We start from the raw sequence: 72,089 nt of genomic DNA on the forward strand, positions 1-72,089 counted from the left end.
TATATAGATTTCAGAGACTGACCCTAGAGATTCCAGAGGATGAGAGTGTGGACATGGGGTCGGCTGGTTTTGTTTTACCATGAAAACCAATGAATGGGATGATTCTGATGCTTCTGAACCCTCACAGATGTTTGAGGACCACAGATTCGGAAAAGGACTTACTTGGCTTCCAGAGGTGGAGAATTTACCCTATTTTCAAAGTGTCCAGGCAGAATGACCTGGACTCCCTGGGGAAGCCCTTCTGGTAGGTTCCAAGCTTGCCGGAGGGGGAGCATCTGTCAAAAATTAGGGGCAACTTCGAGGCGCCACACTGGAATTAAAGACTTCTTCGCAGGAAATTTAAAATAGTCTCTCTGATCCCTTGGTTGTATAGTTGAGTAAGGGGAGGCTTAGGGAGGAGAAGTAACCCTATGGGAGTTCAAACCGCCATCAGGCCACACACAGCAGATGAAAACGGGTGACCCTGACTCTGCTTTGTCGCATCTCTTCAGCCCCACCCTGTACAGAGCGGACCTCTTCCCTCGGTATTGACTCTGGAGTGCTACCCAAAACAAAACATAAAACCTTTTTTTTTGGGGGGGGGGGCCTTTTCGGGCTATTTCCATTAAACTATTTCACCTGACAGCAGTTCTTTATTAAACAGCTGGCACTCTGGGCGCCTGGGTGGCTCAGTCGGTTAAGCGTCCCACTTCAGCTCGGGTCATGATCTCACAGTCCGTGAGTTCGAGCCCCACGTCGGGCTCTGTGCTGACGGCTCAGAGCCTGGAGCCTGCTTCAGATTCTGTGTCTCACTCTCTCTCTCTCTGCCCCTCCCCTGCTCATGCTCTGTCTCTCTCTGTCTCAAAAATAAATAAAAACATTTTTTAAAAAATTAAAAAAAAAAAAAAGCTGGCACTTATCTTTCAAGGGCCGTGTCCTTTGTTGTATCATCTCGATATTTTCCAAAGACTCAAGGAGATCCAGGAGAAGATAAACCTCTGCCAACAAGATAAATGTTAGCATTTATTAAAGGGGAGGGGGAAATCCAGTCCCTCAATGTTTGCCGCCCCTGTGGGAAGACAGTGGAAGTGAAATCTTGTTTTCACTCTGAATTTCCTCCGGGTGAACGCAGGTCTTGTTTATCTTTGGTTTCTCAGCCAAGTCATCATATTTGCCTCTCTTTTCTTCTACTCCTGAAGGCACCGTTCGCCCTGCCAGCTCTGGTGTTCTGGCAGGGCGGGGGGGGGGGGGGGTGTCTGACTCAGACGAAGGTGCTAGTCTTCTTTGCACTCGTGGTCAGCGCTGTCTTGTGCACGCCTACCGTGCTGGGCACCTATCAGAGGCCAAGCGCTTGGAAGGATCTTAGAAAAGGCCAGACATCTGCACGCATGATAAGGAAACCTTCCATTCTCCTGGGAGGACCCACCTGCCATTCCCCAGGAGCACCTCCGATCCCTGCTCGTGCACCCCCTGGCAACCGCTTTGTATAGAGCAGAAAGGACCATGGAGGGGTTGCAGTTGTAAAGGGCATTCCATTTAGCCCCATCATTGTGCGAATGAGAACTGGGGTTCAGGGATTTTAAGGGCTCTGCTAAAGATCACAGTCCTATTTGGTAGCAGATTAAGAAATCAACCTCTGGTCTCCTGAGGTTGTACAAAGAGCTGTTTGTTCCCTATTATCACTTGGGAACATCGCATTAGGTTTTGGTCCTGACTCTGAGATTGATTTCCTGTGTTCCTGAGACTCTCCGTGCTTTACTTCCTTTGTCTGGGAAACCGGGATTAAAATTTCTACTCAACACACCTCACAGAGATGCTAGGAAAATCAAATGGCATCACGAAAATGAAAGTGTTCTAAAAAGTGGAAAGCACTATTTTTTAGTTTTTATGATACATTTCCCATCTCAGCCTTATCTTCTAACAACCTCCCAAAAAAGGGTAGTGATTTTGATGCGGCTTTTGAAAAAGTAGCCTCTCAGGAAGGAAAAAGAAAAAAAAACAGAGGCAGGAAAACACAAGCAGAGCTCATCTCAGAGACAGGTTGTTTGTTATCTGATGGCAATCCCCCAGTTGTGAATATAGTTGACAACAAATTGGTTCACGGGACTGAGGATATGGCTGAGGAGTGTGGAGAGGGACTATTCCACGTGGATCATTAGTCATAACTGGGCCTTTCCTATTTGAAAAAGCATCCCACATACAAGAGTAACTGGAAACTCATTCCTCATTCTCGAGCTGCTTCTATGTTTGTGATAGAACATGACAGAAACAAAGGGAAGTGCTCTGACGGTCACAACCTCCGCTCCAGAAATTAAGGCCCAGGGTATGTCTGATGATGGTTTGTTTTTGCTTTCCCTTTCAGTCTAGAAATTAACTAAAGCCAAAAGTAAGGACTCCTAAGAGGCATTCTGATAGACATGTGGGGCCAGGGTCGCTGCTAGAAGACAGAGTACAAGCCATCCCAAATGACATGCAGGGGACATTAAACTGGCTGTCCTAAGCCCTGCATCCCTGCCCCCTTCCCAGACCAACGCCAGCCTCACAGTAGAAGAGCAGTGGATGTTTTGAAATAAACAACTATTTCTCTGGGCATTTAGTAGAGTCAGGGTATGCGATCCATTTACTCGGAACCAGAGTTTTATGCGGTGTTTTCTTATTTTTTCCCTTGTAAGACTTTTCTCCCCCAAAGAAGAGTACTCATTAATTTCAACCATAGCCCTTAGGTATTTTGAAATCTTCCACTCATATTGGCTGTCACAAAACCTAAGTTCAAATACCAGTCTTTTTCTGAAAGCAAATATCCATCAATACTAAAACTGAATTGGTTCCTCTGAGAGGCACAGACCAACAACCCTCCTAGAGGCTCCAGGGTGGCATCCTTGGGTGATGATGTCACAGAAAGAGGGTGGTACTCGGGGCTTTGCAAAGTTGGTTTGTGTGTAGGTCAGGATAGGTTGGGTTATGCCGCAAGAACAGAAATGCTTCCAAAATCTCAGTGGCCTGACGCCACGGAAGTTCGCTGCTTGTTGACTTTTGTTCTGACAGCCCATTGGCCAGATCTACCTCTGTAGCCCCAACCTAACATTTGGTGAGCTCTGACTGTAAGGGCCACCGCGAATGTCCTTCTAAAGTCTCCAGGGACTTAGCAGAAAGAATACTGTTCTGAAGGATGAGGCTCCAGGCCCAGATCTCGGGGCTCCCTGGTGCAATTCTTCCAAGTATGGGACCCAGAGGGCCCATATTTTCCATGCCTGTAAATTTGGATTTGGCTCACACGGATGCGCATCTAGCTGCCGGGTTACTGGCAGTTGAGACATGACAGGTACTTTGAACAAGTTCCATCCACCCCCAGGTGACTTGGGCAGATGACTCCCTTTCTGAGCTGCAGTTTCCTCGTTTCTCAAATGATGTGATGACACTATCATCCTTCAAGGTCCGCTCCAGCATATTTTCTGAATCTACCAGTGAATGTCTCTTACAAGAGACATGTACCAAGACGTCGTTGGCACCCTCGGGCGGATATGGAAACGTCTGTCAACGTGAGACAGAGCTGTTCTGTGGCACAAGTCAGGCTCACCGTTTTGCTTGGATGGCGGGCTTGGGGAGACCGTTTGCCAACCTAACGGAATGGGGTCAGCGGTTCATGGCAACTCCCAACCCTCTGAAGATGTTGGGAGATTTTTTGTTGGTTTTTACACCTAATAAAAAGCAATTTCCTCCTTTCAAAAAGTACCTTTTTTTCTTTTTTTTTCCTGTTTTGGAAGGTTAGTGGGTTTTGGTTTACATTTAGCTTTTGTTTTTAAAATTAAAAGAGCATCACCTTTTCAGGCTGGGGTGTGGGTAACAGGAAGGACATATAGGCTAGCCTCATCACACCACAAGAGCAGAGGAAGGGGTAAAACCTGCTGCCCCTGGATGGGCCTCATCTCCAGGCAGGAAACCATTCTTGGATAAAAACTGTTGCCAAATGGTCGGTGATGAATGGGTGTTAATAGGTCCCAAACATGGATTTCATATCCTTTTGAACACATGAAGAAAAGGAGCCTTGGTAGAGTCGATTTTGGCCCAATCCAGCACATTAAAAAAAAAAAAAAAAAAACCACCAACTGAGACACAACCTTGATCCGACCCAGGGGACAGCTCCTCTCTGGCACCTTCTGGGAATACAGCAATTCTGCCTCTTCTGGAAATGGGATTGAGGGCAGGTATAGGGAGTGGACAGTTACCCATTGGCCAGCTTCCTTAAAAGCTAGCTTCCTTAAAAGCTATCGGCTATGGGCTATCTCTAGACTGGACGATGAACAGCTCATATACCATGCCGTGTCCCCACGGTGTTCCCACCACCACCCCGTCACGCAGGCCCCTAAAGAAACATCCTGGAATGGGGGAAAGAAAATTAGTAGACCTCTCACACCCTTTCCTGGCAGCGTGAATACCCCTAGGCGTGTCTAAAGGGCAAGCTGTTTAAGCCACTGCTTTCTCTGTTGCCCCAAGTAACTGCTTGCCATCCAGGACAGCATAGTTCCCAAAGCTTTGAGGGGACAGTCAAGCTGACCCAGTGGTACCTTAGGGGCCTTGACAATACCCCAAAAGTTTCATAATAGCAGGATCTGAGCTATCAGTGCTCTTCCTTTGCCCAAATGAGCCCTGACGTTGCAGTAAGGAAAAGACCCTACGTTACCCCATTCTTGATGAGTTAAAAGCACTTCCTCAAATGTATCTCGTTTGATCATCACAACAAACTTTGGGGGGGGGGGTGCAGGGAGGTGGGTGGACAGAGATGAGCATTCACATTTGAAGACAAGAAATCTGCAGCAAACAAAGTTTTGAGTGGCCAGCCAGCCCCACCCGTTGTTTCCAGGTTGCTCCCAGGTACCGAGTACTGCAGCTAGGTCTTGAGCTCGGATGGACTAGTTATAGATCCAAGCTCCTCTGCCATTTGTCTGGCATTCACAGAGATCTTGGGTTTGGGGGGATCATTAACCTGACCCCCAGATCAAAGTCTGCCCACAAGTTCCATAAATAGAGGCCAGTACGTTGCATGTCAGGGAGAGGGGCTACCTGGAAATAATTAGGAGAGCGAAGGGACCTGAAGACAGAACCATCCAGGCCCTCAGGTCATATCTAGCCCTTGGACAGGAGGATGTTCTGGCTACTCAGTGCCTCTACCCTAGTGGGAGGCCCCGCCGATAGCCGACCCACCACCTGGATGGTCCTGGTATGGGGGGCCATTTGACTGGGAGCACCTGGGCTCCTTGTCAGCAATCATATGCTCCAGGACTCTGTGTCAGCAGTCTGTTTACCCAGGTCTCTACTACACTAAGACCCCAGGAAGCATTAGACCACAGGACTGGGCTGGTGGCAACTGCCCAAGAAGCCCTCTCAAGCCCTGGAGCTCCCCCCTACACACAACGGCCCATTGGCCTCAATAGGAAACAGTCACAGAGCTAGCAAAAAGTGCACAGACACCCACTTCAACTGCTCTTACACGGGAGGAAAGACCCACTTGAGGCAAAAACAGGCAACTCTGCTGACTGAAAGTGAAGTAGCTGGTTATCTGGAAAACACGCAGAAAGTTACACAAATAAGGCTTCTTTTTACATGCTCACAAGGGCACGCCCAGGCATCATCCTGTTAGATGCCACAACAATCTGCGGAGTGCAGGGAAACATGAGTTCCAGAAAGATGGATTTGCCCCTAGCTCCACAGCTGGCTCCTAGTTGAGCTAGAGTTAGAGCTTGAGTGTCTTAACTCTCCCTTCAGCCCCCTTTTCTTCTTTCACTCATTCATGTTCATGTACCACTCAATGGCATGGTGCTGAGACGCATCAAAGAGCTTTCCATTGGCACAAATACCTCCCCAGGGTGGGCTTCCCCACCGACGGGACTCACCCACTTTGCCATTAGGTGTGAACTGAGAATGGTCAGTTACATTACTGCCCCGGAATACTTTCTTCTTTCCATGTCTACTTCCCTCCCCCACTGCCATTCAACCTTTTTCCAAGAAAGGTCTAAAATTCAGCAAATCTTTTGACCAGGGTAAAGACAGGAGTTCCCAAACGAGAGATACATCTAATACAGAGCGACTCTTTTTGCTTGTTGTATGATGTGGAACATACCATTCGCCTCTCCATTACCTGCTTTTAGCCATGCGACGCGGAAAACGTACCATCAAGAACTAAAGATCAATGGGGAGCTGATATCCAGCCAGGCCTTCCTAGTGTAGCTGCACTAGCTGTGAAGATATTTAAATATTTCCCTAAAGATAGTTTTCTGTTGTTATTTTTTAAAGATTGATTATTTATTTATTTATTTATTTATTTATTTAAGTAATCGCTACACCCAATGTGGGGCTCCAACTCATGACCCCAAGATCAAGAGTTGCATGCACCCCCAACCAAGCCAGCCAGGCAACCCCGGCCCCAAAGGTAGTTTTTGAGAAGCCTAGTAAGTTGCTACTTCTCTGACCTCCCCTCAAATATCCCCCAGCTTCCCATGGAAAGGGTTAGCTGCTGGACCCGAGGAGGTTCAGGAACCTGCTCAATACAAAGCCACATCCTTTCTGACTGGTTGATGCCAGGATACACAGCAGGACTACAACAAAAAAGGCACCATCACCATCACCATCATCAACATCACCATCATCATCATCACCATCATCATCACCATCACCATCACCATCATCATCATCGCCATCATCGTCACCATCATCACCATCACTAGCAGCAGCAGCACCAGCAGCAGCACCATCATCACCAGTGCCAGCATCAGCATCACCAGCATCAGCACCAGCACCACCATCACCATCACCATCATCACCATCATCAGCACCATCATCACCATCACTATCATCATCATCACCATCACCATCATCACCATCATCACCATCATCATCACCATCATCACCATCATCACCATCACCATCATCACCATCACCACCATCATCATCATCACCATCATCACCATCACCACCATCACCATCACCACCATCACCATCATCATCATCACCATCATCACCATCACCATCATTATCATCATCACTTGATAAATCAGAAAAATAAAGTCTAAGAGGAAGCAGCAGCTCTGAGCCAAATCACAGCTTAGGGTGGTTGCTACACTGTTGAACTGCAATAAAACCCTGGGTCATAAAGTCATTTCCACAAAACCACAAAAGCTTTTCTTTAAACATGTCACTTCCCCCATTCAGAAACACTCGGCCATCCCCTATTTCCTGTTTTGTTTTGTTTTGTTTTGTTTTGTTTTGTTTTGTTTTTAGCTTCTTTGCCTGCCCCCTCAGCCTATTCCCCCCGCAGGTCTTAGGCTGAACCCTTGCTGTTGCCAGGCTCATTCCCACACTGGCCACCCTCAGCCCCATCCTGAGCCTTGCTCATGTCCTTCTTGGGTCTGCAGTGTCCTCCCAAAGCATTCAAGGCGAAGTTCATGTGAAACTTTTCCACGAAGCTTTGCCCTGCCACTCAGTGCTCACTGGGTCCTCTCTCCTTTGAGTCCCTAGGGCACCTACAATTTGGATAAAATAAGCTCACACTGCCTTGTCCTGCTTTTCTTTAATTTTTATGCCTGTTGGTCATTTCTCCTCAAAAGGTCAAGAACCAACCCATGGCCTTCTTCTAGACCCTCAGAGCACCGGTATAAAGCTAACAACTTAGAAATGACATGGTAACTGCTATTGATTGTCAAGGCAATGCCTAACATCTAGCTTCATCAGTCTGCAGAGGGCCCTGGCTGAAATGCTTCCACAACAGTGGGATGGATTTTGCAAGACACGGAGGGCATTTTCCACATCTGAGAGTACACTCATCCACATTGGTTAATCCCACTCCAACCTCACAAACTGCTGGAAGATCCTAAAACCTGCTTTAAAAGACCCAGTGGCTACAGAACCCCCCAGCTCTGTTGACAGTCTTTGCCTAAAGCGGAATAAATAGAATAAATATGTGCATAAACCCACTGACTATAACTGGTCTGGAGGAGAAAGACAGGATCTGCCTTTTCCACTCCCAACAAATAATTAGTACCTCATTCCCACCTTCCCACTGAGAAGGGGGAAGGGAGCGGAGGAGGCTGACTTTCTCTCTTTTTTCTTTCCTTTTTTTTTTTTTTTTTTTTTTTTTTTGAGCCTCAGAAGTGGGAAGGTCTGCTCTGTAGACAAGAGGGTGAGACCAAAGACTGCCTGTGTGCCTTCCCTTTGGGAAAGGCTTGTGTTCATTCTCAGCAAGTCTTAGACAATGAAAAGGAGGACTGACCACGTTAAGTTGAAGTTGATGACCTCACAATGTCAAACAATTATGAGATGAGCCTACCTTTAACACAGCGAATCATAAAATGAAAGGTGGGGGAGGGGTAAGGACGGCAGAAAGTAAATGCAGTGACATTACAAGTATCCCTTTAGAAATGGAGAAAGCCACTAGGGGAGACAGCCTAGCACCTCAGTGAGCTGCATCTGAGTAATCTGAGAAGCCTGTTAAAAGACAGACACCGGGCCCCACCCCAGGGATTCTGACTCAATGGCTCTGAAGGAAGGCTCTGAAACCTGCCTTTTTTAATAAGCTCCCCAGAACGCGGCTTGCTTAGAAGAAATGCTATCTGCTAAAGGAGGGAAAAATACAAAGATTGGGAGGCTCGGTGTTACGGACAACACTAAAGTAGTCAGAGAATTTGGGCGTCCGAGTCACCTGCAGAGAGGTATTAACAAGATGATTCACATATTCACATGTATACCGGGCTGATCTTCAGCGTGAATGCACCTTCGTGAACACCCAGCCAAACCAGCCCCCCAAAGGTTTCTGTCTCCTATTTGTCGTGACTGGCAGGAGCCATGCTGTCCCAGCTGTTAGATGCCATGCATATATCACCACTGCATGGATACATTAACACCAACCGAATATCCAGCAAAAATAGATCTGAAAAATATTTCAGAGTCTGTATTTGTAAAAAGGACAGATATGCAGAGCAGAAGAGGTTATGCGATGTTCAAAGGAGCTTTTGTTTCTTTTAATCCTTGCTTTGACTGAAATATCTGGTGATTTATGAAAAGTCAAAGAAAGCAGCGTATGTGACAATGTTTCTGTCTGAAAACCCAGAGTGAATCTCTTGGCATACTGGCTGCTTCCTTCCATTCTCCATGTGTGAAGCGAATCCAGCCACTGGGGCAAGGCTATTTCATTTACTAAGAAATCAAAACTCGCTCTTTGACTTGCCCCACAACCTGGCCCTCCTCAGGATGATGGAGCTGTCCTAGTACATGCCCTCCTTCTCACCCTCCTTACTTACATCCTCCCCCCTGCTCTACTGCCCCTACTTTGATCTGACCCACCCTTAATCACCATGGGTCTGGTTATCCAAACATCACTGGGCTTTGGAAAAATTACACTACAGAAGCCAAACAGATAAATAAACTCTGATCTTAGACCTCAACTAGATGATGCTTACTAGTCCCATGGGGATGTTTATCTTGGAGAAGTGCAACTTCAGATCTGGGTTCATTACTTGGGAAGGCAGCCAAATCAGTTCATGGTAAGGCTATGGGGAAAAGGGCAAGTGGGGACTGTGTTCATCTAGCGCTCAGGTTGGATAGACCAAATAAACAGCATCTCCCTACTTGCCTGGGGTTCTGATCCAACTGAGAAATGAGACGAAAACCTGTCCTTGAGGGGACACTAAATTATCACCTTTATTACTGTTATTCCTGATAAGCATGATAGTAGAGGATGTGACTTATAAAAGGAACAAATGGGCGGCTCAATCAGTTAAGTGTTCGACTTTAGCTCAGGTCATGATCTTGCCATTCCCAAGTTCGAGCCCCGCTTTGGGCTCTGTGCTGACAGCTCAGAGCCTGGAGCCGGTTTCGGATTCTGTGTCTCTCTTTCTGTCTCTGACCCTCCCCGCTCATGCTCTGTCTCTCTCCCTCAAAAATAAATAAACATTAAAAAAAAAATTAAGCAATAAAAGATGCCTTTAGACTACCTGCTTTAAAAAAAAATACAGTGGAACGCTTTAAAAGCATTCTATACTTATATGCAAACCATATGTCCTGGTGCTAGTTTGAATCTGAATTTTCATTCTTATTTAAATTCAGTTCAAAATTCTGTTCTGTGTCGCACATATGAAGAAATACCTCCCAAAAAACTTCCTGAGATGTCTATCAAACATAAAATTTTTTGGTTGCTAAGGAATGCTGAAGCTACTTAACTACTTAAGTGTCATGTCCAAAATAGGCCCATCAATTCCCAACCTGAAAAGGAATTCAGAAATAGTTTACTTCTTTATAAAGGTACCAAGAAACCTACATTTTAAAAGAATAAATGACAGAAAGTACATGCTTCTCATCATTACTTTCTAGCCACTGTTCTCTTCCTCTTTTTGACTCTGTATGAGAAGGACGATGTTAGCTGAACCTATTGTGGTAATCATTTCATGATATGGAAGGTTCCCCAATTTAATGATGGTTTGAAATACGATTTTTTGACTTTACGATGTTGCAAAAGCGACATGCGTTCATGAGTTTGGATCTTCTCCCAGTCTAGCAATATGCAGTCAGATCCTCTCTCGTGAGGCCGGGTAGTGGCAGCGAGCCACAGCTCCCCATCAGCCACACAATCGCAACAGTCAACAACCGAGACCAGTGACAGCCATTCTGTACCCGTGCAACCATTCTGGTTTTTTTTTTTAACTTTCTGTATAGTATTCAATAAATTACATGAGATATTCAGCATTTCATTATACAATAGGCTTTGCCTTAGATGATTTTGCCCAAATGTGGGCTAACGTAAGTGTTCTGAGCACATTTAAGGTAGGCTGGGTTGACCTATAAGGTAAGGTAGGTGAGGTCTATTAACTGTATTTTTGACTTACAATATTTTCAACTTATGATGGTTTCATTGGGGTATAAACCCATCACCAGTCGAGGAAGCTCTGAACGTGTCAATCAGACCATCATACTGTACATCTTCCTCCTTTTCTTGTGTGATATGTACAAGGAGAGAAAAAGAGAAAGAGGTCGTTCTGAAGAGCAGAAACTACGATTCTTGGGTGATTGATTACTCTAGGTGCAAACTTTCAAAAAGGTGGTGGCCAGGGTCATGATGAAGATCTCAACAAAGCCACATAGTAGGTAAGAGGGAAACTGCTGGAAGTATCTAACTACTGAACAGTATACACATATCTTTCCTACTCAAGAAAAACATTGGGCCTTCACTGCTCCTTGGCAGTAATTTTTTAATTTATTTTTTTAATTGAGGTATAAATGATATAGAATATGGTATTAATTTGAGGTGTACAACACAATGATTTGATATATGTATATATTGTGAAATGATTACCACCATAAGTTTAGCTAACATCTATCTTTGGGGCGCCTGGGTGGTTCAGTCAGTTAAGCATCGGACTCTTGATCTCATTGTCATGAGATCAAGCCCCAAGTCAGGCTCCATGCTGGAGATTCTCTCTCTCTCTCTCTCTCTCTCTCCCTCTCTCTCTCTCTCTCTCTCTCCCTCTCTGCCCCTCTTCCTTGCCCACACTCTCTCTCCGAAAAAAAAAAATTTTAAAACATCTATCTTTGGGGCACCTGGGTGGCTCAGTCAGTTAAGCATCTGACTTCGGCTCAGGTCATGATCTCACCATTTGTGAGTTCGAATCCCACGTTGGGCTCTGTGCTCAGAGCTTGGAGCCTGGAGCCTGCTTCAGACTCTGTCTCCATCTCTCTCCACCTCCCCTGCTCACTCTCTGTCTCTGTCTCTGTCTGTGTCAAATATAAAATATAAAAAAAAATTTTTTTAAAGACCATATTCTAAACATACACACACACACACACACTAAGATCTACTTTCTGAGCAACTTTCAAATGCACAATACAGCACCATTACTGTAGTCGCCATGCTGTACTACACCCCCAGGATTTATTCATCTTATATGAGAGGGCATTTCTTTTTATACTTCTCAGTCGTTTCTGTCCCTCAGACTCTCTGCCGTTGTTCTCCCAAACCCACTTTATCCTCTGGAACCTTGGATCCAACATTCCCTCCTAAAAGGGGAAGGCAGCTTTTGCTTCCAAGAGAAGATAACCAAGCGGAGCTGCAGAGTCGAGTTCGTGCAGCAGATTATAAAAAGCCTGAAAGCGGAAGCTTTGATGAGGAAGCGCCAGTTCAAGTTCAATGAACAATAGTGATGGCGATTAGGAACGTAAGCTTTAGAATCCCAGGGACCTGGGTTTAAACTCTATGGCTACAGCTATCGGGATGTATAACTTTAGACAAGAGGAGAAGATTACAGAAACCATACTGAGACTCGGTCTTCTCATCTATAAAAATAACGCAGAAACCTGCCACATTTTCAGACTGTGTGGATTAAATACAATAATGCATATAAAATGCTTAGCCCAGTGCCTGGAACACAGTAAGCATTTAGTATAAGTAAACAGCTGTTACATAGCTTTTAAAAAATCGCTTCATAACATTAATGTTTAAATACAGGTGTCAATAAAATATTATCTACAAATATAGTTATTGCCATGCTGAATATGCCTTTGTAATTTTTTTTAAAAGAAAAGCAAGTTTGCCATTTTCTCAAATATTTCTGTGACTGTTCGGTTTGAATTCCATAACTATGTCTGAGATTTCAGCCCTCCCTTTCTTCCTTTCTTCCTTCCTTCCTTTCTTCCTTCCTTCCTTCCTTCCTTCCTTCCTTCCTTCCTTTTGTTCTCGTTTGCATGGTGAACAGCACCATACTCCTTTAAAGATTAAAAATGTAATCCAGAAGCTTCGCAGTGAAAGCAAGCTTCCAAAGTGCTTGACTGTAAGTCTGACAGCACATTTTTTTTTTAGTTTGGATGTCTTAAGTATTTCTTTTTCAGTCTTTTTCATACTATGTGTCCAGATTCTTCCTGAAGAATAGATTTGCTAAAAAAACTAACAAGGCAGACTAGCCCCCTTTAAATATCACAACTTTCCCATGGTGCAGGCGGAATTAACTAGCTTCGACTCACAATGCAAACACTCACACCATTTATTTCAACCCATTTTCACTGAGCGCTCAGGTTATCTGTGCAGGCAACAGATTTATGCATTGTTGGTCTTCCTGATATATACATAGCTCTCTTTAGCTGGTTTACACAGAGCACATTCAGACAAATGATTTAAGAAGCCCGCTGTTACTTGGCAGATAAAAGGATAAATGTCCACAGGACAGGGTGAAGAGAGGGAGAGGTAGGTTCTCCTGGAACACGGAACATGCCAATTTATGACGACATCCTGACCAAGAAGGGTTATCAGTTTGAAACACCAAACGGAGGTTGGGGGCCACCTGGGTGGCTCTGTTGGTTAAGTGTCCGAATCTTGATTTCAGCTCAGGTCATGATCTCACAGTTGGCAGGTTCAAGCCCCACATCGGGCTCAAATCCCCACAGAGCCTGCTTGGGATTCTCTCTCTCTCTCTCTCTGTCTCTCTTTCTTTCTCAAATAAATAAACTTAAAAAAATAAATAAAACACCAAATAGGGGTAGAGAGACATTGTGTTGCTGGAGGCAAGGTTTCCTACCTCATAATTCATTAGACAACCCACACAGCCGTAATCATTCAAGAAGGTTCTCCTTCCAATCTTGTCTTCCTCTCTCCTACCTAGAAATGTATAGAACATCAGAGCTACAAGGTGCTTCAGAACTTGACCATCAAAAACACTATTATCAGCCGTAGTAGGCACACCGGTGGTAGTACTTTAATGCAGATAGCATGATAACATAAGTGATGATTTTGGTTTGACCCAAGTATACTCCCGAAAGGATGTCCTTCACGGCCAAACACCGCCTCTGGGCAGTATATAATAGCACGTCTGCATGGTTGTGACCTGATTTCCCCACCAGCAAGTAATCTTTTGCTTTATTTCACTTGTGTGGCCATGCAACAGGTAAATTATGATTTCTAGGCATCATGTTTAAATATTGAAAAACTCTCATGGATCTGTGAGCATCTTAGAGCCCACATTAAATGCCATTTACTAGTTTAAGTCTGTCATGTGAGGGATAGGCAAATTACCTAAGGTCACATAGCTGGTAAGAAAGCCCCTCATCTGGTGACCTTTCTGCTATACCACAACCGCCAGGAAAGAATGAATACAAAACACCAAACTGAAGAAGCGGCCAATTTCAAACAGATGCACATAGGTGTTCCAACATTCACCAATCAACGCTTGGAGAATTTTCTGGATAGCAAAATAAGCCCAGAGAAACAGACCTCCAGTGAAGGCTTGTCTGGAGGCATGCCAGAATTTTCTGGGGAAACAGACCTAAGTATGCCCCGCCTTTAACTGGCCTGACCTCCATCAGGGCTGGCGGACTCCAGAACTCTGCTTTGCTGTTATTAAACCTGACACAGCGTGATGACCAGGGCACCTACAGATGTTCTAACAACTCCCAGCCACCTCTACGTTCTCTGTGTCCTTGCCCCTGCTTTAACCCTCCTCAAAGGACCGATGCTCCGATGCCCAGCCAAGGCTGCAGGAAGCAGTTAGTCCAGTCCAAAACAAACTTTGTAGCAGCTCATTAACCCTTCCATATCAGCCCAGCGTAATCTCAACTCACCCAAAGTGAGATATGTGGGTGGAGAGGGGAATACTCTGTCTTTCAAACTCATTCCTTTCATCCTTTACATAAACCTTCAAAGCCCAGCACCATTCAGACCCCTCAAGATGAAGATCACTTTAGAAAGCAGATGCAAATTTATCTGTAAGTACTTCTTTTGTTTGTAGAGGGGGAGGGGCATGCCTTCTGTATTTGTAGGGCTTTTTTGGGGGGGGGGGGGGTTGACTGATGGGAAGGGACAGACAGGAGCAGAAAGGAAATGGAGAAAGGCCTTGAAGAAGCTCAGAAACAAATACGGACAGTTGTGCCTTAAGATAAACAGGAACTAACTTGTATGATGCTTGTAAACAGTGACCCAGGCAGGGATCAGTCAGTGTCTGTGATTATAATTAAATGAGGTGTCAACCTTGGCCTCACTCTGCATATTGAAAAGTGACTCTTCATACAACTCAGTAGCAAGAAAACAAACAATCCAATTAAAAAATGGACAGAGGAACTGAGTAGATGGTTTTCCAAAGAAGACCAATGCAGATGGCCAACAGACACATGAGCTGGTGCTCAACATCACCAATCATCAAGGCAATGAAGTCAAAACACAATGAGCTTTCATTTCACACCTGTTAGAATGGCTGTCGAAAAAAGACAAGAGAAAGTGTTGGCCAGGATGTGGGGGAAAAGGGAACCCTTGTGCATGGTTGGTGGGAATGTAAATTGGTACAGCCACTGGGGGAAACAGTATGGCGCGGCTTTAAAAAATATTTAAATATAATTACCATATAATCCAGTAATCCCACTTCTGGATATATAGCCAAAGGAAATGAAAACAGAGTATCGGGGACATTATCTGCACCCCCGTGTTCACTACTGTCTTATTCTCAGTAGCCAAGATATTGAAACAACCTAAGTGTCCATCAACAGATGAATGGATAAAGAAGATATGGAACATACATATATAATATATGGAATATATACAATATAATGGGTATATTCAGCCATGAGAAAGAAATATATAGATATATCAATCCTATGAATTCTATTTCTCTGCAAAACCCTATATACCTTCCTAAAATAGAATCAAAAACACTACATTTCCAAGACTGCCTTACAACACAGCTATAGGCACGTGATCAGTCAGAGCCACACAAGACTGGGATGCAGGAGGGTAGGGTTATGAGCAATACTTTAATACTTTTTTTTACATCTTTTTTTTTTTTTAAGTTTATTTATTTATTTTGAGAGAGAGAGAGAGAGAGAGTGAGCAGTGGAGGGGCAGAGAGACAGAGAGAGAGAGAATCCAAAGCAGGCTCCAGGCTCTGAGCTGTCAGCACAGAACCCCACGTAGGTCTTGAACTCACAAATCGTGAGATCATGACCTGAGCTGATTTCAAGAGTTGGACGCTTAAAGGACTGAGCCATCCAGGTGCCCCAAATATCTTTACATTTTTACTTCCCAAAGGTTTCATAATGTACACATAGAGCTTTTGTAACATGATTTTTAAGTCGTGTTTAATAATAGGTTGATCTAAGTCTCCTTACACTCAAAGCAATTGGTTGTTAACTGTTTTGACTCAGAAAAGAGCTTTCTGATAATTCAGCCTAACTCTCTGCCGACAGGAGCACCCCTCCCAGGTCAGACTTCCAGGACCACACCCCCCTCCCCCCCCCCCCCCCCCCCCGCCCACCAGCAGAAACTTTCCCTTCCCCCAAGTTCCCTGATGCAGAGGACAAACCCGTTTCCTCTCTCCAAGACTCTGCTTGAGATGTCTGAAAACAGCTTTCCTTTGGGCCCTGAGATTTTCCCCCAACTTAAATATCCTCGGTTCCATCAACAATTTCTTAAGTGCCTTCCCACAGCCCAGTTCCCCTCAGATTTATCAATGTCTTTTCTAAAATGTGGCATCCATGAATGGATCAAATATCCAAGACGGGGATAGAGTATATTGTTCTTGATCTAATATTGACCATCAGGTATATCTTTCTCTTCTTTTCTTTCTGCCTTGCCTCGCCTCATATAAGGATCTCAAACAATGTAAAAGATAAAAAGATAGATAGATGATAGATAGATAGATAGATAGATAGATAGATAGATAGATAGATTTCACACCCAACTTTCTGCCTATGTGCAACCCTCACTCCATAACACACTCAGGCTCACATCCATAAAAAGCTTCTTCCTCTCTTCTCAACAAACAGATCTAGCAGGAGATGCATTTCCTGGAGTTGGGCTCTCTTTTCCAAGGAGGCCACTCTTATTTAGTAAACCCCAATTCCTACCCATATGCCTGTGGTCAATAATAGCTTTCTATGCCCTGACCCAAGAGTATTTGCATTTTAACCGAGAATAATACCTTTACCCACAACTCACACAGATCTAGGTGAAAAAAAATTAAAAATAACTCTGAAGAAGTTGAGTCTTATCATCTCCAGGTGGCAGATCTTACAAATTAGACCATGAGAATTTTAGAGATGTTGCCAGAGGCCAACCCACTTGTGAGTGAAAAGCAGAGGTCCCAATGATTGACTCTACACTGCAGTGCCCTTCCCTCCCGGTCAGTCACGGGCTCAGCCTCCAGATCCTTCGGCCTCTGCCCACCTTCATCAGAAGCATCCCCTTTCTCCAAACATAGTGGCCAAGGAGTTTCTTGGCAGTTTCACTGCCTTCCCTGCTCCCCAATTGAAGACTGCTCTCAGGTGCTTTTCATGCAACGGTGTTAAATACTAGTAGATATTATCTGTCCAGAAGGTTGCCCATGAAAGAGACTGAAATGATCATATCAGGCTGGAGCCTGGGAGAATTCCTCTGAAATCATACCAAACTTACTTACTTGTCACACTGCCTAACGATTAAGAATTGAGAGCAACTGTAAGCTCTAGGAGGGCTGTCTCTCCTTCACTTCCCGGAGTCCCAGCACCTACATTGTGGGCAAGCACATAGTAAGACCTCAATAAACACTTGTTGAGAGATAAACAAGCATAGAACGCCAGCCACCTTGCGAAACGTCCCATAGGCCTGCCAGGGAACGCCAAAGCTGCCTCGTATCACGATGATGCTGAACTTCCCAGGAAGGAGAGACCTGAGGCAGAGGGAAATCCATGTAAATCCATGCCCCAAACTTGACTTATACCACTGACAAAAGGAAAAAAAAAAAAGGTGAGAAAATGCTCACTAAACAACGGGACTCATGCATCACAGTCCACATGTGCTGAAAGCCTTGCACGAGGCCAGCACTGTGACAAAGCCTGAGAGTACCAAGTAGGGACCCCACTCTCAAGAAGCTCACAATCTCGGGGCCCCCCGGGTGGCTCAGTCGGTTAAGCATCCGACTTCGGCTCAGGTCACGATCTCACGGCTCGTAAGTTGGAGCCCCACATCGGGCTCTGCGCTGACGGCTCAGAGCCTGGAGCCTGCTTCCGATTCTGTGACTCCCTCCCTCTCTCTGCCCCTCCCCTGCCCATGCTCTGTCTCTCGCTCAAAAATAAATGGTAAAGAACTTAACTCCGCGACACAGACACGTTAGAGGATCATTGTATGTGTCAAAGCCAAGTGGAAATCCTCCTCCCCTGTTCCATACAGAGGGTATTTGGAAACTAAGAAAAATCTAATGAAACCTATTGCCAACTGGCCGACACTTAAGGGCACTGGTGGCGGCCACGGTAGAATACCGCTTCACACACCGATGGTAGGTTTTGTTGTTCTGCGACAGAGTGGAGAAGGAATCGACTTTCCTCAAGCAAGCCTCAGTTGCGTTGCTAACCTTGGCAAGGGTGAGCGTGGCTTTAGTTTAAACCGGTGGGGAGATCACACTAAAGTTTGAGCACCAGCTTCCATTCTTATTTTGAGCATTAAAGCCTATCTCCCCTCCAACCAGAGGTGGCATTGAGAAATTGGGACAACTTCATCCCCATCCAGACAAAGCAAGAGGCACTCGAATTTGTCAGTCACGGGAGTGGGTGAGGGCCTACACTTCCTGGGGGGAGGGCAGGGCTGTGAAAGGCAATGAGAGCACAGCTTAGGGGATCTTATAGAGCAGAGGAGGAGAAAAGAGGCGGGGAGACAGAGAGCAGCCAGTCTGGACCTCCTCTTTTCAGAGGCCTGCATTTGTAACACCCTTCCCAGGCACGTAGGAAGAAGTAGGCAAATTAGGTCCAGGTCGAATCTCCATACAGTCTGCCCCTTCCGGTACGATCCCTCAATAAAGACGCTTATTTCTTCCACGGTGACAGTGTCTGGCCCCGGAAGGTTGGAGAAACTCTGGGAACAGTTGTGTTGCAGAGCCGAGGCTGGAGAGGCAACCATTTCTCACCCCTCAAATTCCCCCTCCCCACAGGGCAAAGTCACCGTTGGCATCGGCTGTCTAGGTGCCCTGAGTCCCAGAGGCAGTAAGACTAGATTCCCAGGTAATCCTTCATTGTTAAATAATAAGAGTTTAAAAGGATGAAAGAAAGGATCCCTGCCCCACACTTGATCTTACAAAACATGACAGTAGACGCAATGAGAAAGATGCAGATAAGAACAGCAGCTCCCACTGAGAACCTACTAGATGGCTGGCACTACGTACACATTATATAATGTAATCCTTCCACTCTTCCTATGAATTGAACGATATTATCATCCCCAGTCAACAAACTGAGGCTCAAAATTAAAAGTATCTTGCCCACCTGCCTGACAAGGCAGAGCCGGATTGGGATCCTCTCTCTCCCTCTCTCTCGGCCCCTCCCCTGCTCATATGCATGCGTGCGCACACACACCCACACTCTCTCTCTCTCTCTCTCTCTCTCTCTCTCAAAAATAGATAAACATTAAAAAAAAAAAAAAGCTAAAATACCAAAAAAAAAAAAAAATCATGCCCAAGGCCTCAGTGCTACTAATTTACATCCATGCCAGTCTTCCTCTAAAGTCCTCGTTCTTTTTTAACAGCCAGTGCTCACGTGTATCCAGACTTCGGAGGAATCTAAGCAGAAGCAGTCTGAGGGCTTAAGGAAGGCTTCCCGGAGAAGGTTTCCCTCAAACTGGATCTTAAAGGACAAATAGGAATTATTCAAAGAAGGGGCAGGCAGAGGAAAGGGACCCTCTTCACCACGGTACATGACAATTGAGGCAAAAGCATGATGCAGGTAGGAGCCTGCAGTAGACTGTGCATGCTGAGGTCACCGGTGTTATTAGAGCATAATCCTGGGACAGGCGGGAAGGAAGAAGAAGAGACAGAAAGATCTGGAGAGGCTAGTTTGCGATGGGCCTTGTAGGCTACGTTAAGAAGCTTAGACTTTATCCTGCAGCCAGTGTGCAGCCATTAGAAAGTTTTAAAAGGGGGAAGGACACGGCCAGATCAGCGTTTTAAACATATCCCCATGGCAGACGTGCGAAAGGTGTATTTAACAGGGACGAGATTAGAGGCGGAGAGAAGTCAGGAAATCATTACACCAGTAAGCTGAAAATTAATAAAGACCTGAGTTGGGATGTTCATAGCAAGAATGGAGACAAAGGGACGAATTCAAAAATAAATCAGAAAGAAAACTTGTTGGATCTTGGCCGATTGTTTCGATGTGTATGAGAAAGGGACACATGTGGCATCCAAGTCCCCAGGAGTAGAGCGGGTTTAAGGAGACGATGAGTCAAGTGTGGAAGATGTTGAGCTGAGGTGTCTGTGGGCCATCACATCAGGTACTCCCCAAAGGAAGTCATCTGCATCTAGGTAGTAAGTGAAGTCATACGTACGGATGAGCTCTTCTAGGCGGAAGGGCAGTGGGCCAAGGTCAGGCTCCAGGGGACCCGGACACTGAAAAGTGGACAGAAGAGGAGCTCCTGAAGGAGACGGTTAATAAGTGATTGAAAGGCATAAAAAAAAACAAATAATCAGGAGACTGTGGCAGCCAAAAGCACCATACTTTAAGAAAGCAAGAGTTACCAATAATGTCAGATTGAGGGGCGCCTGGTTGAGTCAGTAGGTTAAGCATCCAACTCTCGATTTCGGCTCACGTCATGATCTCACAGCTCGTGAGTTCAAACCCCATGTCGGTCTCGGTGCTGACAGTGCGGAATCTGCTAAGGATTCTCTCTCTCCTTCTCTCTCTGCCCCTTCCCTCCTCTCTCTCTCTCTTTCTGTCTTTCAAATATAAATAAATACACTTAAAAAAAAATAGTGTCAGATTCAGAAGGAAGCTACAGAAAACTCAGGATTTAAAAAAAAAAAAAAATCCCCCAGATACGGCTATTAGGGAGACATTGGGGCCATCCAAAGAGCAATGTCAGTACAAGTCTGAAGGAGAAGGAAGTGGCCTGAGGAGTTAGAGATCAAGGAAAAGTTCACGGGACCTGCGTGTTTTTAGGCTGGGAAGGAATTAACCAGGTGCACAGACTGAGAGGAAGGAACCGTTAAGAGAGAGGAAGACTGAGGATATTCGCCAAGATGGGGAGGAGCAAGAGGGGTGGGTTGATGTGGCAGTGCCCGGTGTGGCTGAAGATGTGGCCAGAAGCACTGGCAAAACAGTTGGCCGGGAACTTGAGGCACAGCTGAGCTCTAAGACTGCACAGAACTGCAGGGCAACTATAGCTGGGGGCAGTTAGAAAAGTTTATAGGAAAAATAAAGATACTGAGGAAAACAGGCCTTCTGGCCCCGGTTTTTCTTGCTGAAGGAGGAAGGAAGCCCTCGTGAATCTGACGTGATGTTAACCACCCAATGGTGTGATTAGCCGCGACAGCCCTCGGGAAGCAGGGAAGGGGGTGGGGAGGGTGTGGGATGCTGTTAAGTAGCCTTGAGAAACCCTGGAAGATACTAGATATTAGGAGTCAAAGGGTGAGTTTAAGAATCTCTACGTGGGGCAGTTCCTGGAGATGACAAAACCCACTTTCCTAGCATCCCCCTCGAGAAAATACCATCCTGCGATTCCCACCCTGCTACCAGTGCTGGAGAAAGACAAGATTCCTGGAAATACCCTGTCCTCCAATACGTTGAGCTTAATCATGCTAAGCAGAAGCTGCTAGCTTTGTGTTATCCATCCTAAAAGTATTAAACCGAGAGCACAGGTAGGATTGTGGCCAACTCAACGGCACGGGAATCTCCCTCCTCTCTGGCACGTGTAGGATTTCTTCGCTTGTTTTCCATTTGGGGCGCTCTGAGGGGCCAGTTTCAGCCAACGCATTACACCTCGCCTGCCCCTCTCCCCACCTCATCCGCAGGTCTATTTCTCTTCCAGTAAAAGACAATGTTTCTGCCTCAGAGGTTTTAAATCAAACTCTTCAAACCAGTTAGTTCCATCCTCCTTGAGCCGCATCACAGGCTTCTCTACTTCCGGATGACTCTTCCGCTGCCGGCTAACTCCCCTTGGATTTTTTGTTGTTGTTGTTTGATTTAAAAAAAAATTAATGTTTATCCTTTGAGACATTAAGAGGCAGAGCATAAGCGGGGGAGAGGCAGAGACAGAATCGGAAACAGGCTCAGAGCCCGACGTGGGGCTCGAACCCACCGACCGTGAGATCATCACCTGAGCCCAAGTCGGACGCTCAACCGACTGGGCCACCCAGGCGTCCCCTGGCTAACTCCCCTTGTAATAGCTGCAAACTGCCCCCACTGGAAACCTCACGTACATCTCTGAAAGGCACTCCCTCCACCAAGGTGCCCTATCTGAAACTGACCATCCCCCCACAACATCACCTCCCTTACAGCCCTCGACAATGTGGAGCGCACATATTTCTACATCCCATACACCACCCTCATCAGGCTTTGGCAACCGCTTCAGTAGCTTCTCCCCACCTTAAGCACAGCCCTCCTCCTGGGCACTACCTTCCCAGCACCTTGGCGTTGGTTGATCGCCCACTGCAACTGCTCCACGGCCAGAATCTTAGCCTCCTACACACAGGGGCTGTGTGTCCACCTCCAGTGAAAACAGCCTGTCCTCACTGCACCCCTTGCTCTCTTTCTCTTCTCTGGTCTCTTTATGACATTAACGAAGTGATGCATAAGCATAGCTCTGAAGTCAAACAATGCTATAAGGCTTAACAAGTATTTACAATATTTTTCTAAAATCCCCCCTGCCTTTTTTAAAGTAGGTTTCGTGCCCGGCGTGGAGCCCAAGACACCACCCTGAGTTTAAGACCTGAGCTGAGGGGCGCCTGGGTGGCGCAGTCGGTTAAGCGTCCGACTTCAGCCAGGTCACGATCTCGCGGTCTGTGAGTTCGAGCCCCGCGTCGGGCTCTGGGCTGATGGCTCAGAGCCTGGAGCCTGTTTCTGATACTGTGTCTCCCTCTCTCTCTGCCCCTCCCCTGTTCATGCTCTGTCTCTCTCTGTCCCAAAAATATATACACGTTGAAAAAAAAAAAAAAATAAAAAAAAAAAAATAAAAAAAAAAAAAAAAAAAAGACCTGAGCTGAGATCAAGAGTGGGATGCTTAACTGACTGAGCCACCCAGGCACCCCTAAGACCCCCATTTTTTCTAAATAGCCCAGGTATACTCTATTTTAGCTTTTAATATCTTGACATTATCTATCTTCATGTGGCAGGACGACAACCACCTCTCTCGCCATCCCCCTCAGCTCCTTCTTGCTGTCCATGGGCTACGCTCATCCAGGAAACCCCCAACATCCCAACCAGGCATGTTCCCGGGAAGACCAAAGAAATAACGAAACATTCACAACTGGGAAGATATGCCGTCCCAAATGTATGGTTTCCGTTCTCTCTGGCCTGGTCTCTACCAGAAGGATTCTAGGTTTGTTGTTGTTGTTGTTTGGCAGAACTAGGATTTTTTTTTTTTTTTTTTTTTTTTACATTTATTTACTTTTGAGAGACAGAGCACAAGTCGGGGAGGGGAAGAGAGAGAAGGAGACACAGAATCTGAAGCAGGCTCCAGGCTCCAAGCTGTCAGCACAGAGCCCGACGCGGGGCTCGAACCCACAAACTGTGAGATCATGACCTGAGCCAAAGTCGGACGCTTAACCAACTGAGCCACCCAGGCACCCCGCCCATGTACACTTTCCATTTAACATTTTAAGTTTCGACATTATCATCCACTTTCCTACTATGGAAGATGAGGATTCACTTCCCTTCACCAACCCCTCCCCATCCCTCACGAGGCACACAAACCTTGCTTCCCCTCCCTCCACTGTCCCCAGTTACATCATGATTAGTGGGGAAATTATCATTCAACACTGACATTAATATGTCTACAAGATTTTCACACAGTTGTAAACTATGATTATCTTCTTCCTCATACACATTTCGCTTTACAAAATGGCCTCTTTTTCTTCAACCTTTCTACATATCTATCTCTAATTCAGCCCCACATGTTCCAAAAGAAAGTAAAACTAACCTCCATCGCTGCTTTCAAATGGAAGGACTGTTCTCCAGACCACTGCCCTGTTGTCCCTGACTTCCCATCCCCCTCACCCTACTAATCTTCTTTACCCCCTTCAGTTTTATTGTCCCTGATTCCTAGACTCCAAGCCTACGTATGTCTTGTTTACGTCCTAATTTTGGTGGAGCATGTAGAAGGGTAGAAGGAAGGCACATATTTTTGAGACCTGCCTTCTCTCTTGAGGGTGATTTTCTCAAGATTACGGGTCTCGATTGGAAATCTTTTTCTCTCAGAAGGTTGACGGCATGGCCACACCATCTCCAAACTGTTGAGAAGTCTCATGCCATTCTGATCCCTGGGTCTTTGTATGAAACTGGCTTTGTTCCTGATAGCTTTCGAAAAGCTATCTTTATCCTTAGGGTATATCCTGATATTCCACAATCATGTGCCTTGTGTGAGGACTGTTTTCCATCAGTTAGGCGAGGAATTCACTGGGGCCTTTTGGACTGGAAATGCAAGACTTCAGAAGTTTGGGAAATTTTGTTCCCATTTTTTTTTTTAATAATTAACCCCCTCTATTTTCTTTTTTCTCTCTTTCTGTAGCTCCTAATAGACATTTGACTGTGGACTGATTCCCTAATTTTTCCATATTTTCTATTTTCCATAACTTCCTCCTTTAGTTCTACCTTCTGGAAGCTTTCCTCAACATTATCCAGACTTTGACAAGCTCTGCTATTGTCCTTTAACTGTCAAAGGCCCTTTTCTGTTCTCTAAACTTTTTTTATATAACATTCCATTCTTATTTCATAGATCTATTTCTTCTTATCTCTTGATGACACTGATCATTGTCTTTTGAATTTTTATTATGTCCTGTACATTGCGTCTCTACCTCTTTTTTCCATTCATTTATGTGTCCGGGCCTCTGTCTTACACATTTTAATCTTGCCTCAAACCTTTGGTGATTCTCGTCTTCTTCCTTTCATGCGGGCTGGCGAAGAACTAAATACTGGCAGTTTCTCATGCACGGCCAGGGCTAGTTGCCTGATGAGCTTTACCAGAGTTTGAGAAGAGGACTGGATCTATATTCTGTTTGGTCTTTGTCTGGGGCAGGCCGATTTTCCCAGAATGCAATCTCTGGTCTGCATGGACTGGGTTGAGCAGCAGAAGGGACCGTGAGAATCTCACCATTAAGTGTGCAGAGTTTCCCTTTGTGCCCGCTTCCGGCACACCAGCTGAAGGCCAGAATACATCTCCAGTCTTGGGGGTAGAGGACGAAGAAGCAGGTAGAGGGGCAGCTGCCTGAGGACAGAGCGAACGTGAGCGTCTACATGTTTTTTTACGCACACTTTCCACCAGCCTTCCGTCTTGTGTCCCTTCCTTGTGCCCTGGCTTTTAGAAAGACCTGTTGCCTCCAACTCCTAAGGTTTTCAGGGCTGGCTCAGCAAGAAAGGGAGTGTTCCTTACAGACTTCACCCCTACGGTTCGGTGTTAGCTCTCTCTGAAGGAGAAGGCCAGGTGGGAGAGAAAGAGGAAGAGGGAAGGGAAGGAGGGAGAAAGGAAGGAAAGAAGGGAGAGAGGGAAGAGAAAGAAACGTCCACTGAACACCGATTATGTACCGGAACCTGTCTGCGCTGGGCCCTTTACATAAAGGAACATACTTTAGTCCCAACAACAACCCTCTTAGGCGGGCACTGGTACAATCATCCACATCATACCATCGAAGAAGCACCGTTCAGAGCTGAGTTAACTTGGCCAAGGTCATACCATGAGTGAATGCCTGCATTCAAACTCAGGGATCTGAGATCCCCACCACCGACCCGTGTTCCTTTCCTCTACTTCGTGCTAAGACGTATCCAAGACCTGGGGTCTCCAGGCCACCTCCCAAGTCACACGGTATAGGCACTTCCCGCTCTCCTGTGCGTCCTCTGGATCTCCCCAAGCCCCGTGGGCCTCCTAGGGTGGTGGGCAGAGTATTTTATATTCTCACTGGAAGGGGCCCAAGGAGCTGTGTTCTCAGCTGCTTGGGCTGAGATCTGAAGCCCAGAGGCAGCCACTGACGTCACTCCCCATGCCCTTCTCTTCCACCAGGCCGTTTATGCTGGCACAGCCCGAGAGCAAGGTTGGCGGGAAGGGGATCAGCCCAAACAGGATTAATAAGAGGCAGCTGGGCTTTAAAAGCCTTCTTGACAATGTAAAGAAACGAAGTCAGATGTTTTTGGAAAAGACTTCTGAATAACTGCGTCCGGCCCTTCGTCTCTTTCTATTGCCACTCTCACACTTCCTTCCCACGCACTTGAACTAAGGGTTTCTGTTGCCTTTTTCAGCATAATGGACGATAACCCGATTGGCTTAGGTCAGATCTCAAAGGGCGTTGGTGCCCGAGTACTGAGTGGCGCCCAGGGCGAAACTTTTAGCCAGGCCTTCACTCAGCTCACCCCCCAAGCGCCCTGGGTGCCTCACTCACCGCTCCCTAGTCCCTGCCCTACTGGACAGAGTTGGTAAAAGGTTTGGGGAAGGGGGTACAGGGGGCAGGCGGGGATTAACCCCTTTGTGGATTAGCCTAAAAGCTGCACCGGATACCACGGCAGAGGTGTGCATTCCTGAGACAAACCATAACCTCCAGGGCTGCAAAAATCACAACTACAAACTAAGATATACCAGGCGCCTACTAGACACAGGGCAACGTGTTAGGATCCTTCACGTGCTTTTATCCCCACATTTCATCAAGCCCTGCCTAGGCTACCTTCTCAAACCATTCCAAATCCTTCCCATCCACAAAGGAAAGATCTTACCTACGTCCTCCTGGTCAAGTGCTCCCCCCTGAGACCGGGACCTACTAGTATTTTCTGTCCATCCAGCTGCCCTTATTCGTATGATTTATGTTGAGGACAGCCTGCCACTTACATTAGTCCATGATTCCCTTGGAAGACCCCGTGAAGGAAAATCTGTTTTAATTCAGAGCCAGAGGGAATCCCTCATAAAGAACTAGTGTTTTCTTTCTTTTCTGACAATGAAATCTTTATAACTCATCGTGTTTCCTTCTTTGCCTACTGAGAAGCTCCAAGCACAAGGATGGTCTAACTCAGGCTAGGAGTCTGGGGACGATCTTTGCTCTATCAGGAACTGACATGCAAGCTGAGACCTAAAGGATGAAAAAAAAAAAAAAAAAAACTTAGCCAGATGAAGACTGAAGGAAACATCATTCCATTCTGAAAAAGCAGCATGTGCTAAGGTCCTGGGGCGGAAAAGAACTCAACGTTCAGTGTGACTGGCACATGCCGAGTAAAGAAGCGAGGGGTACTGGTGAAACGGTAATGACTTTTAGACCCTCCAAGATGGCTGAGCCCGTTTTTACAGGTCCTGCAGGCTAAGAAGTTCCACGGCACTGTGAAGTGCTTGAAGAGTTTTATGTGTAGGCCTGACGAGCCAATTTATCTTTTAGGATTATTTCTCTGGCAGCCCTGTGCAAAACACATTGGAAAGAGACAGAAGCAGCAAGCAGAGCAGTTAAAAAGCTATTGCAGGTTGGCCGGTAAGAGATGATGGTGACCTGGTGACCTGGCCCGGATGTATCAGGGGGCGTGGAAGGAGGTACACAGAATCAGGACGTATTTTGGAGGCAGAAGCAACAGAACATGTAGGTTGTGTCACGCCCCCTAAGGAATGGCTTTGGAGCCAGGGAGCCCCCGAGCTAAGAGGCAGATTTGCCCCTTGGGAGCTGTGTGACTAGAACATGCCACGTAGCCTCTCTGAGCCTCAGACTACTCACCTGTAAAACGGGCATAATAACATCTACCTCAAAGCGCAGAACAGGGCGCAAGAAGGACGATGTGGGAGAAAACCCTCAGGCCTGGAGGATCGGCCTGTGTGCTGTGGCCTGCAGCGGGCCAAGGACCCGACACTTGCCTCTGCACAGTGTAAGTGGGGACGCAAGAGGCCACCCCACTAGCTCAAAAGACACCTTTCCTTGTCACCCTTCCCTTCCCTCAGTTCCTTATCTCAGAAACCCTGCTGTACAAAGTTACGCTTTTCGGAAGCTAGAGGAGGGCCGGTTCTGCCCCCAAAAAGGGCACTGGATGGACGAGGAACAGAGCAACCTCAAAGGAGGGAAAGTCTGGGGAGGCAGGAGGGTCCAAAGGGAAAGAAACCATTCAGTGTCCGCTTTGTAACTTTTTCTTTCCACCAGCACCCCCCCCCCTTCTCCTGTCCTTTCTTTCTTTCTCCTCCTCTGCCCCTCCCCTCTCTTCCTTTCCACTTTCCCTTACAGTCAGTCAGTGGCCTCTGGAGACCTGCCTGTCCCCAGCATGGGGATTCGGGACTAAGAAAGGCCCTTCCCTCTAGTCTCCACCCCACTTTCCTCATCACTCGGCTCACAGCCAAGGTCAGTCAATATATGAGTCTCCGGAGAGAAGGGAGCCTCCAAGCTCTCGCTCTCTCTCTCTCTCCTCTGGGAACTTAAGAAGTCCGTTTCCCCGGCTTTCCCAGCACATTTTCTACCAGCTTAGAGGCACTGGCCGTAGCGGGCAGCGGCTTCAGCGCACCAGACTGAGGCGGTTGCATAACTCCCAGCCGGGTTGCCAGAAGGCTCACAAAGCCATGCTTCCAAAATAACCCCAGTGAATGAGCCCAAATAATACGTGAAATTGTATCGGGCCTGCCGTGCCCAGAAGACTCACCCAGCATGGGAGGGATGCTCACCAGTCCCGGCTGCCGACACCTGATATCGTCTCACCACCACGGGCGATGAGAAAGGGATTAGGATCAGGTGGGCAGGGGGCAACTCGAGTGCGCGAGGCGGGACTGTGACCGGGAAGCGACGAGAGGGTCCCCCCAAGCGCCGCGCCCTGCGACGCGGCCCAGCAGCCAACGGTCTGGACACGTCGGGTGGCCGCCATCTGGGTCACACAAGCCCAGGCCGCAGCCCCAACGATCGCCTCTGCCTGACGCACGAAGACACCGAGGCTTGGGGCTGTTCCGCGGCCTGCGCGCGTCCACGCGGTGCCGGGACGGGCCAGTCACGTGTCTCCCAGCCCGGGCTTGGGGCAGGACGGGGTCAGAGGCTGGGGGCGGGGGGAAGGACCAACAGAGAGGTTCTCTAGATTTCTCTGCGGTCCACGTTTTCCCTGCATTCCATTCTAGTCGCAACCATCATTTCAGAGCTGGAAAAGCAAGGGAAACAAGGGCGGGAACCCCCGTGGGGGCAGCGGAAGGAAATCGCGCGCCTCGTAGTTGATCGCCAATCTGTGCACCCCAAGGGCCCCAGCCAAGCGTGGAGGGACCAGTTTCTGCTCCTTCTCACCCCAGCTGCTCCTGCCCCAGACCCCATCCGCAGACCTGCCTCCCTGCCTACTTCTGCCAAGAAAATTGAGGGTATTGGGTGGGACTCTTGGGTGGGGGAGGGGGGTCTCTTAGAAACTTACCTAGGCCTTTCCAACTCGGCCGCTGGCTTTCATGCAGCCCGCCGCTGCGGGAATACACGCCCCTCCTTAATCCAGGCGAATGCAGCAAAAATGCACTCAAGATCCTTGTCTCCTTTCGTTTTTCTAGTTTTGAATTCTGCCTCACCTTCCCAGCCTCTATCCTTGCCTGTGAGTTACTTAAAACATCATTTAACGACCTCGTGGTCCATCAACAGACGAATGGATAAACAAAATGTCTCCACTAACGGTGAGATTCTTGAAGGCCAGGACGGTATCTTAACATCTCCGAGCCTGGTGCCATCCTACATGGCTGGCACATAGTAGATACTCATCCGGAAAGAAATGGGCCCACGAGTCACTTCCCTCCTGCGAAAGTCAGAGAGAGGGACAAAAATGGAGAGCAAATGTGGTGCAGGATTTAAGGAAGAGGGAAGGAAGGAAGGAAGGAAGGAAGGAAGGAAGGAAGGAAGGAGAAAAGGGAGAGAGGAAGGAAAAAGAAAGGAGAGGAGGAAGGAGGGAAAGGGGGGGCTAGAAAGGGAGGGAGGGGAGAAACAGAGGAAAAGGGAGGGAACATGCAGTGAGGGTTTGTCCGGTAGAACTGGCTTCTTGAAGATTTGCTTCAGTTGACTCTAACAGATCTTTCCAGTGCCATCCGGTGCCTCCTGGGGTATCTTATTGCAGCAGTTTGATTCATTCTTTACTTCGAGGGACAGCCCAGTACCTCCCCCCTTCTCTTAGCAGACAAGATCTAGGACAGATCTTGCTGCAGAAATGGAGGCAGTCAAGAGTCATCTTTGCTTGTAATTAACTATCCAATTAAATCCAGGCGCTCAGCCATCCATCCAAATTAGGGCTGAGGGTTGTAATCCACCATGCATTTTGTGAGTTTGCCGCAGCTCAGACCAGCAGCTGGGTTGTGTTTAGGTTTTTTTCTTTTTATTTTCCTTTTTTTTTTGGGGGGGGGGGCATGCACGTTGATGTTGTTTTAAAAGAAGGGAGAGAAGAAGAGGAAACTCGGGTAGGTAGATGCTGAGTGATCAGAGTGTCCCTGAGGATACTGAGCATCAGGGGGAAATTACCTTCCTGGTGACTCAGAAACAGGAAGTGGTGACCCAGAGGCGTCACACGAAGGGGAGGCATGCACATATGTGATGACATCGCTTCCTATTTTTATGAGTGTGGGGTACAGGAGAGGGGGAAAAAGGGAGGGGGAGAAACAACAATCAAGGGCTAGGACAGTGGGTCTCCTGCATGTCTTTGCTCACATCCTCATATCCCCAGCACCTGTTCCTACACTTGGGACACAGGGTCAGCAGCCACCCCAACTTCCTCTCTTTTATCCTCAGGCTCTGACTGAGAAGAAAGAAGCTAACAGAACTCATTTCGAGTTCCTCTGACCAAGGACAGAACTAGATTCTCCATCCTGCAGAAGCCACCGTGCTGGTGATGGAAGTTGTCTTAGCGGTGGGCGGAACCATGATCTGAAACCCCCTAACTCCTCACTAGCCCCCATGCCCACACTTTATCACTTGGGGGAGGGAGGTGCTACACAGAGCAGCCAGCAGCCTGGTACCGAAGAAAGATGGAGAGACGGAAGAAGGTGCAGCCAAGTATCCATAACTTACCAGAAAATGCAGCGGGTTTGGAGGGGAAGGGTGGAGCAAGGGACAGACTGCAGAGCTAAGTCTAATGTGACTTTGGGACTAGGAGAAAGCCGCGGGCCAGAAGTCCGTTCTTGGTCTTCTTTCCCCAAACTGGGAAACAAAGATCAGAGCCCTGTTCCAGGTAGGTGGGCTAGTTCTGCCCCAGAAGACCAGGCAAAGGAGCAGCCCTGCCTCTCAGTCTTTGCCAGGATGCATCCCTCCTTGCTTTTGTGAGGACAGTGGACAACTGTCCCAAGAATGCCCTCACTCTATAAAGAAGCTGCTCAGCACACGTAGTCTTAATCCCCCTTCCCCCTCCTCACCCCCACCCCACCCTCAGGAAGCCCTTCATGGGGGAGCCCCAGCAGAGAGGGGATGTGCTCCGCCCAGCTGGAAGCAGGGGGAGTGTAATTGACATTCATGTGTCCTCTCCATGGGAGTTCAGGATGAAATCTGCAGCAGGGGGGAGGTGGGCAACTGTAAATTCTGTGTGAGTCGACAAGACCTAGGGGACGGAGCACATCAAGTGCACCGGCGTGTTCATAGGAGCCTCACCCTGCGTTTGCCCACATTTGTTTTTCTCTCCTGCCTCTTCTAAGGCAAATCAAACCACCATCATGCTTAGCCAGCCTTCTGTGTGAGCGAATCTTCGTAGCCAGTCTATAGAAGAAAGACCAGGATCGGCTGCCATCCCAAAAGTCACTGTATAGGGATGTGGAAAAGGAAGAGTCATGGTTCAAAGTCTTAACCTTTGCAAGGGATTGATGAAAAGTCTGTCCAGTGAGGCTTCTGTCTCGGAAAGTCTGATCCCAGGGTATCGTATTGTCCCCTCGTAGCTGGGGCGGAGGGACTCCCAGCGCAGTGAAAGGGGCTCAACGAGACAAACGTTAGAAGAAGAGAAATAACTTTGTGGACACAATCGGAGGTGTCTCCTGCATGTCACCTCATGTGGTCCCCACACTAACCCCACTAGGAAACTGAAGTTTCAGGGAAGCTGGGTAGCTAGCCTCAGACCTCTGAACTGGTTACCAATAGAGGCAAGGCTTGACCCAAGATCCCAGCATGTATAATCTGTTATCTCTGAAGACAAAGGAACAGAGCTGAACATCCAGGGCAATTTGGGGGTGCCATGGACACCTTCCACGACAAAAACCTCTCTCAGCTCCTGTGACAGAACCTGACCTCAGATTGGACCTCTGCATAGTCATTCCTGGTGGTCTTAGGAAGATTTTATAGGTTTCACTCAATTAGTCATTGCAGAGTAATTGGGCTTCTGTTACTTGACAAAAAAAAAAAAAAAAAATCCTAAATCTGTAAAGACCAAAAAAGTAGATTAGTAGTTGCCTCGGGCTGGGTTTGGGTGGAGTGGGGAGTGACTGCTAATGAGTGTAGGGTTTCTTTTGGGAGTCATGAAAGTATTCCAAACTGAGACTGTGGGAATTGTTGCACAACTCTGCAAATATACTAAAACCCATTGAATTGCATTCGTCAAACATGAAGTATATCTCAGTAAAGATATTTAAAAAAAAAAAAAAAAATAGAACCTGCCAGGGGGAGTTTAAAATGTACTTGTAGCGAGAAGACACATGTAGGAAGACGGGATACGCCAAACAGCACGAGGCACTAACGGAGTTCAGAGGAAAGATCAATTCTAGTTGTGGTATCAGAGAAGGCAGATTGGCTCTATTGTGATAGATAAAAGGGAAAAACCCATTTTTCTACGTTGGATTTCCACACTGGAGGAACATGAGCATGGGGGCATGAAAGGTGCAGACATGGGATGGAAGCATGTCTAGAAATGGTGAGCCAACTGATAAAATCCTCTTTGATGTGCGCACGAATGCACGCACACGCACGCACACACACACGCACCCCACACGACCTGCAAGACTGCATCAGCTATATGTTGCTGTGTAATAAATACCTCGGAACTTAGTAGCTAGGACAACAGTAACCATTTAACTGTTCATAATTCTGCAGGCTCAGGAGCGTGGCTTATCTCCACTCTGCAATCAGCTCATGGCTCCACCAGGCCTGGACAATTCAGGATGGCCTCATGCATAGTATGACACTTCAGCCAAGATGACTGCAGCTAGCCAGAGGCTGGATGTCCCTCTCCCTTTCCTCATATGTCATATCCCAGGGCCTCCCTTCCCCCAAGAATTTGCATCCTAGAGGAAGCTGGCCCAGGCCTTCTTGCAAGGCACTTAAGACGGCGAGAGAGCAGAAGCAAAAGCCACAAGGACCCTCGTGGCCTAGGCCCAGAACTCGCACAACATCACATCCACGGCATTTGATTTGTCCAAACACATCATATGGTTGATCTAGATTCAGTGGGGGGGGGGGGGGGGGGACTACATAAGGAATGTATTCAGAGAAGCATTCATTAGGTGTCTATCCCAAATACCAAACAGTAAGTCATTCACCTGCCTCAGAAGAGCTTACTGTCCAGTGACCTGACTAGGCTGAAAGGTATTTAAAGGGGAAATATGGGGCGCCTGGGTGGCTCAGTCGGTTAAGCGTCTGACTTTGGGTCAGGTCATGATCTCACTGTTGGTGAGTTCAAGCCTCACATCAGGCTCTCTGCTGTCAACACAGAGCCTGCTTTGGATCCTCTGTCTCGCTTTCTCATTGCCCCTCTCCCTCTGGCTCTCTCTCAAGATAAATAAATAAATGTTTAAAAAAATAAATAAATAAAAATAAAGGGCAAATATGTCTAGGAATGTAAGACTGGAGACAGAGCATAGAGGACACTTTATACAAAGGCTTTAAGGAGTTCAGATTCCACTCTAGAGTCCTTAATTAAAGTGCAAAACTCCCTAGGAGAGGTGATATTTTAAGCCTTTATGAGCCAGCATCTTAGAAGACATTGATCATGTGTGTGAGTAAGACAGAATAGAACCCTGGTTCTATCTAAGAAGTCAGATAAATCGTAAGGACTGTGCGTTCCCATCACCCAAGTCAGACGACACCACCACTTTAGAGGGGGCTGTGGGATAGGAGGTAAGTTTTGCTTGCCTGCATCCAGGGGTCAGGACACACACCACAGGTGCTAAGACAAGTTCTGCTCACCCATGAGCCTTCTTTCTCTCTTTAGCTCTCCTACCGGTCCTTCCTCAAGATCCCGTTGGCCTCGCCACATGCCACATCGGTGGGCCATGAAATACTGAAGCTGGAATCACAGCTTAGAGACGGACACAAGGAGAAAACGAAGGCAGTCGGGCGAGAATTGTTACTTTAGACTGCAACACGGAAACTAGAAACAGGAAAGAGAAAACTAAAAACGATTGATGCATCTTAACTAATGACGTGGATAACTAGTGTTCCTCTCCTGCCCATCTCTCTCCCCGCTTCGCATGTCGCTCCTCTCAAACCCAGAGTGATGGGAAGCCTGAGTCTGCTCTGGCCCCCCAGTTCTTCTGAGGACCTACTTCCCCTGAAGATGACCACCTACGGCCCCACGTGATAGAACAAGGCCGTAACATGCCGCCAATAAACCCAACAAAGTGACTTCCTCGACACAAAGCAATTCCTGGGGACGAATAAGATGCCTGTAAGTTGGTGAGAGTACACGTGGGTATGTGTCGGGAACCCTAACAAAGTATGGTGAACATCTCCTCTCCTAAGAGATTGCTCCCAGGACATCCATGTTGGATCAAGAGCATTCCATTCTCATAGGTGGCCCACAGTCTTCAGCATTACGTGGCCAAATGTGCCTTCACCCTCCTCCTATTTCCCATCCCAGTGCTTCCTTCCATCATCTGGCATCCCCCCAGGTCTTCACTCACCCCCTCATGATGCCCACAGATGTTCACCAGGACGGCTTCCCACGGAAATTTTCTGCCCCCTGTCACCAAAAGTTTCCCTACTTTCTGAAATCATCTTCCCACCTCCACTGTTAAAACTCTGTGATTCCGGCTAGATCTGGGTGAGAAGGAATACATTTTTGATGAGAAGTCTCCTGATCATATAAAGACGTGAATGTGGCATTTCAGACGGCGAGGAGAACAGACGAGGGAGACATTTGGAGGCTTGTAATGGATCGGGACCTCCAGATATTTTTCTTATGCAAAGAAAAGTTGAAGCAGGGAAAGAAAGGAGGGAGGAAAGGTTATGGACTCCTCCTAGGCCGCCCCCGTCATTCCTCTGTAAATATCAACCACCTTCCGTGCACACGGAATTACTGATCATACAGTCATGCGACCAAGAATGAGAGCCACGTGCCATACACATAAACAAGTCATACAACGCATTCCTATTCTAAACCATTTTGAAATACCCAGAGGTGAGGATTATTTCCAGTCGAAATCATCTCAGACGTCACTTACCAAGTCTGACAACCGTAACTTTCCACTTATTCAATGGATGCTAACTTAGGCCGGGGAGGCCACAGCGAAATGCCAGCAGCTTCAAAAAAAAAAAAAAAGGAGGAAAAAAAAAAAAAGGAAGGAAAGAAAGAAGGAAAAAAAAAAAGAAAAGAAAAGAACCATTCACACTTGACAAGGAGCACCATCTAGAGGAAATATACGGTAAAGCTATTCTTCTAGCAAATCCAGCCCCCCTCCCCATGTTCCTCAATAGAGAGAGCTGAATGCTGACCCCCCACCCCCGCCACCTTTGCCTTGGGTCACATGAACAGGAGCCCAGATCTAAGACACTCGTTAGCAGGTGTGACCCATGCTGGACAGCTACACCTTTAGTCCTGTGCCCAGGGTCTAGCATCCATGTGACAAGTTGGAGCAAGCCCAGAGTCCAGAAACCTGCAGTAAGACACAGTAGATAATGGAAAAAATACTGCACGATTCCACTAACGTGAAGTACCTAAGATGGTCAGACTCCTAGAATCAGAGTAGAATGGTAGTCGCCAGAAGCTGGAGAGAGAGGGAATGGGAAGTGATTGTTCAACGGGTATACAGGCTGGAGAGAGGGGGAACGAGGAGTGATTGTTCAATAGGTATAAAGTTTCAGTTATTCAAGATGAGTAAAGTTCTAGAGATCTGCTGTGCCACATTGTACTGAAGTTAACAAGACTGGATTATACCCAAAAGTTTGTTAAGAGAGAAGATCTCACGTTAAGTGTTCTTACCACAATAAAAGAAAAAGAAAGACAAGATTGGTGCTTGGGGATGGTGGGGGGAGAAGGACAAATAGGACAACGATGCCCCTAAGGGCATTTCTGTGATTCTGGGAAAGCAGAAGATTGAAAATCCATGTTTCCGAGTCTTCATGTGACGATTTTTAATTTGGATAATTAATAGCTCCACATTTAAGCAGTTGAATTCAGTGTTTTCCTTGGGGCTGTAGCCTTTTAGTTTCAAAAGGACACTAACATTTAGCATTATCTGACTTCTATTCAGGATTCCAATCCCACCTTTTAATTTGGGATTCTCTGGAAGTGTGCCCACTAGCGGTGACCAGGAAGAGGGCAGACATGACATGGCCTCCTTCAGCCCCCTGAGTGGCAGGGAAAGGGGAGGAGCTCCAGGGTTGGGGTCCTGAAGGAGTTAAGGGGCAAGCAACAGACCCACTACCTCCCAAGCTTATCTGGGTCACTAAAAGGAGACTCAAAAAAGCCCATTTAATCACTCATTATAGCGATAAGAAAAACTGAGGCTCAGACTTCTCGGTGTATTTTTAAAAGGCAACAGACCAGAGACACCTGCCATTGAAAAGATGGTTTACCATTCATAGCTCCCAAGGAGAGGCAGCATGCTGTGCCGTGAGGGGGCCACATGGGGAAACACCAGGGTCAGTCAGGAGGCAGAGGGAGCCAGGGTAACTGCAGGCAAGAGCCTTTCTTGTGGTTTCCCAAGAAAGAAAGGACACGGAGGGATAAGCAGGTTTAGGATGGGCTAGCTTGGAAAGTTAAGGGCCATAGGAGCTGTGCCTGGTTGCCTGGAACCCAGCACTGGAGTAGTTGGGGCAGAGGGATAGTGGCCTGGATGTCAGAGCCCGAGAGAGGAGGCATTTGGAAGTGTGGGTTCCAGATTGCTTGCTTTGCGTAGGAAATGTGGGTTCTCAGGCAGGTCCTTTACTCCCTCTAGGATCGGCTAGCCCTGGGAGGGGCACTCGCTCCAGGGCCAGCGAGACCCCAGACGTCAAAGCAGTGGAAACATATGATTAATACACTCTGATCACACAATGGGTTTAATGGCAGACAGATATGTAGGACCCAAGACTTTCAATCTCTCTTTTCACTAAGATTAGCCAGCAGCCACCCCAGCCCACCCCATGCCTGATCTGCCACCCCCTCTCTCTTTTACGCTTAAGACCATGCTTTCTTAAAGATCTTATTGGGGTGCCTGGGTGGTTCAGTCCGTTAAGCGTCCGACCTCGGCTCAGATCATGATTTCGCGGTTTGTGGGTTCGAGCCCCACGTCGGGCTCTGTGCTGACGGCTCAGAGCCTGGAACCTGCTTTGGATTCTGTGTCTCCCTCTCTCTCTCTACCCCTCCCCCCCCCCACTCTCTGTCTCCCTCTCTCAAAAATGAATAAACTTTAAAAAAAAGTTTTTTTAAAAGATCGTATTCTTTGACTTTAGGAGGCTTCTTTCTCTAATAGTTCAATTTTCTCCTCTTAGAGCGCCTTTTCTTTATTTTTTTTTTAAAGTTTTCTTTTTTATTTAAGTAATCTCTACATCCAACATGGGGTTCAAACTTAAGACCCCAAGATCAAGAGTCGCACACTCCTCCAACTGAGCCAGCCAGGAGCCTCTTAGAGTTGCTTTCATATCAGTGCCCTTATATCCACGTTATATATACAATCACACTGTTCTTGTCTGGAATTCACACCATCGGTTGCTATGCTGCATTCAGACTTCTTAGGACTTGGCTAATTAGCACATGGCAAGCGGGCCACAGGATACGGGCCACAGTCAGCTCTCATTGTTCCCTCTGGGGCTGCGAAGGATCGGGGAAGGCTGTGCTCGGTCCCACGACGGGCTGTCCCTGGACGTTCAGGCCTCTCTCGTCACAGTTCAAGCAAAGGGTGACAAGATGTTCCTTCCCACAAGCAACAAGCCCAAGCCTCAGGGTGAACAGCACTCTGAGGACCACACATACCAGCCGGCATCATCTGGGAGGTGCCCGTGTGAGTCACAGGACTCCACCACCCAGACGGCTGAGAATAGGACACACACCGCAGGACCCACCAGGTAGTCGGAGCAGGAAGCGAAAAACGGAAAGCAGCGAAAAGCGGGAAGCGAAGGTTTCCTCGTGCAGGTACAAATCCCCACATCCAGCACAGTGCCTTCGTGGGCACTCTGTAAAAACGGAACGAATAGGGGCGCCTGGGTGGCTCAGTCGGTTGAGCATCCGACTTCGGCTCAGGTCACGATCTCACGGTTCGTGAGCTCAAGCCCCACGTCAGACTTTGTGCTGACTGCTCGGAGCCTGGAGCCTGCTTCAGATTCTGTGTCTCCCTCTCTCTTTCTGCCCCTCCCTCGCTTGCACTCGGTCTCTCTCTATCTCTCTCAAAAATAAATAAACATTAAAAAAAAACCAGAACGAATAAAGGGACAAATGACAAAAATATATCGGGTGCAGGGCAAACGCTCAAGCTCTGGAACTTGGAAAAAGAGTTCTATTTCAAGGCCAAGTTTATATATCATCTATCTTGGTGGACAGGGAGCTGGAGGAAATAAGGCAGAGGTCTGTGGCTATAAGAACAAGAGGTGTAGGTGAATACGGTGTCCCCATGCTAGTGTGTGGGGGTGGGGCGGAGGGTGAGGATTTGGGTCTGGGGTTGGGGGACCGCTACAGAGCTGAGCTGGTGTAGAGCATTCGTACCTGCAGTCAGAGCTGGTATGAGAAGGGTGCTGAGCCAAACCTGCTGTGGAAGGTGACCCTTGCCCTGCAAAGCAGCAACCACGGGGGTAGACTGCGAGCGTCAGGGCTGGGTCCGGAAAAGATTCGGATGAGGGTGGGCAAAGCGAGCGTAGTTGGCGTGGTAAGCAAAAAACCCCAGGGGCATTTACTTCTGAAAGCATAAGGACAGCATCAGGACCTTCAGGCTTGGGTATTCTGGGACTCACCCAGTCCCTGCTCCCCAAAGCTATCTTTTTCCCGCCCTTACATTTTGCAGCAAGAAGAGGCAACTCTCTCCCTTTCTTCCCGTCTCTCACCCCTACGCCACCATCCCCAGAGCTAGAGAAACATTCGATGTTCAGTCAACCCGTGTTTGAGGGCCCACAGTACCCACGACACTGCACATGTATGAAGCGCTTAGTTCTATGTGACCAGAGGGACATTTGCCCTCCCACAATGACACAGGAGCACACATATGCACAGGCATTCACACGTGCGAGCCGGAGGCTCCCCTAGGCCTCAGTCATCCCTTCATACAAAAGCATTTAAAAGGTAGTAAACTTGTAGAGATGCATTCAAAAAGGGACGGCAGTAAGTCCTTGTTTGCCATCAAGAGGTCACCTTATCAGAGGACAGACGTGAGGGACAACATTGCAATTCCCCAGCGTCCCACCTCACTGTGCATGGGTGATTTTCGTTCCGCAAAGGCGCTGGTTATTTTCCTGTATTAAGCAATCAGAATCCTGTTGGACCAAAACTAAACACAGGGCTGCTTCCTGCCCCTGACCCAGGGAATGAGCCTGTCTCGAAAGGAATATGCAAATATCAAAAGCTAAAAGGGAGAATTTCTTAGAAGGCTCCTCTTGTCCTGCAAAGGTCCCATGCGAGGCAGGACAGGGCCTGGAAGGCCCAGACATCAAGCTAGTTTGGGTGGGATCTACTTTGCAAGCCACATCTTTTACACTCCTGACATTCTCTGCTTCACAATCTGTGCTGTCTATGTAGTAAAATTCACTAGTCCTTCAGCGTCCCGGCTCCCCTTAGCTCTGGGAAGGGGGGCTTAAATGTGGAGAGGCCAGTTCTTGGGGCTGGTGGTTCTATCTAGGATAACTGTAAAATTTAAGGAACAAGATTGAGACTGCTTTGTCAGCGACCCCTCCTCACGAGGACCTTCTCCTTCCGTGCACAACCCTGGAGACTCTGGATTTTGACCAATGGAGGAGGGGCCCTTACTCTGCAGGTATGGACATAGAGGGCCTCCTGTGGAGGGAGGCAGAGTGATCCCCCTCTGGAGGAGGGGTCGTGATTCACGAATAGGGAAGGGGGACACATGAGAAAGCAAAGGGATGTCACTCCCTTTGAGTTTCATCGGGAAGACCGGGCCCCACAAGGATCCCCAAGAGCAGATTCATTGCACTTCCTTTGAAATCCTCCCAAGGGCCAAACACAACTCTCGGTTGTTTTGAGTTTAGAATCCAGCAGTTCAGTAGAAGCTAGACAACTGAGGTCAAAGAGAATTCGTGCAAATTACTTCGGGGGCTAATAAAATGAAGCCACTTCTTCAGAATCTGAAGGCACCCTCTCTATCCCTACCCTACCTTCCGGGATGATGAGTCTGAACGGATGTGGCAAATCTCCGAATTATCATTTGCAGTCAGAATGTAACCGGATCAAGTTCTGCCCCAGGTACAACGGCGGTCTGGCCGAAGCCACAGGTAAAGAAACTGAAAGGCACAAATCCAGCAGCTGGTGGAAAATCAGAATCCAGGCAAGGCAGACGGAGCAGGTTTGGGTTTTTTTATTTTTTTTATTTTTTTTATTTTTACATTTATTTTTTTTTTATTTAATTTTTTTTTTAACGTTTATTTATTTTTGAGACAGAGAGAGACAGAGCATGAACGGGGGAGGGGCAGAGAGAGAGGGAGACACAGAATTGGAAGCAGGCTCCAGGCTCTGAGCCATCAGCCCAGAGCCCGACGCGGGGCTCGAACTCACGGACCGCGAGATCGTGACCTGGCTGAAGTCGGACGCTTAACCGACTGAGCCACCCAGGCGCCCCGACATTTATTTATTTTTGAGAAACAGTGAGACAAAGTGTGAGCGGGGGAGGAGCAGAGAGAGAAGGAGACAGAATCCGAAGCGGGCTCCAGGCTCTGAGCTGTCAGCACAGAGCCCGACGCGGGGCTCGAACCCACAAACCACGAGATCATGACCTGAGCCGAAGTCGGAAGCTTAACCGACTGAGCCACCCAGGCACCCCCCTAGGCATTATCTGATTGGCCCGGGAACTGGGGTGGTTTTGTCAGAGGCCTAGAGCCGTGGTAGCAAATGTGCACAAGTTGAGTGGTTTAAGAAACAGGAATTTCTTCTCTCACAGTTCTAGAGGCCGGAAGTCAGACATCAGCGTCACTAAAGTCAAGGCATCGGCAGGGCCACACTCCCTCCGGAGGCTCCAGGCGAGAATCCGTCCCTGGCGCCTTCTGGCTTCTGGTGGCCGCCAGCATTCTGTGACCTGTGGCCACATCACTCCGTTCTCCGCCTGCTCCTTCGTATCCCCTTGTCCTCTGGGTGTGCGTCAACTCCCCTTCCACCTCTATCTAATGACACGTGTGATGGCATTCAGGGCCAGCCTGGATGATGTAGCATTGCCCCCACACCTCAAGATCTTTAATTTCATCACATCTGCGATGACCCTTTTTCCAAATCAAGTAGCATTTTTAGGTTCCAGAGATTAGGACCTAACCTCTCTGGGGCCATTTCCCAGCCTGCACTACAGTGCTTTTCATGTGCAGCAAAGGTTGGAAACCACTGAAACATGCAGCTGGTCTCCATGAGGCCCCAGCCCAGCCCCGGTACACCTGTTTTTCCCTCCTCTTATGTCTTCTACTTCCAGGCCCCATCCCGCCTTTGAGTCCCCAGGCCCCGAGAACGTCCAAATCCCCAGCACAGACACCTCACCACCTCATTCTGGGTTCCCCGAAACACTGTGTGTCCCACATCCCATACCCACCCCCCCAAACAGAATAAATCTCACTCCCACTCCTGTGCGTCCAAAAGTGCCCTGCTCATGGATTTTAAATATCCCGTGATTATGAAGTCATGCAGAAAAGAGGTGTGGGGAAATATTTGAATCCTTCTGACATGTTGATGCTCCCTGAAGGTCTAAAGTCACTTTGTTAGTCTAGAAATGTACTGTGCAGCAATTACTTTTCTCGTAAAATCCTCGTGGAGGAGAGTCTAATTTATGATGTGAAGACACGGGGAAAACAGGCAAGACTTTTTTAGAAAAACATTTTTTTCACTCTGGAAATAGAAAGTAGCTTTTATTTTCTGGAATTTTTAGTGCCTTCATTCAAGGCATCCTCCCCTATCTGGAGGACTAAACAGCCACTTGACAGAACTTCTCTGAGATGAACGGGGTCTGTCTGGGGCACCGCCACCATCGGTGGTCAAGGCTCCAACTGTCGCTCTGCCTTTATTTTTTTCCATTTTTTTTAACGTTATTTGCTTTTGAGAAAGAAAGAGAGAGAGAGAGACAGTGTGAGCAGGAGAGGCGCAGCGAGAGAGGGAGACACAGAATGTAAAGCAGGCTTCAGGCCCCTGGCTGTCAGCACAGAACCTGACCCAGGGCTCGAACTCACGAATCACGAGACCATGACCTCAGCCGAAGTCAGACGCTTAACCAACTGAGCCACCCAGGCACCCTGTCGCTATGCCTTCTAGCCACCCTCAATGCCACCGCACTGCATTAGATGTATCACACATATCAAGATGCCACGCACTGAGGCTGGAGACTGTCCATAGGTTCTCTCCCTTGACACTTGAACCACCATGAGAGGGACAATACAAGTACTTGTTGCCATTTTACAGAGGAGGAAACTGAGGCTTAAAGATTCGCTGTAACCTGCCCAAGATCTCATAGCTGATGGGCGGTGGAGTCTGATTCTCACCAAGCCTTCCAGTTCTGGGTCCTGTGTTTGGCTGCCTCTCAGTGAAACGAAGGTAAAGGGGCTGGATTTCTACCTTCTTGGTTTTGGATCTCCAAGACCCGCTTACGACTGCACTGAAGAGATGAGCAGGAGAAGAAAATCCAGGAAACTCCCCGGTGGCCACCATAATAGGAAAGGCCACAGCATGTGGGCAAGGTCATTGCTGCTGAAACGTGGTTTCAGAGCACAAAACTGAAGTCAGCGAGACAGCGGCATAGGTTCCTCCTGCCCCTCACAAGAACAACTGATAACTATTCAAGAACTATTCAAGAGACACGGTATTCAAAAACACGGGGCCAGGCGGCAGTACCCCCTGGGCCGCAGAGACCAAGATGGGCCACCATAGAAGGGTAAGAGAACCAGCCCAACTCGTAATTCCAGTCAGCGGTTTGCTTCTCCGCAGAACCAAATCAGGGATACACTCTGACTGAGGATCCCGGCGAGATGAAATGCAGATTGGCCTGACTGGGCTCCTCAAATGAAGACTTGTGCCAGCCCTGCAGCCCAGTTTGCCCACGCCCGGGCAAGAAGCAGAGTTACGACCCCACCTACCGTGGAGACTCTCTTCTGGCCCCCTCGGACCAGAAAGGCAGGTGGCAACTCCTGGAAGCCGCGTGGCCCAGCAGCACTCCAGCCCAGAGGGGAGCAGACAGAACTGATCGCCCCCAGAGCAAAGCCAGTAGAGGGCATCGAGTCTTCCCGGGCTGCACAGGGGCAGGGGAATTAATTCATAGCCAAGGCTTCCGGCACCTCCCGACCAGAGAGCCTGTTTGGGAAATTGAGAGTAGCCTGGACGGCCTTTCCCCCTCCTGCCCAGGCCAGGGTGCTGGGATACAGCCCCACACGCTGTAGAGAGTGTCTTCCAGCCCCGTCCCACCAAAAGGGCTGGAGACAACCCATGGAAGCTGCGTGGCCCATGGTGCTTGAGCTTAGAGAACGGCTCCTAGTCTGCAAAGCAAGTCCAGTGACCCTATTTGGCCAAGGAACTTGGCTTGAGCAAGAGAACAAGAGCTTTTACTAGCTGCTTCTGGAAAGGGAATACAGCCGTCAGCCTGTCCAACCAGGGCACCTAACCAGAGCTCATAGGAAGCTTTGGAGCCCATTCCACGGCCCTATGCACAGTGGCACCCGAACAGACAGCACAGCCCACGGCTTCCCTATGTGCAGAGTAAAATCAGTGGCCTCACCTGACCGGGGGGTTCAGTGCACATTCTAACCTGATTCAGGACCCCAAACAATGAGGCGTACTGGCCGTGGGCCTTGGCTTGCCGTCCTGCCAGGGCGGGGAAGCAAATTCATAGCGCCGAATACTACGGAATATATTCAGTCCCAACCGTCTCATAAGCCTGGCCAGAGAATCCAAAACACCACAGAGCCTGTCCTATGGCCTCACATTGATAAGGAGCAAAGCCAGCAGTCCTATCTGACTGTTCTAAGCCAAGGGCGCATCCCCTATCCTTCTCCTCAGAGATTGAATGGTTGCCACACTCCAAAATAGACCGTAATAGTAGGTCCCACCTGCCCAAAGCCATTTTAAGCAGACACATCCAGAAACCCAACCAAACTGAGCTGACTAGTGAAGATTGGTCTCTGCCAGAGCAGACCTGTGAAATCTAGAAGCGAAGCCTGATTATTCAAATACACTGAAGCCAATGTAAGGAATCAAGGATCACAAAAAATCGAGTAAATGTGACCCCACCAAGGAAACTAATAAGGCTTCAGTAACTGATTCCAAAAGCATGGAGTTCTATGAACTGTCAGACAAAGAATTCAGAAAAATCCTCTTAAGGAAGCTTAGTGAACTCCAGGAAAACTCAGACAGACAACTAAATGAAACGAAATTAGGAAAACAAAGCATGAACAAAATGAGAAATCTGACAAGGAAATAGCACCCATCCAAAAAAGAGAAGGCCAGAAATCCTAGAGTTGAGAAGTACGATAACTGAACTGAAGAATTAAATAGAGTATTTCAGAAGTAGACTCAACCATGCAGAAGAAAGAATCAGAGACTTGGAGGATAGGACATTAGAAGTTACACAGCCAGAGAAGCAAAAGAAAAAAGAACGAAAAAGAGTGAAGAAGGCCTGCAGGAATTATGAGACGCAATGAAAGAAATGATATTTGCATTACAGCAATTCTAGAAGAAGAGAAGAGAAAGGATACAAAGTGTATTTAAATAATATTGGCTGAAAACATCCCAAACCTGGGGAGGGAAATGGACTTCCAGATCCATGAGGCCCAAAGAAGCCCAAATATGTTGAACCCAAATGAGGCTAAACCAAGGCGCATTATAATTAAGTTGTCAAAAAGCCAAAGACAAAACATGTTAAAAACAGCACGAAAAGAGCAGTTACAAACAAAGGAAACTCCATAAGTCTATCAGTGGATTTCTCAACCAAAACTTTTCAAGCCAGGAAAAAAAGGGATGACAGGGGCGCCTGGGTGGCTCAGTCGGTTAAGCGTCCAACTTCAGCTCAGGTCACAATCTCGCGGTCCGCGAGTTCGAGCCCCGCGTCGGGCTCTGGGCTGATGGCTCAGAGCCTGGAGCCTGCTTCCGATTCTGTGTCTCCCATTCTCTCTGCCCCTCCCCCGTTCATGCTGTGTCTCTCTCTGTCTCAAAAATAAGTAAACGTTAAAAAAAAAAAGGGGGATGACATATTCAAAGTATTTTTTTTTTAATTGAAGCATAGATGACACACAATGTTACATACGTTTCAGGTGCACAAGGTCGTAATTCAACACCTTTATATATTATGCTATGCTCACCTCAAGTGTAGCTAAATTAGGTACTATATAACACTCTTACACTACCATGCGTATATTCCCTATGCTGTACTTTTCAACTCTGTGACTTGTTATCCCATAACTGGAAGCCTGTCTCTCTCATACCCTTTCACTTATTTTGCTCTTCCCTCATGCCCCTCCCCCCACCCCCCCCAGAGATCATCACTTTGTTCTCTGCATTTATGTGTCTGTAACTGCTTTTTTATTTGTTCATTCGTTTTTGTTTTTGTTTTTTAGATTTCACATACAAGTGAAATCAAAGGATATTTGTCTCTATCTGACCTATTTCACTTAGCATAATACCCCCCAGGTCCATCTATCTTGTCACAAATGGCAAGATCTCATCCTTTTCTAGGACTGAGTAATATTCTGTCGCATATGTATGAACCACATTTTCTTTATCCATCCATCTATCAATGGACATTAAACTGTCTCTATCTGCAGATGACATGATTTTATAGAGAGAAAATTCTAAAGACTCAGCTAAAAACACTGTTAGATCTAGCCAATGAATTCAGTAAAGTTGCAGGTTACAAAATTAATGTACAAAAATCAGTAGCATTGCTATATGTAACAAGAATTCTGAAAAAGAAATAAATAGGTCCCATTTATCATAGCATCAAAAAATAAAATACTTAGGAATAAATTTAACTCAGGAAGTGAAATATCTCTATGCTAAAAAGGTCACGATACTGACGAGAGAGATGTAAAAAGATACAAATAAATGGAAAGGTATCCTGGGGCGCCTGGGTGGCGCAGTCGGTTAAGCGTCCGACTTCAGCCAGGTCACGATCTCGCGGTCCGCGAGTTCGAGCCCCGCGTCAGGCTCTGGGCTGATGGCTCGGAGCCTGGAGCCTGTTTCTGATTCTGTGTCTCCCTCTCTCTCTGCCCCTCCCCCGTTCATGCTCTGTCTCTCTCTGTCCCAAAAATAAATAAACGTTGAAAAAAAAAAAATTTAAACAAATGGAAAGGTATCCTATATTCATGGATTGGAAAAATTAATGTTGTTAAAACGCCAATACTTCTGAAAGCTATCTATAGATTCAGTGCAATCCTTATCCAGATTCCAACAGCATTTTTTTGAGAAGTAGACAAAAACACACCTCATATTTATATAAAACCACAGAAGACCCTAAATAGACAAAGGAATCCTGAGAAAAGAGCAAACAGAAGGTATCACACTTCCACACTCCCCTTTCAAGCTATACATAAAGCTAAAGAAGTCAACGAGTATGGTATTGACATATAAACAGAGAAGCAGACCAATGGAACAGAATCAAGAGGCCAAAAGTGAACCCAAACACTTATGATCCACTAATAGCTGACAAGAGAGCCAAGAATACTCAACCAATAGTCTCTTCAGTAAATGGTGTCGGTATAATTGGATAACAGGTAAAAGAATTAAACTGGACTCATATGTTATACCACTCACAAAAATGTATTCAAAATAGACTAAAGACTTAAATGTAAGACTTTAAAAAGTTTCTGTGCAGCAAAAGAAGCCATCAAGAAAGTAAAAAAAAAAAAAAAAAAAAAGATAACCTACAAGATGGAAAAAAAAAGATTTGCAAGTCATATATCTGATAAGGGGCTAATACCCAAAATGTATTAAGAACTCCTACAACTCACTAACAAGGAAACAAATAACCCAATTTTAAAATGGGCAAACAACCTGAAAAGACATTTCTCCAAAGACATATGAAAGGCCAACAGGTACACGAAAAGATGCTCGACATCACTAGTCATTGAGGGAAATCCAAAGAAAAACCACAATGAGATATCCTCATGCCAGTTAGAATGGCCATCGTCAACAAAAAAACCAAGAGCTAACAAATGCTGGTGTGGATCTGGAGAAAAAAGGAATCCTTGTGTGCTGTTGATGGGAATGTAAATTGGCACAGCCACTGTGGAAAACAGTATGAAATATCCTCCAAAAAATTAAAACTGGGGCGCCTGGTGGCTCAGTCGGTTAAGCGTCTGACTTCGGCTCAGGCCATGATCTCGTGGTTCATGGGTTCAAGCCCCCCGTCGGGCTCTGTGCTGACAGCTCGGAGCCTGGAGCCAGCTTCGGATGCTGTGTCTCCCTCTCTCTCTGCCCCTCCCCCGCTCGTGCTCTGTCTCTGTCTCAAAAATAAATAAACATTTTTAAAAAGTTTTTCAAAATTAAAACTAGAACTATCATATGATCCAGCGATTCCACTTCTGGGAATATATCCAAAAGAAACGGAGACACTAACTGGAAAATATATCTGCCCCCCACGGCAGCATTATTTACAATAGCCAACACATGGAAACAACCTAAGTGCCCGTCCGTGGATGACTGGATGAAGAAGATGGTGTATATATACACAATGGAACTTTTCAGCCATAAAAAAAATGAGGAAATCCTACCATTTGTGACAACATGGATGGAGCTGGAAGGCAGAAAGAAGTCAGACAGAAAGAGACAAAGACTGTCTGATCTCACGGACGTGTGGAATCTTTAAAAACAAAACAAAACGAAACAAACAACAAAAAAACCCACCTCCTTGAAAAAGAGATCAGACCTGTAGGAAGTTGGTCAAAATGTACAAACATCCGGTTATAAGATAAATAAGTAAGTCCTAGGGACGTAATGCACAGCATGATGACTACAGCTAAGACTGCTGGATGATGGGACAGTTGTTAAAGAGTAAATCCTAACAGTTCTCATCACAAGGAGAAATTTTTCTCTCTCTCTTTTTTTTAAATTTTTATTTTAGAAAGAAAGTGCACAAGCAGGGGAGAGGGGCAAGAGAGAGAGGGAAAGAATGAGAGAGAGAGAGAGTAAAAAATCTTAAGCAGGCTCCCTGCTCAGCACAGAGCCCAACACAAGGCTCAAATCCACTACCGTGGGATCATGACCTGAGCCGAAATCAAGAGTCCTACGCTTAACCGACTGAGCCCCTTTTCTTGTTTGTTTGTTTTTATTGCCCCTATATGAAAAGACGGATGTTACCTGAGCTGAACCTAAGGTGGTAATCAGTTCACAATAATGTAAATCAAACCATCAAGTTGTGTCCCTTAAACATATACAGTAATGTCTGTATGTTAACTAACTGGCATTTAGATAATAACTTAAAAACAAAACTTATACAGTGATGTATGTCAATTATTTCTCAGTAAAACTGGGAAGAAATAGTCATATGTTGGCTATTTTAGTTTTTTGTGGATGTGCCTAATTAGATTAAGAAATTCCTTTCTATCGTTAGTTTTTCGAGTTTTTATTGTGAATGAATCTTGAAGTTTATCAAATGGTTTTTCTATACAAACTGAGACGGTCAAATAATATTTTTCCTTGATTGTGTTTACATAAGTTTCATTCATTGATTAAAAAAAAAGAATTTTCTAGACTAGGAATCAAGGGGGGCGCCTGGGTGGTTCAGTCAGTTAAGCCGCTGGATTTCTCTTGATTTCGCCTCGGGTCATGGTCTCACAGTTTGTGAGTTCCGCCCCACATCAGACTCTTGATGTTCTTGACCCTGCAACTAACTTCAACATAAAAGGATGTACACATGAACCCACATCTGACTATCGGCACCATACGGGAGGCTTTTCATGAATACAGATTCCTGGCCCCAACAACAAACGTGCCCACTTCATTTCTCTGTGTGTCCAGCCGGGTAATTCTGCAGCCCAGGTTTAAAGGTCGCTCCGCTTCCCTGGCTCTTTCCTCCGCTGTTTCACCACGTTCTGACACCCGGGACTCCGGGGCCGCCACGCAAACCAAGCTGGTGCGTGGCACAATTTTCCCACCAGAGGGCAGTGTTGGCTCAAAGTTTCTCCACACATCGCTCTGCCTTAAGGTTTACATTACCGTCCAACAGCATTGTTTTAAGATTTTTTTTACATACGGAAGAATTTTTTCAGCGGTTCCAAAAATTACCAATACTCCCATCACTTGTTTGAATTGTATAAAGTATACACCCACCTACCTATCCCACCTCTCAAGGTCAGTAACTCTTCATATTTACATCCTTCCTAACTTGCTCTTAAATGTAAACACACAAATCCATGGTGAATCTATACACATGCATATACACACAACCTTTGTTTTCAAATGTGGACTCATATTTTTTGATCCACAACTCACATTTTCACATATATATGTGACATATCATATATCACATACATGTGACATATCATATATCATATAGATCACATACAGATATAGCACATAGAGATGTGAAATATCACGCACATCTTTCTTCTAAATCCACGCATGTTTAAATGGCCATGTGCTAGCCCACTGGATGATCATCAAAAGTCTATGAATGAATATCTAGGGTTTTTTTAGTTTTTCAGTTATAAATACCACTCCGATTACCATTCTGGAGGATAAATCTGTATATAGTCAGGGTATTCTTTCTGTAGAATACAAATGTAGAATTGTTAAGTGAAAAGATATATTCATTTGTCTACTTTTTGCAGTTTTCTTTGATTCCCTGTTTTATCAAACATGGACGGCTTTAAAATATAGTTTGATAATACTAAGCGTTAAAAAGTTATACCAAATACCCAGAAGCATTTTTTTTTAATTTTTTTTCAACATTTTTTTATTTTTATTTTTGGGACAGAGAGAGACAGAGCATGAACGGGGGAGGAGCAGAGAGAGAGGGAGACACAGAATCCGAAACAGGCTCCAGGCTCTGAGCCATCAGCCCAGAGCCCGACGCGGGGCTCGAACTCACGGACCGCGAGATCGTGACCTGGCTGAAGTCGGACGCTTAACCGACTGCGCCACCCAGGCGCCCCCAGAAGCATTTTTTTTTTATTTAGTATGGTTTTGTTGCTGCTGTTGTTATAAAGTTGGCTTAATGAGGTTATTTTCTCAAGGGGCACCTGGGTGGCTCAGTCGCTGGAGTGTCCGACTTCGGCTCAGGTGATGATCTCACAGTTGGTGAGTTTGAGCCCCGCATCGGGCTTTGTGCTGCCAGCTCGGAGCCTGGAGCCTGATTCGGATTCTGTGTCTCCCTCTCTCTCTCCGCCCCCTCACACATACTCTCTATCTCTTAAAAATGAATAAACATTTTTAAAATTTTTTTAATTAATTTATTTTCTCAATCATGAGCAATTTTGAGACAGGAGTTTTTCTTTTATATATATATATATACATTTTTTTTTTTAACATGTATTTATTTTTGAGAGATACAGAGACAGAGTGCGAGCAGGGGAAGGTCAGAGAGAGAGAGGGAGACACAGAATCCGAACCGGGCTCCAGGTCTGAGCTGTCAGCACGGAGCCCAACACGGGGCTCGAGCCCACAAACCGTGAGACTGTGACCTGAGCCGAAGTCGGACGCTTAACCGACTGAGCCACCCAGGCGCCCGAGACAGGAGTTTTTCCTTATTCCATGAGCAAAAAAAAAAAAAAAAAAAAAATCTTGTTGCAAATGTACTACACATCTATTTCACCACTAAAAAAACGTGTGTGGCTCATTCTATGTTACCAATGATATTTAAAACCTTTAAATATTTGCATCTCTGTTAGTGACACTCCTTATATACAAAATCAGGAAACCCAATCCACAGACCCCTGGTCCCACGGTGGTGCTGGGAATTATTTCTGTTAAGAATTTCAAAACGAAGATTTCATCATGCTTGCCGAGGTCCAGCCTTTGTGGGTCCCTCTGAGCCCTTCGATTCTAACGGGGCAGAAAGGGGTCTTTTCACCCACCTGCTCCTGCGTCTCACCACACACATGGAGGGAGGCTGGGTTCCTGCCAAATCAGACCCAGGGTCAGGCGAGGGGCCAGTTTGAGACAAACATGTAATCGTGAGTGTCTGTGGGGAAGACTCGCTGCTTCAAGAGCCGTTTGGGAGATTTTCTTCAAAAGTGACGCGGAATGGGGTGCCACCGCCTCAAGAAAAGGCAGGTCCAGGACCTCAGCTCCATTCGTACCGGAAGGTGGGGAGGGCGGATTCAAGACATTGAGACGTGAAAGCTCTGCGGCCCCGTGTGAACGCCCCGCGCTCAAGGCAGGTGCCCCAGAACAAAGGCTAAACTTGGCTGCACCATTTGGAGAGGAGACAAAGCACGCAGACGTCTGTAAGAGATACTGTTTTACATCTGAGCTGATTAAAAGGTGCATAAAAGTATAAAAGGATACTGGATTTTGCGCAACATCAAAGGCAGAGCAGTGGGTGTGGCAGAAGACGTCAGAGGCAGCCGAAGCGGACTTGCTTTTTTTTCCGCAAAGATGTGGGTTTGAGTTTTCCTGGACAGAAGCACCACCCTTCTCTCCACCGTTCAGCTGCCGAAGCGACAGGCACTTAACGAACCGCTCAAGCCCACGCTGTTCAGCCCCGTGGCTGCAACATGGTTTCCAATTGCTCACTGACGTCCAAAGTCCTGCCCCACCATGTCGTTTAATTCCAAAAGGACAAAACAAAAACAAAAACAGAATACAGAATATAGGGGTAACTCACAAGAAGTGAGAGGAAATTTGGATTGTAGCCTATTCACTTTTACCATCGTCTTGCTCTAGAAAGTCAATTTTAACCATTTCTCTTGCACACCAGTTGCATGCAAATTCTCTTGCACAGAAATAGAGACCGTCTATCTGGTCGAGGAGAAATATGTGTCTGCAACTGCAACAAACACATACTATGAGATGAAACCCAAAGCTCAAAGGCTGAAGAAATGACTGGAAGGAGGAGAGAAATCGGTCGGTCACTCGGGGGCAGGTAGCAAGGAAGTCTGAGACGAAGGTCACGCCACCCACCAGCATGACTGTCCTCGCGGATGAGTACAGAATGGTTATTCACGGCTGGATCTCAGAGAGAATTTTGCTGACCTGTCTACATGAAGCTCCGTGAAGAGCCACTGTGGCTTGAGTAACTGAATTTTTTTCTTCTAATGTTTATTTGAGAGAGAGAGAGACAGAGCGCGAGCGAGGGAGGGAGGGACAGAGAGAGGGAGACACAGAATCCGAAGCAGGCTCCAGGCTCTGAGCTGTCAGCACAGAGCCCAACGCGGGGCTCGAACTCACAGACCGCGAGATCATGACCCCAGCCGAAGTCGGACCCTCAACTGACTGAGCCACCCAGGCGCTCCAAATTTTTTTAACTGATAAAGTGAGTTCTCTTTCAAACGTAGTAAAATTTCCATTCTTTTAGGGTCAATCTTGGTGCTTTGTACAGTGGATATTTTTCTGGGATGATGGAAGTTATCACCAGGTGTTCAGCCCATTTCCAGGTAAGACTGACCACCAGGCCTTTGTTCATCCAGTTTGTTCTCCGTGGGCCCCCCCAGAACTCTGACCACGGACTTGAAGAACGCACTCGAAAAACGCAGCCAGCGTTCTTAAAAGCTGTGTAGGCCAGCCTTAGCCTTAGCCTCGGGAGCAAAGGGAAAGCTTTCTACATTTTGCAACCTAAAGGTAAAAGACAAAATGTTACAAACTTACAAAAAACATTGTAAGTTTTTTATGAATACACTTTATCAGCTTATGAAATTTTCCTTCTATTCCAAGTTTGCTAAGGATTCCATTATGAATGTTGAATTATAATCAAATATATTTCTGAATTTATTGAAATGATCCATTAAGTGATAAATTCATTGATATTCTAAAAGCAAACCAAGCTTGCATTCTTTGGGTAAATGCAGGATTTCGTGTTGACTCTCTACAAAGTTTCTGTGGGATTGGCATTACTTATTCCCTAAATGTTTGGAAGGACCCAGCTGTAGTGATTTGGGACTGTTGTGTTCTCGGAGGAAAGATTTTTAAACTACTAATTAAGGGCATAGATCTGAAGCTAAAGTGTCTGCATGTTAATCCTGGCTTTGCCTCCTATTTACTTTGCAACTTTAGGCAAGTTACGTGACCTGTGTCTTCGTATCCTCATCCATAAATAGGCATGAATAACAATATCACCTACCTGAGATGATCAAATATATAAAAAATATTTAGAGTATTGCCTGACCCACAGCAAGTACTATGCTATGCACTGGCTGTTTTTATCACTGACTAGATTTCTTTAATAATTATAAAGCTACTCAAGGCTTCACTTTATTCTTTTCTTCTTTTTTAAAAGTTGTCACAAAAACACATAACAAAATTTGCCGTCTAGACCATTTTTTAAGTTCAGTGGTTTTAAGTATATTCATACTGTGCAACAAACACCACTCCATCCCTAGAACTCTTTTCATCTTGCAAAACTAAAACCGCTGAGGGTAACTGCCCCCCATCCCCTCTCCCCCGCCAGCGCCCCCCACCCCACCGCCCTTCCCCCTCCCCCCCCCCACCACTCAGCTGCTGACAACCACCATTCTACTTCCTGTCTCTATGAATTTCACTACTCTGGGTTCCTCACCTAAGTGGAATCTTACATAAGTATTTATCTTTCTGTGACTGGCTTATTTCAGGTAGCACCACATATTCATGGTTCATCCATGTTCTGGGGCGTGTCAGAACCCTCCTTTATTTGCAAGGCTGAATAATATCACACTGTGTGTGTACATCACATTTTGTTTATCCATTGGTGCATCGATGGACGTTTGAGCCGTTTGCACAACTACTTGGCTATTGTGGATAATGCTCCTATGAACATGGGAGTGTAGATACCTCTTCAAGGGGCGCCTGGGTGGTTCAATCGGTTAAGCTTCTGACTCTCGATTTCGGCTCAGGCCATGATCTCGTGGTTGGTGGGTTCAAGCCCCGCGTCGGGCTCTGCGCTGACAGTGCAGAGCCTGTTTAGGCTTCTCTCTCTCTCCCTCTCTCTCTTTCCGCTCCTCGTGCACATCCTCTCTTTCTCTCGCTGCTAAAAATAAACCTTAAAAGTAAACAAATAAATAAATACCTCTTCAAGTCTCTGCTTTTAATTCTTTTGTTGACATACCCGAAAGTGAGTTTGCCAGATCAGGTGGTAGTTCTATTTTTAATTTTTTGAGCAACCACAGTACCGTTTTCCATAGCGGGCCGTACCATTTTACATTTCTACTAACCGTGCACAAGCTTCCCGTTTCTCCACATCCTCCCCAACACGTGTCATTCTGTTTTTTGATAGTAGCCACCCTAATGGATGTGACTTGCATGCCCCTCATGATGAGTGACGTTCAGCACCTAGACTGTTTCCATTGCTTCTTTGGAGAAATTGTCTGTTCAAGTCCTTAGCCCACTTTTTAAGCAGGTTGTTTGTCTGCTTTGTTCTTGAGTTTTAGTTTAGTTTACAGGCTGAAACAACAAATTTTTTTTTTTCCGGAACAAAACAAAAATGGTTTAATTTTCGCCAAGTCCAAGTTGTCTAGTTTTGGTTTTTTTTTTTTAATCTTTATTTATTTTTGAGAGAGAGACAGAGCGTGAGCAGGGGAGGAACTGAGAGAGAGGGAGACACAGAGTCTGAAACAGGCTCCAGGCTGTGAGCTGTCGGCACAGAGCCCTGCACGAGGCTTGAACTCATGAACCGTGAGATCATGACCTGTGCTGAAGTCGGCCGCTTAACCATCGGAGCCACGCAAGCACCCCTCAATGGTCTAGTTTTTTTCATTTGTTGGCTGTGCCTTTTGTGGCATAAGCTTTCCCTTTAATCTTGAATCAATTTGGAAACACTGTGTTCTTCTAGGAATTCAACCACTTTATCTGTTTACAAATGTAAGACACCTTCTTCTTACCTTACTAACCTATGCAGCATAAGTGCTTAGGGTCCCATGGTTCATGCCTCATTATTTACTTGTGCCTTCTCTCCTTTTTTTTTTTTAATCAATCCTGCCACGGATTTTTCAATCGTATTAATATTTACATGTAACATTTGACTTTGCTGAAGCTGTCTTTTGTAACTTTGTTTTCTTTTCTGAATTTTTTAGAAAGTTTTATTTATTCTTGAGAGAGAGAGAGCCAGCAGGGAAGGAGCAGAGAGGGAGGAGGACAGAGGATCCAAAGAGGGCTCTGTGTGGACAGTAGCCAGCCCGATGTGGGGCTTGAACTCACGAACCGCGAGATCATGACCTGAGCTGAGGTCAGACACTCAACTGACTGAGCCACCCAGGCGCCCCTGTAGCTTTGTTTTCTGTTTCCTTAAGCTCACTCTTCTATTTCTTCTCTACTTTTTATTCTCTGTCCTTTCTCTAATTTCTCAAGATGAATGCTTAGCTCATTTATTTTCAGCCTTTCTTCTTTTCTATTATAAGCATTTAGGGCCACAGATGTTCTTCTATGTTCCACAAATTCCAAAAGTAGTATTTTATGACAGGTCAGTTGTGAATATTTTCTGATTTTTATTTGATGTATTCTTTAACCCATGAGTGTATAAGTTATTATTTATAACATTGTAAATGATCTGAGCAGCTGAGACTACACTGGAAATAACAGTGACAGAGAAATACAACTGTGGACTTAATTTGATTCTCGATGCCTCCAGATTGCAAAGCAAACTCCACAGTAAAGGAACAGTCTGGCAGCACTTTTTTAAATAATCAAGCCGAATCTAGTGACAGCAGCCTTATTTTGTCTTCAAGAGTAATCTTTCTTTGGGGCATCTGGCTGGCTCAGTAGGTAGAGCACAAGACTCTTGATCTCAGCGTCACAAGTTCAAGCCCCCTATTGCATGTAGAGATTACTTAAGTAAACAAATATTTTTTTTAAAAAAAAGAAGAATCTTCCTTTGAGATTATTATGATCACAATAGGGACTACTGCTATGAACAATTTTGAAAAAAAATTTAAATGTACAAAAAAAATTACCAAGTGTTCTCTCCAGGACATCTTTCCAACTTATCTGTGCCTTTCATTGTCTTTGAATTAGTTATTGATAACTCCATAGGTTAAAGAAATTTGATGATAATGCAAAAGATTTTATCCATAGAAATGCAAATTAGTAAGGACCAGTTGAATGAAATGGATTATTGATCCATTTTGCATCTATTTTATTTTATTTTTTTTTAATTTTTTTTTCAACGTTTATTTATTTTTAGGACAGAGAGAGACAGAGCATGAACGGGGGAGGGGCAGAGAGAGAGGGAGACACAGAATCGGAAACTGGCTCCAGGCTCTGAGCCATCAGCCCAGAGCCCGACGCGGGGCTCGAACTCACGGACCGCGAGATCGTGACCTGGCTAAAGTCGGACGCTTAACCGACTGCGCCACCCAGGCGCCCCAATTTTTATTTTTTTTAATGTTTATTTTCGAGAGAGAGAGACAGAGGCAGAGCGTAAGTGGGGAAGGGGCAGGAGAGAGGGAGACACAGAATCTGAAGCAGGCTCCAGCTCTGAGCTGTCAGCCCAGAGCCCCACGTGGGGCTCGGGTGAGATCATGACCTGAGCCCAAGTCGTCAAATGCCTAACCTCCTGAGCCACCCGGCTATGCCACCATTTTGCATCTATTTTGCATCTATTTTAAATTCATTTCAACCTTCCTTAACTGCTTCTGTGCATGAGTGTGTGTGTGTGTGTGTGTGTGTGACATATGCTACTTTGTCCTTTGAATCAGTTGTAACTTCTTACTGGTTCTGTCACTAATTTAATGAGTTAAATAAATTGAGCACATGTTTATTTAAAGAAGTCAACTCCTAGAAGAACTATGTTCAAATTTTTTTACTCTGAACATTTATCCAACTCCCTTTGTAAATACGACAATTTTTGCTTCAGGTGTTTTGAAACTATGTTATTAGATACATACACGTCTAGAATATTGTCTCTTCCTGGAGAATTTAATCTTCTCTCCTTATGAAACTCTCTTTTTCACTAATAATAATGCTTCTTGACCCAAAGCCTATTTTCTCTGTAGTAATTAATAGCTTTAAATTAGTATATGCCCACTTCCTCTTTTTCCATCCTTTTAATTTCAAGAACTTGTGTGCATTTATTTTATTTTTTTTAATTTTTATTTTTTGGAGTTTATTTATTTATATTGAGAGAGAGAAAGAGAGAGAGCATGCACAAGCAGGGGAGGGGCAGAAACAAAGGAGAAACCGAATCCCAATGCCATCAGTTCCACGCCATCAGCACAGAGCCCAATGCAGAGCTCGAACTCATGCACTGCGAGACCATGACGGAAGCAGAGACCAAAAGTCAGCTACTAAACTGCATGAGCTACCCAGGCGCTCTTGTGCATCTGTTTCAGATGTATCTCTTGGTGGGGGAAATATATACACACATCTATACTTATTACCTAATGAGGTTTTTTGTTTTCATGCAATTTAAAAGTCTATCCTTGACCTATGGAACTTAGTCTATTAAAAGGTATAGTAATTATGGACATATTTGCATTTATTTCTACAACTTTATTTTGGTTTTTCTATCTTTCCTGCCTTTTTTTTTCCTTTCTTTCCTTCTCTTGCAATGAGGTTTTTTTGCTCCTTCCAGTTTTTCCCCCTCTACCATTTCTGTTCTTTCATTAGCTACCCTTCGTGTAAAGTATTGGGTCCCCCCAAAAAGACACATTAAAATTCTAACCCTCAGTACCTCAGAATATGACCTTATTGAAATAAAGCCATTGTGGATATAATTTGTTAAGTTCAAATGAGGTTAGAGTAGAGTAGGGTGGGTCCTTAATCCAATAGGGCTCATGTCCTTATAAGACAGAGACACACAAAGAGAACAGCCCGTGAAGATGAAGGCAGAAATTGGTGTGAGGCATCCACAAGACAGGGAACCCCATGGATTTCTGACTGTCATCATAAGATAGGAGAGAGCCTGGAACAGATTCTCCTCTGAGAGCATTCAGAAGAAACCAACGTGTTGGCACCTTCATCTTGGACTTCTAGTCTCCAGAACAGTGAGCAAATAAATTTCTGTTGTGCATGGCACTTTGTGATGGCGAATCTAGGAAACCAACATGCTCAAGAAATTATAACATGCACACCCAACTTGACAAAGTCAACAGTTAACCATTATTTTTGCCCTTCTTCCAACCAACTCAAGGACCATGGGATCTTTAAACAACGTTGATCTTTCCTCTTAACATAATTGTTATTCTTGTTCCTCTTTCCTATCTTGTTTTTTTCCCAACCCTATAAGACATTCTTTTTGTGATTGTTATATATATTCATGATTTGCTTAGTTTTAGATTTGCTTAGTAGCCACCTTGTCAACATTGGTTGTTATTGTTGTTGTTGTTGTTCACATTCTTTTTTTCTCAGACTTCCTCTCTGGGATTACTTTCCTTGCTTCTGGAGCACACCCATTAGGATTTGCTGATGACAAATGCTCTTAGTTTTCGTTCATTTGATAAAACCTTTGTTAGACACACAGTTCTAGGTTGTCAAACATTCACTCTTAGCACAATGGAGATATCATTCCACCTTCTTCTGGCTTTCATTGCTGCTGTTGAGAAGTCAGCCATTGGTCAAGCATTGCCCTCTTGGAGATATTCTATCTTTCCTGTATGGCTGCTTTTAATATTTTCTCAAATTTTGCATTTTCAGCTTCCTCCGTTGTATCCAAGTGTGGATTTCTATTTATATTTCATGATTGGGGTTCACCAAAATTCTGTAATTTGAGAATTGATGTCTATCATTTTGGCAAAAGTGTCAGCTCTGTACCTCCTCAAACGTTGCCTTCACCTCATTCTCACTCTCCTCTCTTTTTAAGACTTCTAGAACTTAGATAAGATGTATGTTACACCTTTTGCTCTGGCCACCCTTTCATATTTCTATCTCTTTGTAATTCCGGGTGCATAATCAGTCAGTTCTTTGGATGCATCTTCCAGCCACTAATTCTTTCTCTAGTGTCCAAGCTGCTGTGTTAAACCCATCCATCGAGTTTCTATCTCTATATTTTTATTTCTACAAGTAATATTTGGCTATCCTTCAAATTAGCTTATTTTTTATACTATTCATGCTCTCCAGGCCAAAGACTGCCAAGAACATACCTGTAGTTGAACAATTTGGGTTTATTACTCATGGAAGCAAAAGAAAATGCACATCATGGGGAACTTTGAGACATCTGGGTAAGAAGGTAGTTTTTTTTGAAAAAAAAAAAAAAAAAGGCCTATTATAAAATTTGGGCTGTATTTGGGTGGTTTGGGGATGGTGGTTAAGGAAACAGAGGATGCTGTCAGGAAATGGGGTAATTCTGGGTATCAGTAAATCTTATCTAGAAGGAAGGCAGATGAGGCCAAGACTACAGTTATATAGCAGTCACTCATATTAGCCAAGATGGGGTGATGGGTCAATTTTCTATTAGGGCAATTTCATATCCTGTCATACATGATTATGGTGGGGTCTTGCTTTTGTCTGGATCTATCCTGGTCACGGATTGACTTTACCTGATGCTCGTGTTCTGTGGAGTGGTTTACATTCAACAGAACCCCATGGCCTAGCAGTGAGTGCTAGGCCAGCCCTTAGATGACAGGGACTGTTTCTCACTTTCCCAATGGTCTCTTAACTCCTTAAGTTGTCATCCTTCTTTATATGTCTTCATACACATGAAACATGGTCACTTGACATTCTGAGCCAGCTCATTTCAATATCTAAACTTTCCGTGGGCCTAATTTTGCTATCTGTTGTTTCCACCAGCTCTTGCTTATGGTCCTGGGTATGTTTCCTGCGCCCATGGGTGTCCGTGTGTGTGTATGTGTGTGTGTGTGCATTTTACTTTTGCCATGGTTTCATATTTCTTGGAGTTTTACCTGTATGAATTCTGAGTCTTGAAGGTGGGTTCCTCCAGTGGACATTCATGTTTGCTTCCAACGGGAACCTGAAACTTCACTTAATTATCAGCTTGAGGTTCAGATCATCTCAATAACGTGAATTTGTATTGCAAACCTATGTAAGCGACAGCTTTAAGCTTGAGTTTGCAGGTACTATGTTTTTTACTCTCTGCCTTTATGGCAAATTAATTTGCTATGTCCTCCAGGGTATGGATTTTTTCTAAGTCACTCTCAGCACAGAGAATGTCACTGCAGGGGGTCCCGGATTTATGTGGTGAGTCTTCTACTAGATTCTCCATAGATGGGCCGTAGACTTTATCTCCTGTCCCTGTGCCATAAAAACTCAAGTTCACAGGGCGCCTGGGTGGCTCAGTCCATTGAGCGCCTGACTTCAGCTCAGGTCATGATCTCACGGTTATGAGTTTGAGCCCTGTATCAGGCTCTGTGCTGACAGCTCGGAGCCTGGAGGCTGCTTCAGATTCTGTGTCTCCCTCTCTCTCTGAACCTCCCCTGCTCATGCTCTCTCTCTCTCTCTCTCAAAAATAAACATTGAAGAATTTTTAAATAAATACATGTACAAATAAACTTTGTTTTTTTAATTTTTTAATGTTTATAAATACATAAATATTTTAAAATTTTAATATGACAGAATTTAAACATACAGAACAACTGTAGGAAGGTACAAAAATTCAAATGTACCCTTCACCAAGATTCCTCAAACATTAAAATTTTACCACATTTGCTCTATTCTCTTCTCCACCTGTGTGTGTGTTTGTGTGTGTGTGTGCGTGTGTGTGTGTGTATAGATAGGTAGGAAGATGATAGATAGATAGATAGATAGATAGATATTTTTTCTAAACCAAGAAGTTGAAGACATGATTCCCCTTTCTACATAAATACTTAAGTATATATTTTCTAAATATATTCTCTTTTTTTTTTTAATTTTTTTTCAACGTTTATTTATTTTTGGGACAGAGAGAGACAGAGCATGAACGGGGGAGGGGCAGAGAGAGAGGGAGACACAGAATCGGAAACAGGCTCCAGGCTCTGAGCCATCAGCCCAGAGCCTGACGCGGGGCTCGAACTCACGGACCACGAGATCGTGACCTGGCTGAAGTCAGACGCTTAACTGACTGCGCCACCCAGGCGCCCCACAAATATATTCTCTTATAAAACCACAGTGAAGCTATCAAAACCAGGAAATTAACAGTGGTATCTTATTCAGATTTCAACTTTCCCAGTAATACCCTTGGTAGCAAAAGGAAATCCTGGATTATGTTTGCATTCAGTTTTCATATCTTTTTAGGCTCATTTAATCTAGGACAGTTATTCAGTCTTTCCTTGACCTTCACGATTGTGACAATCTTGAGGATTATAGGTCTGCAGTAGATTGCATTTTCCAAAAATGATGACAATATTTCTAGCTGCACATTCTTACTACTCTCCATTGAGAGGTGCAGTCTATTTCCTCTCTCCTTGAACTTGATTGGATCGTTCCTGCTTTAACCACTAGAGTACAGCAGAAATGATGCCATGTGACTTCTGAGGCTAAGTCCTAAAAAGGATATGGTTTTTGCTTGGTTCTCCCTCTCTCTCCATATATTTTTTTTTTCTCTATTTTTTCTCTCTCTCCCCACTTACCCTGGGAACCCAGCCAAGGAGCCACATGGGAAGACCACATATAAGTGTTTCTGCCAACAGCCCCAGTCAGGGTCTCAGCTGACAGCCGACATCAACCACAGACAGGAAAATGTCTTTAGATATTTCCAGCCCTCAGGCCTGGAGTCTCCTAGCTGACACCCACACATCATGGAAGAGACACAAACCATCCCTTTTGTGCCCTTTGTGAATTTCCAGCTCCACAAAAGCCATAAGCATAATAAACGATTATAGAGGTTGAGGTCATTGGCTATACAACCACCGTAACCAGAACAAAGCCTGTTATTTTTTTTTTTTTAAACCTTCAATTTGTAGCTGGCTGATGTCAGGTTTGTTTTTAATATTTCCATTTTTTAAAATATCAGCTCAGATTCAAACATTTTAAAATACAGCATGGGCGGGGCGCCTGGGTGGCTTAGTCAGTTAAGCGTCCAACTTTGGCTCAGATCGTGATCTCACAGGGTGTGTGTTCGAGCCCCGCATCAGGCTCTGTGCTGACAGCTCAGGGCCTGGGGCCTGCTTCAGATTCTGTGTCTCCCTCTCTCTCTGCTCTTCCCCTGCTCACACTCTGTCTCTCTCTCTCAAAAATAAATAAAGATTTAAAAAAGAAAAAAAAAATTTAAATACAGCATGGGCCAGGCAATGACTTTTTAGATAGAATGCCAAAAACACAATCCACGAAGGGAAAACTAATTAAGTTGGAATGGACTTAATTAAAATGAAACCAGCTGTGTGAGCGACACTGTTCAGAGCATGAGAAGACAAGCCACAGACAGGGAGAAATATTTGCAAAAGACACATCTGATAAAGCGCTTGTATCCAAAATACACAAAGAACTCTTAAATGTCAACAGTAAGAAAACAACCAAACTTAAAAATGGACAAAAGATCTAAACAGATGCCTCACCAACCAGGATAAGCAGATCCGGCAAACAAGTATATGAAAAGATGCTCTACGTTATGTCCCATTTGTGAATTGCAAGTTAAACCGATCATGATAAATAATACCACTAGACTGGCTAACTGATGAAAAGGCGACACCATTAGCATGGCTAAAACCCAAGATATTGACAACCCCAAATGCTGGTGAGAATGTGGAGCAAAGAGGAACTCTCGTTCATTGTCGGGGGAATGCAAAATGGTACAGCCCCTTGGGAAGACATTTCGGCAGTTTCCCACAAAACGAAACATACTCTTACTAGATGATCCACCCAATGAGTTGAAAACTTGGGTGTGTGCAAACCTCACACGCAGATGTTTATAGCTGTTTTGTTCATAACTGCCCCAAACTAGAGGCAACCAAGGTGAACTCCAACAGGTGAATGGTTAAACTGTAGTACACACGTGCAGACAATGGAATAATACTCAGCAATAAAAGAAATGAGCTACCAAGCCATGAAAAGACACGGAAGAACCTTAAATGTGTGTCAGTGTGAAGGGAGCTAGGCTGAAAAGTCTACACCCTCTGTGATTCCAACTCTATGACATCCTGGGAAAGGCAGGACTGTGGAGACAATAAAAAGATGAGTGGTTGCCAGGGATTCAGGGGCAGGGAGGGATGAATGAGGGAAGCACAGGGATTTTGAGGGCAGTGGAACTGTTGTGTACGATACAATACTGATGGATCCATATTGTCCTGACCTATGGAATACACTCCACAATGATGAGCCTGGATGTAAATCGTGTCCTTTGTTAATAATAACGCAACCACATCGGTTCATAAATTACAACAAATGTATCACCCTGATGCAAGGGGTTAAAAATAGAGGAAATTGTTGGGGGGTGGGGGGAACTTAACATAAGAACTCTGTACTTTCTTCTCAATTTTTCTGTAAACCTAAAATTCCCCCTTAAAACAAAGCCTATCAATCTGAAATAAACAAACAGTGTGGGTCAAACACCCCATCTCTGAAGGACCAACATTTGGTAACCCTTGTTTAAGAGAAGTGAAACTACCACTAATGTACAAGCGACTCCTATTTTCCGAAAAAGAGACAGATGTAAGAAGTGGCCATCGCAGTAGTTAATGGCCGAGTGAAGACTAGAATCCAGGCCCCCTCTTCCAAGTTCCTTCCAACCCACCTTGCTGCCACATCTGGGTCCTCTTCCTAGCTAAGGCGGGGCTTACATGAGATTGTTTTTGTTCTGAGCTGTACGTGGCCACAAGAAAACCTCCTCTTCATGAAAGGATGGCCACCACCTCTTAACAATAAGCTGATACAAATTCTAATAAAAAAAAAAAGGAAGCTGATACAATTCCAATGAAGCATGAAATACAATGATCAGGAATGCCTTCCCACGACCAGAGCCAGAGAGCGTATCTTGCCCCTGAGGCATTCCCCCCAATGGGACACATTCTCCTAAGGTCGATGCGAGAGATACAGCTAGCAGTGACCTCAAAAATTGCCATTTTTCTTTCTTATGCCTTTCTCTAAGAAGCTTGATAGCTCATAAAAATGAACCGTGATCCTTAAGTCATTTCAGAGAAAAGAGTGTAGCTTTTGCTTTAGAATAACATAGCTCTGGGACATGCATATACATCAATGTACTTTTTGAGAAATTACCACAATTCCATGGAGAATAAAGCATTAATCCTTTACCGGTGGTCACTGCTTTACATCTTAAAAAAGAACATTTACGTGGGTTTTTCCTTCCGTGTCGAAGCATAAACCCAGGACGCAGGTTGCTGTCCCCATTTACAGATGAGGAAACAGAAGCTCAAAGAAGTTATGTGACTTAGCCAAGTTCCCACAGTTCATGGTGTAATACAAATTTATGGCTTAGTCTCTAAGACTCTAGTCTTCACCACCTACCTCACTATCTTTCTAATCAACTCACTTATTTAGCAAAAGGCCTGCCTCAGGCCAAAGCAAGATGTTGCCAAGCCCCAATTCTCTGTCCCTGGAGCCCGCCTGGCAGATTAGAAATCCCTTGGGCCTTTACTACTCAAAGTGTGGTCTGGGGACCTGTAACATTAGCACCCCCTGGGAGCTTGTGGGAAACGCAGATCACCGAATCAGGCGGCACGCTACTGAATCACAACCTGCATTTTGACGAGGTCGCAGGTAATTCACAGGGACTCTGAAGTCTGAGAATTCTGGGGCAGACACTCAACCCTTTGGGTAAGGCACGGTCTCCCGTCAGGACTGCCCTTCATCAAGTGGAGAAATGGAGAGGCAGATTGGGCCGGACGGCCAACGCCATCAAATTAGCTTGCTGCCTCGTTTTGCAAAGGGGCATCTTACGGCAGGAAATAGAGACACTCACTGGGCAGGTGAAACTGGTTGCTGAAAGATCAGCTCCATCAGGGCAGCCCTCTGGGGCACAGATGAGTGTGTGGAAGCTCTTGAATGCGCAGGGTAGCCCTGGGGCAGAGGTGGGACACCAGCATAGAACGAGACTCTAGACAGCCAGCAGGCCAGGAACTGCTTCCTAAATTTGTCCACAAAACACTAGATTCGATCTTTCGTGTGCGATCAGACGGCAGATTGATAGCTTCCTGCGCCTCTCTCCTATCCCTCCCCAGGCTGGTGGAACTGGTGTGCGCTTCTATCCCAGAAAAGGTACCTACGCACCTCATCTGTAAAATGCGGCTGTTTTTAAATTGGAGGAGGTTTAACAAATGTTAAAAACTGAGAACAAACTGAGGGTTGATGGGGGGTGGGAGGGAGGGGAGGGTGGGTGATGGGTATTGAAGAGGGCACCTTTTGGGATGAGCACTGGGTGTTGTATGGAAACCAATTTGTCAATAAATTTCATATATAAAAAAAATAAAAAAATAAAAAATAAAAAAAAATAATGAAAAAATAAATAAATAAATAAATAAATTGGAGGAGGGAGGGCGGTGTGAGAAATAGAATAAGCTGTCTCTTCCAGAGCGTGGTGTCCAAATCACAGATGGTGTAAAAGACCATGCGAAGTCATACATGGACGGACTTCTTTTAAATTATGATTACAATGCAATGTGTACTGGCAAATATATAACCCTTCGCACCTGTGCTTTAACGGGCACTATTATCTAGAATCGGGTTAAAATGAATATTTAGGTGTCCTAAAAGTGGGTGTAATTAACACAAGCTATTAAGTGAACAGGAGTACCAGGGGAAATCGGGTACCAGTCGGAAAAAAGGAACAGGATCCGGGCAAAGCCGGCCGTTAGGTGCCCCGGGAGGGGGCGCAATACTTGCCAGCTTCTGTCCTTCTGGAGTCTGGAAAGCGCACCAGGGGTTGTGCGGGTCTCAGGCCCCCCGCGGGGAGATGACGCGCCGGAGGCCGGGTCGGGCCCCGCGCGCCGCCCCCCCCTCCCCCCCCCCGCCGCCGCCGCCGCCGCCTCCGCCCCTCGTCCGCGCCGCGCGCCGCCACCGCCCCGGCGCCGGCCGCAGTCAACGGCGCGAGGTGTCGGGTTACGGCCGGGGCTTGGGCCACAGCGGGAGGCTGCTGGAATGACAATGACGGCCCCCAGGTCGGAGGAAAACAACTCCCCCACGCCCCCCGGCCCCCCCACCTGCGGCGCGGCGGGGAGCGGAGAGGGACGCGGGAGGAGGCGGGCGCAGCGCGGGGACGCGGCCCCCTGCCCGGTCGGGAACAGCGGGGGCAGGGATAAGCGGTCCGCCACACTCCGGCCCTTGGAATTAAGGCCTAGTGAGGTGGCCTTCATTTCAAAGCCGTCCCTGACTTTCTGTGCACCATTCCTGACAGCATCCTTGCTGTTCGCCGCGTCGCAGGGACTTCGCCGTGAAGCCATCGGCGCCCTCCCTCTGCAAGTCTAAGACCGAGATCCAGGCCACCAGGCTTTTCTCGGGGTCTCCTGTTTATAGAAAACTTGGGTCTCATCGGAGCTCGGGGGAGGAGGGGAGGGGGAGCGGGCACGTTTGTCTGGGCTTCTGTTAAGTGCCTGTTGTCCCCTGGGTCGGAGGAAGCTAATTTGTGCAAGCCCCGGCCCGGGAGTGGGGTGGGCGCCACCGGTCACGAGAGGAAAGCTCTGGGGGGGGGGGGGGGGGCCCGGAGACCTCGCAAACTCCACACGGAGTCCACCGGTCCGTGGGCTTCTGGACGTCATTCTGGACGGCTCCAAGGTAGTGAGTGCACCGTGGTGTTAAGAATCAGCCTCTGGAACGCTGCCAGGCTTTGAACAGGCAAAGAACTTAGGCTCTTGGGCCTCAGTTTCCCCAGCTGTAACGTGGAACATCCAGCTCAAATGGTCCGGAGTAAAATTAAAAGAGTTAACCTTCTCATTTTTTTCTTTTTTTAGCAAAACACATATGTTTACATATGTTTAACAAAATACTTTCTTTTAAGGTTTACTTGTTTTTGAGAGACAGACAGCAAGCGGGGAAGGGGCAGAGGGAGAGGGAGAGGGAGAGGGAGAGGGAGAGCACGGATCTGAAGCAGGCTCCTCCTTGACAGCAGAGTGCCCCAGGCAGGTCTTGAACTCACAAACCAGCTTGAACTCACTGTGAGATCATGACCTGAGCCAAAGCCTGCGGCTTAACAGACTGAGTCACCCGGGGTGCTTTCTAAGCTAACGTTCACATCCATGAAGACCCTAGAGGTCTGGCACAGTGCAAGAACTATTGTTAGCAGGGGTTGGAGAGCAAGTTTCTCTAAGACGTACAAAGTGAACATGTCATTTTTCTACAGAGCATTCGTGTCTGTTTCAAGGTGTATTTCAAAATATATACTTAGAGGTATGGCTGTCCTGTTAAAATAATAAAATGCAAAATGTGGCTAAGGTTTATACAAATATTTTTGTTGTCACACCCACCGCTTATCTTTTTCAATTTTAACAATCAGATCATCCAGTAAGTTCTGCCTTGCCAGGGAGCACACCTTCTATATTTTCTAATTCCCTGTGCTTTTGTAAGTTTGCTGCAGAATTCTCTCCCAGCAAATTGGTACATTCCTAGTAACATGCCTGCTGCTAAGCAGCCTCTGTCCCTGAGGGGTTCCCTGGGGAAGAGGGAGGAATGGCTTGGGGAGTCACCACCTAAGGTTCCACTGGGTCAAAGCCTGCAACGCAGGCAGACAGCTGGCCTTCTAACTCAAATGCACCTCATTTAGGATAGGGACTCATTCGGCTAAGGCAAAGGAGATAATTGACTTTTTAAAAGATCAGTGGGCTGCTTTCAAAAAATTGAGGTGCTGTTTTAGGCCAAGCCTTGATATGTTCATTGCGATTAAGTTAAATTATTCCTCTTCCCTACAGAATTAAAGTGACAGGTAAGGAATCACCACTAGGAAATCATGTGATGTCCACAGTGTGTTAGGATAGTTGGCTTTGTTGTGCCTAGCTGAAAAGAGCAAGACTTTATCCTTCCGCTCTCCCTTCTGTTCACCAGAAATTCGGGAGGGTCCTCCCCACATCCTGCCTCAGATCATATCTGTCATTTTTAATTTGGGGGATGAAGTATAAAAACATACCCCCCAAAAGTACGTAAAACAGAAGTCCCAAGACTAATTAGTTGTTGTGAAAAAAACACTAGGATCACAGCCACCCAGGCTGTGAAACTCTTGCCAGCCACTCTGGATCATACACCTTCCCCTTCCCTCTCTCCTAGCAGTGACCTCTATCTCCTACACTGTTACACAAATATATTTTTTTAATTTTTTTAACGTTTATTTATTTTTGAGAGATAGAGTGTGAGCAGGGAAGGGGCAGACAGAGAGGGGAGACACAGAATCCGAAACAGACTCCAGGCTCTGAGCTGTCAGCACACAGCCTGACACAGGGCTCAAACTCACAAACTGTGAGATCATGACCGTGAGATCATGACCCCAGCCAAAGTCAGATGCTTAACAGACTGAGCCACCCAGGTGCCATATATATATGTGTGTGTGTGTGTGTATATACACACACACACACACATATATATGGTATATTATATAGATGGATAGATAGATATAGATATATAGATCTATAGATATAGATATATATACATATATATATATCACCTAAGGATGACTGGAGATAGATATAGATATAGATATATAGATATATATATCACCTAAGGATGCATCTGCATCCCTAAACAATATACCCTAGTTAAATTTTGCCTGTTTTTAAAACTTGATACAAATGATCACTTAGTATGTGTTCTGTTGTCCCTGGCTTCTTCGGGTCAATAGTATATCTTTTTTTTTTAAGCTTATTTATTTATTTTGAGAGGCAGGGGAGGGCAGAGAGAAAGAGACAGAAAATGCTGAGCAGGCCCCATGCTATCAGCACTGAAGCCCAGAGCCCTACTCAGGGCCAAACCCACAAACGGTGAGATCATGACCTGAGTAGAAATCAACAGTTAGAAGCTTAACCAGCTGAGCGGTCCAGTCGCCCCTCCGTATTATGTCTTTAAGATTCATTGCTGCTGTATCTGGGGCTTATTGGTTTTCATTGTTGTATAGTATTCCATACTTATCATTTACTTATTATCCCATACTTATGGTATTCTACACATAGTCTTCTATGCTATTCCAAACTGTGACTATACCAGTCTCTTTTACTATTAGTGGACATTAGGATCATTTCCACTTTGGACCTATTAAAATAACATTTGTATGAACCTTGATGTACAGTCTCACGGTACATATCTACACACACTTCAACAGCCTTTATTCACAAAAGCAGAACTGTAGTCATGGAGTGACTGGGCCTCCGGCTTTATGGGATATTGCCAAACATATTTCCAGTTTTCATTCCCCTGGCTCCACATCTCAGCCACACCTAGTATTGTCCAGCTTTTCAATTTTGGAGAATCTAGACTCTCGAGGATGAGCACCTTTCCTTATATTTACTGGCCATTTAGATTTCTTCTTTGTTAAAAGAAAGTCATTTGCCCATTTTTCTACTCTTATTGCTGATTTGGAGGAACTTGTCCTGTATTTTGGGTGCCAGCCCTTTGCCCTGAGGTGCTGTGAAAATCGCCCACTAGGGTTTGCCTTTTCGCTAAACTACAGTCGGCTTTTGATGAGCAAGACGTAGTCCAGTTCCCCAGTCTTTCACTGTATACATTGTTCCTATTGTAAGAAACCTCTCCCTGCTCCAAGTCCTGAAAATATTCTTCCGTGTCATTTTTTTTTTAAATAAGTATTAACGGTTTGCTTTTCACAGTTAAGGACAGCGGTGAGGTTTTGAGTTAGTGCCTTAAAAAACTGTACTTCCTAGACGTCCGTCCTTAGCAACGCAAGACAAACACCCTCAAGATTCTGGTTGTGGCCGCTGTAACCGCTGGTTTTTCTGGGCCCCAGGCTGCCCGAAGTGGGGAAGGCCCAGGCACTGAGCAAGTTTCACTTTCCAAACTGCTCTAGCCTGGCCAAGAAGAACTCTGCTCTCAAAGGCAGATGACGCAGACTTTCGAGCTCCTCTTTTTCCCCTGGCGTCCCCAGGGCAATTCACAAAAGAGGGGGGGGGGACACACCCCCGCACCCACCGCCGGACTCCCAAGGGTGGAGCTGGGAGGGGGTGGAAATGAGAGGGCGGCCATCCCAGCTGCCAACTGCGCCCAGAGTCCCCGCAGGCAGTTCTCCTCCAGGCCCCAGCAGCTATGTCTAGGCCTGGGAACTCTCTGGGAACCAGGAATATGGCCCACCTCTCTCCACCGTCACTTCTAGCCTCTGTTGTCCCCAACAGGATCATCTCTAGAAACTGAAGCCTCCCAGGAGACCAGGAGGAGGAGTACGCGCGGAGGAGCCCTGAAGAGAAGGAGCGGAAGGGTGAGAGGCCCTTCAAGTGCCTTGGGACGGGACAAACGCCCCTTGGCCAGGGCCTGGTGGGGGGTGTGGGTGGAGGGGGCGGGGGCGGGGGCCACCGCAGACAACGCTGAGAAGGGTCTACAGGAATACCTCAGAGTGAGTTCCATTTTTCCAGCAGGGTCTGCCAGCACACCCCGCCCTTCTGGAAGAACTAACGCCTTCCTCCCCCTCTCCTCCCTCAACACACCTTACAGCAAGTAAAGAACCCGAGAGGCGGCGTGCAACATACTTATGACAGGAATGCAGCTAGCAACATTACTTAAACGCAAAACTTGGGGAAAAAAGCTAAATATCCCACAAAAGAAATGTAGCTCTAAAAATTGGCATATATCCGTAGGATAAAATACACAGTCAATATGCAGTATATACAGTCACTCATAGCATGTGATAGAACAACACTCGATGCATTGCAAAGTTTTTCATAATATTACGTTAAGAAAAAAAGCAAGTTAGAAAATTGCATGCCCAATCCCTATTTCTTTAAAAGGAGTTTATTATTCATATAATTTTAAGAAAGAGTAAATGGAGAATATCAAAATTTTTCTCTGAGGAGTGGAATTAGGGGATCTTAATCGTTGTGTATACTTCCCCCCACCCCCGCCTGGTTTTCTTTCCATGACTGTTTGCTACTTTAAGAATCTAGCTACATTTGGGGGCGCCTGGGCGGCTCAATCGGTTAAGTGTTCAACTTTAGCTCAGGTCATGATCTCACAGTTAGTGGGTTCGGCCCTGCATGGGGCTCTGTGCTGGAGCCTGGAGCCTTCTTGGGATTCTGGGTCTCCCTCTCTCTCTCTCTCTGCTCCTCCCCTGATCACACTCTGTCTCTCTCTCTCTCTCAAAACTAAACATTTTTTAAAAATTAAAAAAAAAAATCTAGCTACATTTGAAGAAGAAAGGGAAGAGAGAAAGATTCAAGACGTTGACAAACCTGCCTGGCTTGTTGGGGGTAGGGGTGGATCTGTCATCGAGGTTGGCATCTAAGTAATCAACCGGGCGGCCAAGGCTACATCCCCAGAAAACTAAGTCGCGGTAACTACTGGGGTCATCCAAGCGTCAGATTCAAAACCAAAACAAAACAAAGCAAAAAACTGCTGCTTCCTGTTTCAAGAAGACCAAAATTTGCTTTTCTGCTCCTTCTTGTCCGAATAACCCCACGCGGCGCTTAGATCGGCGCTGCCTGAGAACGGCCCAAACCAAGGAATAAAATAAGCGCCCTCCTATTCTAGTTATTCCGTTTTTCCGCTCATCTTCCTCCGTCCCAATGAACGCGCTCCCTACGAAATAAAAACCAACCCCAATGGTTACATTTGCTGTAATCAAAGGTTGTTTGACGCGCCCGCCGCCCTCGACAGAAAACGCCAATCTGCGCGGCAGCCAGAGCGGGGATCCTCCCCTTTCCTGGACACTCTCCCATCCCCCCCCCCTACTCCCCCATCGTCCTCCCACGCTGGGGGGCCAGCCTCCCAGGCGCTCCCCGCAGCTGGTCCGGCACGGAGCAGTCTCTCCCTCCCACTCTCCTTCCTCACTCCTCCTCCAGATCCTGGTCCTTGTCCTGCTCTTTCTCTTCTGTCCCCCTTGCCCTCCC

The sequence above is a fragment of the Lynx canadensis genome, chromosome B1, assembly GCF_007474595.2.
Source record: "Lynx canadensis isolate LIC74 chromosome B1, mLynCan4.pri.v2, whole genome shotgun sequence".
Taxonomy (NCBI): domain Eukaryota; kingdom Metazoa; phylum Chordata; class Mammalia; order Carnivora; family Felidae; genus Lynx; species Lynx canadensis.